The 72,089-nt window shown below is 41.4% G+C and overlaps 1 long non-coding RNA gene across 3 annotated transcripts; it reads left to right on the top strand.

The window, feature by feature from the left end:
• The first annotated feature begins 15,906 nt into the window (after positions 1-15,906).
• On the top strand, positions 15,907-68,032 carry LOC119509610. 3 transcript variants are annotated; one of them, XR_005211729.1, is made up of 5 exons: positions 15,907-16,607; positions 19,404-19,681; positions 28,899-29,050; positions 36,226-36,355; positions 67,691-68,032. It is a non-coding gene; the product is annotated as an uncharacterized LOC119509610 (long non-coding RNA). The 3 variants fall into 3 exon arrangements; XR_005211727.1 differs by lacking the exon at positions 67,691-68,032 and adding an exon at positions 60,874-61,187; XR_005211728.1 differs by lacking the exons at positions 36,226-36,355; positions 67,691-68,032 and adding an exon at positions 29,729-29,850.
• The last annotated feature ends 4,057 nt before the right edge of the window (positions 68,033-72,089 follow it).

The following is a 72,089-nucleotide window of genomic DNA, read 5'->3' as shown; positions in this document are numbered from 1 at the left end:
CAGATGGTCTATTAACATTTCCAAGCTTGCAGGGCACTTCTAGTTCAATACAAGGGAAAGAAGATAATTTTAAATAAAGAAAAATCATGACCCAGTCCTTGCTTCTCCTGCTAATTAGCTTGCAGCTCCAACCAAGGCATCCCTCTCCCTGGGCCTCAGTTTCCTCATCTGTAAAAATTAGTAGGTTGGCTTGCTATGGCTTCTCTGAGTTCTATAAAATAATGGAATACATTGAACCTCCAGGGATTCTGATCCAAATTCAAATTCAGATGAGCCTTGCCTGGCAGCAGTTCTGACTCATGGTCAAAGCTTGCTGCCCACCAAGACCCCTGGATGATTCCTGTGCAGAGCTCTGCAGCAGCCGAATGACCAGTCCTTTGCCTTGAGGGATGGCGGCTGTAAGTTCACCCTGGCCATGCCCACTGGGCAGTCCAACCTGCCTCTCCCTTTACCTGCCAACACGGGGGCTGCCACATGGCACCAGTCCAGTGGCTGACACAGCCGCTGCTGATGACCTTGATGCTGAAGGTTGGGCTTCCAAAGGTTAGACATGGGCTCCCAGCATCTGTAACTCCTTATGGAAAGTTGGGTCATAGCGCGCGAAAGAGTAAAGGCATTGACAGAGAAAGACCAGGGTTTAAGTTGTGGCTCTGCCTCTCTAGTTGTGAGATCTTGGGCCAGGCACCTGGTCTGCCTGAGCCTGGAGAAATGAATAATAATAATACCCTCACATGCACACGTCAAAGCAAAGTGGGAATGCTGTGGAATTCATAGCAGCTCAGATCAATGCAAAAACTACAAACACTAGTCACGTAGGTGGTACCATTAAAGGGAGAGAATGTATGTAAATCATCTGCATCATCAGGAAATGTTAGTTTCCTTTCCCATTTGCCTTAACTACCCATTAGAAAACTAATGTCTTCACATTTATCTGAAATTTGAGGAAAATTTGACATGTCTTTAGCATGTACTGCCTTTTCTGATACCATATACATTTGTTTCCTGCTGGAAAGCTCATAGTTACTTTGCTTTTGATCAGCTACAGTGACTGTTTTAAGACTCTGGGTTTTGGTATATGCACTTCCTTTCTAATTTCTATTACATTGGCCATGTTTTTGTTTTGTTTTGTTTTGTTTTTAATGGGTAGTATTCTGTGATTTTTTTCTTTTTTAATGCAATTTTATTGAGATACATTCACACGCCACACAATCCATCCAAAGTATACAATCCATGGCTCACAGTATCATCACATAATTGTGCATTCAGTACTACAATCAATTTAGAATATTTTCATTATGCAGGATGCTTTGTGATTTTTAAGAAGAATTTTAAAGAAGTTTTAAAGGATTTCAGAAAAATGGTAAGGATATAATAGTTAATACCCATATGTTCTCCACCTGTATTTACCAACTGGTAATACTCTGTCATATTTGTTTGAAATCAGTCATATTCTTGTTGTCATCATTTGCTAAACCATTTGAGAATAAGCTGTAGCCATCATGACCTTTCACCCCTAAATACTTCAGTGTGCATCTCCTAAGACCAAGGACGTACTCTTGTCACCACAATATAATTATAAAATTCAAGAAATGTAACATTGATATGAAACTGTCATCTAATCTATAGCACACACTTGAAATTTGCTAGTTGTTCCCGAAATGTCATTCACAGCATTTTTTTTTCCATTCTAGGCTCCAACCAAGTTTATACATTGCCTCCATGGCTGTGTCTTCTTACTCTCCTTAATTTACAGGGATTCTCAGTCTTTTCTTTTGTCTTTCATGATTGGGTAAGTTTGGGTTCTTCCAGAAGCAGATGCTAAGGCAGGGATTTGAAAGCAAATAGATGTTTGGAAGGTGATTCCAGAAAGTGTGGGTAGAGAGAGGAGAAGGAGAGCAAGGAGGGGAAGGAAGCCAAGGTAGGTGCGTTATCAAGCAACTTACCACTGTCCCCTACTGAGGCTCAAATTCCAAGGAGGACCTCTGGAGGGTAGAAAATGCCCCAGAGTTATCCCACCCACTGGGCAGGAAAGCGGGGGCATTTATCGCAGCTCCTGTTCTGGGGTGTTACCTCCCTCAGCACCTCCAGCTTGTCCCCTGGAGAGTCCCAGGGGCAAGCTCTGGAACAGCAGGTGCTGGGGGCGTGTGGGGTGGGCACAGTAGCATCTGCTGCAGGTACTTTGGCACTTTTGAAGAGTACAGGCCAGTTGTTTGTAGAGAGCCCCTCTCCTCATTTAGGGTCACTCCTGTTGTTTTATCCTGTTTAGATTCAAGTGTCTTCCCAGCACGTCACATCAGGAGGCACAAGATGCAGTGGCTCCTGTGAATAGTCATAATAACTTTGTTTACTTGGTTAAGATGGTGAATTTTAGAATTCTCCACTGTCAAGGTCTCTTTTTCCCTCTTTCTAATAAACAGATAATGTGAGAAATACTCTGATATGTATAATTCTCCTCTTCCCCCATGACCTCCCAGGCAATGGCATTAACATTTGTGTCAGTTTATAAAACATGGCCCAGAACGCCTTTGCAACTCGCCCATTGAAAGGGGCTTCTTGTGTTCCCCCTCCTTGAATCTGGGAGAGGCTGTGAAGACTTTGGCCACACAAGGCTGTGGGACTTTGAACCACCCCACTGAAGGTCGAGCAGCTTACCCCTGGTCCTACTGGGCTGCTGACTTTGGGGAGAGGTAGGCGCTGTGCAAGGAGCCTGGCCCCCCTGGGGCTGTCGGGCTGCAGGGTGACCACCAGTCCCGGGGAGCTGCCAGCAGCCACCGGGCGTCCATCGGCACCGTGCATGTGAGACGTCCTGGCTGCTCCAGCCCGGGAGAGCCTTCAAGGCGGCTGTAGCCCCCTCCACCATCTGACGGTGGCCACACATCACCAGTGGGAACTGCCCCGACAAGCTCTTCTTGAGCTCCTGATCCACAAAATCTTGAGCAAAGTGAAATGGTTGTTTAAGTTCCTGAGATTTGGGGTAATTGTTATGCAGCGAGAGTAACTGGAACAATATCCTCTGATGATTCTTTCCTGAATCAATTATTACAATCCTGGCTGCCAAAAGGCAATCTTATAATTGTATCATTCTAATTTTATTAGAAGGATTCTATTGTTTACTCTTGCTGGGTGTAACCCCCTTATTGCTGGTTTTCACAAACCATTTTAGGAAGGATATATACATTTATCTCCCATTTCTGCCTACACACTCATATTGCCCATTCTGCGTACACCTCTTTCAATATATGTATATATAACGTTTTCTGCTTATATTATTTCTCCAATAAAAGCCCCCTGAGCTGGGATCAAAACAACAACTACAGTAAAACTGAGAGTCTATTTCTTATTAATTTCTAACATATAGTCCAAAGGTTGCAATGTCAAGCTCTTAGAATAAAATGAAATTCTTGTCTTTTGCAAAGAATTAATTGTAGCTCTGCATCAGAAAACAGAAAAGGTCCCAGAAGGGCAAATTTTTTTTTTTTTCTGATCATGCCCTTTGTCATATCAAACTTCAATCATTTTCTCAATTAAATGAAATTTCTTTAAAATAGTATGTTCAAAGCACAACGACCATAAACAGAGAACTAAACAATCATGCCCCCCAACCCCTGGCCTCCCCCACCCCCAGCCCCGGGGCTTGCTGGCCTGAGACGCTATCAGACGCAGCCAGAACGTGCAGCTGGCTGTCTTTAGATAGGGTCGGCCCTTGAAAGTGACCCCAAATTATGCTCCTTCAGGGAATTAGGTGGGAGGATGTGTGAAGACAATAAAAGAGAAGGATAGGACTCTCAAAATCTTTTAGGACCACAAACGAAAATAATAAATCTGGGTCTTAAAATAGCTGATGGGTTAGAATTGCCAAAGGATCTCAAGGGGAAATACTCCTCAGCTACAAGAGGAATACGCATATTATTTGGAACAAACTAATGTTGGTTTCAGCTTTACTGCTGATCACATGCCAGAACCAGGCTTCTGCAGAGGGGAGAGTTTTGTCCCTTAAATTCAGTAAGCAGATATGAGGACCCACTGAGCACAGGGGAGGGCATGATGAATGACAGACACGATCCTTGGCCTCAGGTTTTTCCGTTTATCTGGGAGACACGACTACTCAAATGGCTGGAAGTTTTTTTCCATTTCTTCTCTCCATCTCTCTCCCGCCTACAGGGCTACAGTCTGCCTCCACTCGCCCTCTGCCCCAGGGGTTAATAAGTCAAATTTACAAGGGGTACGACCGTGGGAGTTACCTGTTTAAACCTCAGTTTTGTCAAAGGTAAAATGGGAATAATAGTAGCGCCTCACTCGTCACGGTGATCTGAAGATTAAATGGGATTCTCAGGGTGCTTGGCCGGGAGCCTGGCTGCCTTGTTTATGGAAAGAGCCCTAGAAACGCGAGTTCTTCGCCCACTTTCTCCTCCTCCTTGGGCCCTGTTTCTTCCTCTGGGCAGCCATTGGGCAGAGAGCTCCCGGCTGACCGCCTGGTTCAAATCCTGCCTCTACCACGACCGGCGGTGTGGCCCAGGATGGGGCACTTCACCTCTCCACGCTTGTTACCTTGTCTACACAACAGGGAAGGAGCAAACGAATTAATGCCTGAAAAACACCCAGAGCTGGGCCTGGGCCTCTGCATTTCATCAACGTGTGGGTGTTATTATTTCTCTTTCTCTTTTTTCTTTTTCATTTTCCTTTTTAGCAGGACCTGAGGGGTAGCCTCATCCACTCCTCTCAGACCAGACTGGGGTGCGGGGTAACATGATAAATTGTTTCAGGAGCTGAGGTGGCATGAATGAAGCATTTCAGAGAGGCCATTCTGACACTTCGTGTTAATTTTTGCTTGAGTATCAGCAAATGTCCACTCCTAAGGACTCGCCAGGGAAAGTCAGGTCACTGCAGGAAGTGAGCTGCCCCCAGACCTAAATGCTCTCAGTATTTAGGGCGTCACAGCTCTGGTGACACCCTGGGTCCCCACAGTCCCTCATCCCCACACTCATGCCTCCTCCTCCACCAGGAGATGGGGCAGGATCCCAAGGGAGGCAGCTTGACGTGGGAGAGAGAAGGAAGAGCAAAGGATTTGCAGCCTTTCATACACGAAGTGAGCTGGGATTGTTAGCCACGTGCGCCATCTAAAATTTTCTGGTAGCTGTGTTTAAAGTAGCCACTTTTAAAGTAGCAAAAAGCAACAGGAAACATTAATTTTAATGATATATTTTGTGTATTTATTTCTAACCCGATATAGCAAACATGTTATCAAATCAAGTTGTAATAAAAATTATTATCAAATCATGGCTCTGCCACTTGCTTGCTGAGTGACCCCAGGCAAGTTACTTTATGTCTCTGAGCCACAGTTTCTTCATTGGACATTGGGAATCATCTCTTTCATGCATTGGGAAACCTAAAAAGCAAAGAAACTGGCACGGAGTAAGTGCTTAATAAATCTTAATTCCTTTTCTCCCTTCCTTTTCTATCTGCCTTAAGGAGGAGTTGCTATTACTTGCGGTTTCCCAAGGACATCCTGGGTCAGGGAGAATATGGAGAGGGATGACTTTTTACCTGTCAATTCATCCTCTGTTCCTGTCTCTCTCCTCCACCCCCCAAATTCTGCTGGTTCAAGAGAGCAAGTGAGCAAGCAAAGCCCCCAACCCCGTTTTCCCAAGTCTCTTATGTGCACACTGCAGGCTGCACAGGGCCCTGGCTGCTCCTAGTCGCAGGGGCTATAGTGCCAGTGTTTGTTACATGGCCCAGCACTTGGTGAATGTTTGTTGAATGAATAACTGAATACATAAATGCAAGTTTATCAGATACCAGAAATTATAAATAAATAAAATCATGGTCTTTGTAGTCCACTTTTTAAAATAACAATAATAACTAATAAAGTCATAGTACTTATCTTGTGTAAGGCACTTTGTAAGGGCTTTAAATCCATCAGCTCATTTAATCATCATAACAACCTGACAAGGTAGGTCTCTTATAACCCCACTTTAAAGGTGTGGAAACTGAGGCAAAGATAGGCTAAGTAGGCTCCTTAAGATCACAGAGCTGATAAGTAACAGAGCTGGGATTTGGACCAAGGCAATCTGCTTCTGGAATCACGACTCTTTACTGTTAACCCTGAATATTCTGTCTGGAAGAGTCCCCAAGCCCTTTGAATTTTCATGTACCAACCATCGGGGATGTGGGGGTGACTCGCAGTCCTTTGAACTTGCTCTGCAATTTCTCTCTTCAGTTTTTTGGTTTGTTGATGAAATCTGCAGTTCCGGGTGCCGTGATGCTTTCCCCCCTTTCTCTCCTTTAGCTCCCCATGTTCCAAGCTTAGTTCAACCCTGATCTGCCCCATCAGTCTCCTTGGACATCCTGGGAGAACTTGAGGAGTCAGTTTTATCGCTATGTTTGAGTGTGCTTCTGTGCTTGGTAAATATTTCTTTTCCCAGTAAATTCGGGTATCTGGGTGATGCGGTGTTATATGCCCCTAGATGATGTGCTTTCATCTCTGTCTCCCCAGCGCCCAGAGCAGTGCTGGCTCCCACCAAATTCTCAGGGGAGGCTTCCTGAAGGGAGTTATTGATTATCAGGGTTGCTCTTATGAACAGAGGTAGTTGGCGAATGTTTTATTATTTCCAGAGCACTGGGCAGATTCTTTTGTCCTTAACCTTCTTTTCCTGCTTGGACTCATCACGCCTGAAATGCTGCCATTTCTGAGGCATTCTTGGGAGATAAGTATTCCTTCCTCCAGGTGTCCTTGGTAAAACAAAAGCTATTTGTGGGAAGGGAAATGTCTTAAATCTCTAAAACCTTTGTATGCCTTGGAGGTGGGTGTGGAGTCTGAGCCGAAAGTTCTGGGGAATAAAAGGAATGGACAGAAGGCAGGGAAGGGAGGTGAGTGTTATTAAAGCATGCTTCCCTTCATTCCAATTTTGTCGAGAGCCGGCCTCCATATATATATATCCCTTTTAGCACTTCTAAGTAGCAGCACGAGTCTGCCAGATGGCTGTGGAATTACTTGCAAGGCAGCCTGCAGATTATTCTTGGAAAAAAAAAAAAGAAGTTCTCATTAAAAGTGAAGGAAAGCGTGAATTTTCAACATGTCTGTTTGAAACTCTAAGAATTTTAAAGCAAATTAGACTTATGGGAAATGAGGCACACCCAAAGCCCTTTAGAGCTCTGAAAATCTATCTCGGTCAGCGAACTCCAGGCTGCCGGGGCGTTGTTGCCCCGGGTGGGGGTCCAGCACGCAGAGATGCTTCTGTGCGCCAGGAGCTTGCGGTGCGACCCACAGGCCATTCACGAGACTTTGCAGGGCAGTGCGGGGCAGCCACCAGCCATTTCCAGTATTCCAAAAATCCCAACCAATGTTTTCCCATGTTTAACCCTAATAAGGTTGTATAGGGAAATGGAAACAACATTTCTTTGTTGTTTCCTGGAATCATATTATCCCTCCGTGTTTGCCACTGCATATTTCTCTGCAGGGCACATTCATCATTCCTTAAGACATCGGAATGGTTGAGGAACCCAACTGAGAGAGCTGCATCTTGCCCAACTTGAGGTTCATGAGGAAGGGATGATAGATTTTCTTGAGGGGGGCAATGCTGCCAGCTGCAGATACCAGATGCTGTGTATTTGGTTCTGTAAGAGAGGCTCTAGTAAAAGGTCCTTCAGGAGAGCTGGGGGGCTCCCCTGTAACCCTCAGCTGTGCGGAGGAGACCTGCAGGTATCTCCACATGGTCCTGGGGTGTGGGCGTCTGTTGTGTGGGGCAGGCCGGGACAGTCATGGATTCAAGACCCAGGAGAGGTCCCTAAGCAGTGAGGGAGGGAGTAGCAGTAAGGATCTGCTTCCCCGCCTTCCAGGAGACTACTCCTGAAGTCGTTTGTCCCTCTCTCAGAGGGTCCCCGGGGCTGAGTCCTGGCTGCCCACAGTGGTGACCTCCTCATCAACACAGGCTTACTGGCTTTCCTCTTGTCTGTGTCTAATGTCCTCACACCTGCATCACGCTTCCCGGGACCACCTCCCAAATAAACTACCGGACCAAACTCTTGTCTTAGGGTCTGCTCCTGGGGGGCACTAACCTAAGATGACCTCAGAACACCAAGGAGGTGGAGAAATGCCCATGGCAGGGGAGATCTGGGACAGGCTACTGGGGTAGGGGTCTTTGAAGGTGGTGGTCCACCAGAGCACGGCCCCTGGTGCCACAACCATGGTGGTCCAGGGGTAACAGATCTCACCCCTGCACACAGGGATGCTGGACTCAGGGGCCTCGGGGATCAGCTTGCCTGAAAGAGCTCTGCATCTCTGCCTGCAACTCTTGCCTGGACCACACAGGTCACTCTGCAGGCACAAGGCTGACTCTTGACCCTTGAGCATGTCTGACATTCTCCTCTCCTCACCCAACTTGGCAAGACCATGTGCTTCAAGGCGTCAAGGGTCAGGCCTATTGCTACCTATCAGTGCATCCTCAACACACAGCACAGTACCTGGCACATAGTAAGTGCTCAATAAATAACTGCTGCTCAATTAGGTATTTACCGCTTTTTCTTCCCTGGGGGGCATCAAACTCCCCACAGAAGATGTTTCACACACCCCTCCCCAGCCACCTCTAACATGCCATCTAAGCCATCTAAACACCTCTTCTCCACTGCAGGGGTTCTCAAATTTTAGGGTCTTTAAGAGTCTCCTAGAGAGCTTGTTCCTACATAAAGTCCAAGCTGACAGTCTCTTGTGGACCCCAGAATTTGGATTTTTAATAAGTTCCCCAGGTGATGCGGATGACCACGTTTTGAATACTGCTGCTGTAGTTACCTGTCCTGACCTCTGCCGTCAACAACACGTTGTAAGTTTAGTTGTTATGAGGCTGAAATCGATTGCTCAAACCATTCAGGGGTCAGCGTCAGTCACCTGTTCCCACTGGCTGCCCCTGTGCTTTTCTGCACCCCAATACAGACATATCCTAATAGAAGGATGGGAGAGCTTTTGATGGGCGGAGACGTACTTTTTTAAAATGCAATTTTTTTGAGATATAGTTACACACCATATTATCCATCCCAAGTATACAATCAATGGCTCACAGTGACATCGTATAGTTGTGTATTCATCACCACAATCAGTATTAGAACATTTTCATTACTCCTCCCCCAAAATAATAAAAGAAAAAGGAAAAAAATAAAAAGAAAAAAGAATACCCCAAACATCTCATACCATTTATCTCCCCATATTATTTATACATATTTTTGTTTTTATTTTATTATTCATCTGTCCATACACTACATCCAAGGAGTGTCAGTCACATGATAAAAGTTATACGGTTATACAATCACTATCGAGAATCAAGGCTACTTCCATTACAGTTCAGCAGTTCCAGGTATTTCCTTCCAGCTATTCTAATACACAGAAACTAAAAAGGAACATCTACATGATGCATAAGAATAACCTCCAGGATGAGCTCTCAACTCTATTTGAAATCTCTTATCATTGAAACTTTATTTTCTTACATTTCTTTCCTCCTTTTGGTCAAGATGGCATTCTCAATCCCATGAGGCCAGGGCCAGGCTCGCCACTGGGAGTCATGTACTGTGTGTATGTGTGTGTGTGGGGGGGCAGTGAGCTAATTTGCAGCATTAGCTTAGAGATACAGGCCACATCTGAGCAACAAAAGAGGCTCTCTGGGCCATAGTTATAAGTAGGCTTACTTTTGCCTTTGGAGAGAGAAGTTTCATAAGAGCAAGCCTCTAGATCAAGGGCTTGGCTTATTAAATTGGGAGCCCCTATTGCTTAAGACAATAGCAGGAGTTCCCCAGGTCTGGAAATTTAATAGCTCCACATTTTTCCCCAGTCCCTTAAGGGTATTTTGCAAATACTTTTTTATTTTCTGCCCCAAATATTCTGCCCCAAATACCCAAATATTGGGGTATTACATTCGTCTGTGCAGAATAACAAGAACTCTCTATTCTAGGTTCCATGTAATTATGTTGTTTAAATAAACTGACCAAAGAGGTTAAATTAGATAGTGTGCTACAGAAAATATAAATTTTGTACAAAATAAACCTCTTTTTCTTTGGTCTCACACAGAAGTCATTGTTTTAAAATACAGTCAATATCATCCTTTACCCTGTGTTCTAATTTACCTTAATCCTAACCAAGTCTGTTTCATTCATATCTCTAATTGTATTCTGATCCCGTTTTTCAACTTTAATAGTTGCTGTATGGAGTAATGCTGACTTATAGCATTACTCCATACAATCTAGGAACCTTTACAATAGGCCTTATTGAGCATTCTGTACTCCTTAATCATCGATTGCCCAATAGAAACGTACATTTGATTGTACATTTCAGAGCCTAATTGCTGTGTAATATTCCTTAGGAACTTAAATCTCTCTGAGACTCAGTTTTCTCATCTGTAAAATGTGAATAAGACCTCCTTCAAAGTAATGTTGTGAGAATGAAGTTAGCTAATGCTGTGGCAGTACTTTGTCAGTTAGCTCTTCTAATCTTACATCTCAATTTCTCTGAAGCTCAGCCTTGATACCACGTCAACATCAACTGACATGAAAAAATGCATTTTCCTTTCCAGTGTTCTTACCTCACACTGACAGCCTCCTGTTCCTTCCGGACAGCAGCGAGGGTGGTTGCTTTTATCTGTAAAGCAGCAGCTGTGGTCAGGAGGCAGAACAGCAAATGAGAGGTGAAGACATGAACACTCCCTTCAGCTGTGTGCCCTCCTGGCACTGGAGCAGTTGGTCCCTCCTTGTCTGGAGCCTGCCTTTTACTTGTCTCTGGCTCTCAGAGGGCCTTTTGCTGCAGTGTCCCATGTCTCCTCTCCATGAATTATACTGAAGCCAAAGCCCCTCTCTGGGGTGCACTTTTAAGAAGATGATTCTCTTATGGTTCCAGAGAGTGTCAAATAGAATTCAGTGCCCAAGGAGCCTGAGAAACTCCATGGTCCTCTCTGGATGTTCAACAGGCCCTTTGTTGTTGGCTGTGATGGAGTCTCCGAGGCTCATGTGTTCATTGGACCAGGCTGATGCAGTCCAGTGGCCACTGAGAGCAACAAGGTCTAAAGCTCTGGGTGAGACCAGTGCAGTGAGCTTTGTGGGTTTGAACTTGATTCCTGCTTCCCCTTGCTTGTACATCAAGTAAAACCCAGTGTTCTGCTGAATCTGCCTCCTATAGCTCTCTACCCCTTCCTTTGTTCTTCCTCTATGCCCTCTGTTATACCATAATTTAGATATTAAGTATCACCACCTTCATGTCTCACCTTGAAATAACATCTTTGTTAATTTCTCTTCCTTGTCTCCTCTTTTCCATTTTCTGTACTGTTGGCTAAACTGATTTTTTTTTTTTTTAAATAGAGTGATCTGAGTCATTCCTATGTTTAAACCCTTCAAAAACTCTGAGCTAGTTATCTATTGCTGAGTAAAAAATTACCACAAAGAAAGTGGCTTAAATCCATACACATTCTTATCTCACAGTTTCTGTGGGTCAGGAATCTGGGCACAGTTCAGCTGGGTCCTCTGCTCAGGGTCACTCACAGAGCTGTAATTAAGGTGTTGGCTGGGGCTGAGGTCTCATCTGAAAGCTTGACTGTGGAAGGATCCACTTCCAAGCTCACTCAGATCTTTGGCAATACTTCCTCCAGGGCTGTTTGATGGAGGGTCTTTTTTCTTGCTGACTGTTGGTCAGAAGCTTTCCCCAGTTCACTGCCATGTGGGCCTCTCCAACATGGCCTCTTAGTTCATAAAAGCCAGCAAGGGAGAGAGTCTGCTAGCACAATAGAAGTCACAATCTTAAATACAACCTAATTGCAGAAGTGACATCATGCTACCTTTGCCAAATTCTTTAGAAGCTATAGAATGAGCAGTCCACACTCAATAGGAAGAGATAACACAGGACTGTGAGTACCAGGAGGTGGGGACCACAGGGGGCCACCCATCATCTGTCACCCACAGGCTCTTCATTGACCATGGAATGAAACTCAGACCCTAAGCTGGGGAAGGCCAGCCCAGTGGTTATAAGAAGCAGTGACTGTGCCATCAGACATGATGACTCTGTTTGCTCATCTGTAAATGGGGGATAGTAATACCTATTTTATAGGATTGCAGTAATGATATAAGCAGGGAATGTCAGGATTCAGAGAAGAATACTGCTCTGGTTTACTACTGCTGCCATTATGCAAAATACCAGAAATAGATTGGCTTTTATAATGGGTTTATTTGGTTACAAAGTTACAGTCTTAAGGCCATGAAAATGTCCAAATTAAGGCATCAACATGAGTATCCCTTCATTGAAGGATGGCAGATGGTGTCCAGAAAACCTCTGTTAGCTGGGTAGGCACGTGACTGGTGTCTGTTGATCCCAGGCTGTGTTCCAGCTCCTCTCTTAGCTCCTACATGTTCTTGGTTCTTTCTCCCAGGACATTTCTCTCTAAGCACCTGGGAGTCCTGTCTTAGTATATCCCAGAGCAAACTGGGCTTCATCTCATAGCTAAACGTTCTTTTGTCTGCATCTTCGAGCAAGCGTGTCTAAGTATCAGTGTCAGCAAGCGTCTGGGCCTGTGATGGCTCTTCTTAAAGTACTCCAGTAAACTAATCAAGATCCATGCTGAATGGGTGGGGCCACACCTCCATGGAAATAATCTAATCAAAGGTATTACCCACAATTGGGTGGATCACATCTCCATGGAAACAACCTAATCCAAATATTCCACAAGATTGGATTAAAACATGTCTTTTGGAGGGTCATAATAGATCCAAACCAGCACAAATACCTAGTCAAGAATAGGAGCACACTGATGTTAAGAATTATTATATTAATTTTGCACATAAAACTCTCCATAGTCTGCATTGTCACTTCCGCTCCAGTTGCATTGCTTATTGCCTCTCCCTGCTCCCTGCCTGCTCCCTTGTGCTTCAGCCTTGGAGAGCTACAGCATTTCCCCAAATGGACTTGGCTCTTTGATGTGGCAGTGTCTTTGCCTGTGCTCTTTCCACTGATCTGGCTGACCCCTCTGCTCTCTTCTCTGTTTTCCTAGCACCAATTGAAACACCAAGATAATGACCTTTGCCATGGTCCCATGGCACCTTTTATCCCTACTGGATCTTGAAACCAGGATTTGTGTCTTTCCTTTGGGTCCTAATGATCTAGCACAGAGTCTGGCACCTAGAAGTTGTTCAGTTTGTATTCCAGGAAAGAAGGAAATTATTATTAAAAAACCACTTCATATACATGTTATGGATGAGGTTGGTAGGACAGAGAACATAGTTGAAACTCATAGAAACCCTCACCAAACTCTAAAAATGTTTTGTTCAAGGTCAGATGGTTAACAAATGGTGGAGGTAGACTCAAACCCATTTCCTCTGATTCCTTACACAGTGGCCTTTTGGAAATAAGCAAGTACCAAGGGTCTCAGAGGAATGCCCTGTGATGCTTCTCTAAAGCTCTCTGTGGAAACGAGAACATTGGAAAACAAGAGAACTCTAAGAAAGCTGAAGGCCTGCTTTCTTAATTGGTCAGTGAGTTGCCTGGTTATTTGTAATAAGAAGATGAACTTGAGCCCTGGAACCTTCCATCTGTATGGTTCTGGGAAGTTCTAATGGAGTCTGTCTGATGGGACAGTCATAACTCATGAAAATAATCATCCATTTTTTCCTCTGAATAGCCCGATTATTTCACTGCTCTTCTGATGTATTGAAATCAGTAATAAACATGGGGGAGAAGGAAAAGGAACACTGCTCATCAGCTTGTTGTGTGGCTTACAAGCAGAGAGGCAGAAGTTCATGAGAAATTAAGAAAAATGTAAAAACTTAATCAATAAAATGCTGTAACTGAGTTAGCAGAAGAGTGAGCTCATGAATGCTTAAGCTAATGCAAGTAGCTTTGTGTTTTTTTTAGAGTTTGGTGAGGGCTATTTTTTTCCTGCTAAATATCATTGATTTTTAAATGTCAGCTTATTGAAATTTGTCTTTGTTCTCTTTTTTTTTTATTTCATAAGTAACATTGTGGCTATCTTCATGATACTCCATAAAGACAACCAAAAAGTATAAACATGAGATCTCACAATCCCTAATAAATCAAACTGTCTTTATTTGTCTTTGCTCCCCTCTAGTCTCCATATTTGGTATATATACATTGTTTTTGTGTTCTTGCCATTCCAATATTGGTATAATTTTACACCTAAGACTCTTAGAATGTAGGCCTTTGATGCAGGAGTTGGTAATATACACAAACATGGTCACACCAACACATTCGGTGATAGAGCGGGACTTTGTACCATTAACTGCCATACATGGGTCTTATCTCCAGTATTGGAAATGATGAACGTAGAACTCAGTGAGAATGCAAACTTGTAGATACAGTAAATAATAATGGTCCTTAGAATCATCACAACTGCTTCCATTTGTTGATTTATAATAACATGAGCCATGCACCTTGCATGAATTATTTATTCCTCACAACTTACCAATTTAGCACTAGCGTTAATTGACATTTTTACAGTTGATGAAACTGAGGTTCCTCAATGTTGAGCAACCTTTCCAAGGTCGTTTGCTTAGTAAGTGGCAAGATCAGGACTTGCAGTCAGTCTGACCCAAAGCCCCAGTTCATGTCTAGTAAACTGTCTCAGCCCAAATCAGCACAGCTGGGGTTCTTGTGTCAAGTTCCCCCATTCAATTAACCATTCAGTATTGAACTATTGATCACCTGCTATGAGCCAGACAGGTCTCATGGCCCCTTCTGTCTGGAGCTGTCACTTCTTGTCACTCCAGTGGAAAAAATAAGCCTCTGGCAACTTTGCCCAACAGCTCTGTTTTCTCATGAATTGCTGTCCCCTGCCCTGACCATGGTTGGAAGGGCTTGGAGACACAAAGGGGCACACTTTGAACATTTGGAGTTGAGGGACCCTGAAGGTCTAGGTCTTCTGATACAATCTCACTTTAAAGATAGTCTCAGTTTACTGGAAAAACAACAACAATGACCACCCAGCTTGGGAAAGAAACTAGAGACCTAATCTCTCAGGGCTAGGATACCCATGGCTATTAGCTCTGTAATTTTGGGCTAATTATTTAACTTCTGTGGCCTGGGTTTCCTTGCCTTTGAAATGGAGGTAATACTCATACTTACTTTAAAGTATTGATGTGAAGATTAAACAATATACATGATGTAGAGTGTTGAAAACATCAAGTTATGCTTCACTCTATTGCAACAGTCAGCAAACTACAATTTGTGGGCCAAATCCATTCTGGCACCTGTTTTTGTAAACAAAGTTTTATTGGATCTCAGCTATGTCCATTCAGCTACGTCTGCTTTCTCTCTACAATGGCAGAACTGAGAAGTTGGAACAGAGACCTTAAAGCCTGCAAAGCAAAAAATATTTGCTCTGGCTCCTTGTAAAAAAAGTTTGTGGACCTTGCCCTATTGTGGTTGAGTTTTATCAATCATTTATAGAAGGCCTTATTTCTTTTAGAGGCACTAACATAAATAGAGACACATCTTTGGAGACCTGCTATTCTGAGCCATTTCAACCCTGGTTAATTGGTTAAACAGAGTTGTAACTGAGGACCTAACCATTTACTCAGCACTAATGCTTGGCTCCAGCAGGGACCTTGGAAGTAGCATGACTTAATAGCAAGTAGCAGGGCTTTCAAGACAGATCTGAGTTGAAAAATCCAGGTTTGCTATGTGACTTTGGGCAAACCACTTATTCTCTGAGTCTTTGTTTTTTCACCTATGAAACATGGATAATGATGTCCAAATTTCAGGATTTTTGTGAGTTTAGGGATTTTCATGAGTGATAAGTGGTGGCTGTTAATTATTATGAGCATTCCCCCTACTTTGGGTTGAGTAAGATTTGGAGAAGTTAAATGAAAACATTTAGCCCTTATGGGAAGCTTCAAGGGGAGTGAAAAGCACCCAACCATAGACAATGGAGAAGAGGTGAAGCAGATTCCAAGGGATGAAGTTGAAGAGAACTTTACCTTCAGCAAAAGGCTGAAATGAGCAATACGGGGATCTTTCATGAGCCCACCTGGCTGTTCAAGGCTCTTGATGGACGATGCTCTGGGGAGCTCCTGTTCATATCAGGGTGAGGATAGGAGGAAGGGGAGATGCTTTTGCATTTAAACCTGTCTCTACTTTTGTAGTTCATGTAGCTTCAACACAAGTTGCTTTCGTGACCTGGAGTGTGAGCTGTGAGATCACAGTGACGCTGTTAACAGATGATTCTGGTTTTGCTTATACTTTCATTCAGCATACACTTGTGAATGCCTTCCATGTGCCAGGCACTTTGCTAGGTCCCTGAGAAACAGCAGAGGACAAGGAACCCATGTTCCCTTTCATGGAGTGGACACTCCAGTGGGAGAGAAACAAACGAAAGAGCCAGTACAAATGAGGCGTGCTCAGAAGGAAAAATCCATGGGGGCTGAAAGCCCATGACATGAGATCCTGATCTTACTGGCTGGATGGAGGAGGGCCTCATGCCTTCGGGAAGAGAATGCTAAGGGCAATGAGCGGTCCAGCAGGAGTCAGCCAGGTGAGGGGAGTGGACAGGAGCACCCCCTACAGAAGGACACTGCAACATCAACGAGAATTCACCAAGAAGCTCACCAAGCAGGAAATGTAAGCATGCAAGCAGGTAAGCAGGCATTTTTTAATTTTAGGATTTGGAAAGAGAGTTTTATAAGAGATCATTTTATAAGAGATCAGTCTGAAATGTTACAGTTTGTCCAATTTGCATAACAAGGCATGTTGCACAATAAATCACAAAACATATATTAATTGAAAAGGTTAATGTTGAAAAGGATTAATTTCTTCTTCCCTGGCAACATGGACCTAATTAAATCTTTCCAGAAGCAGATGGACAATTCCACCCTCCAAATCGAGATATTTATGTAAATATCACTGAGCTAATTGATACTAAGCTGAATCAAAGGAAGGTAAACAGCATGTCTTCATGGTGTCAACAGTTGTGAGTGTGATTTACTGCATTAATGACTTCCTGGAATGAGCTATTATCCAGGGTAAAAAAGATTCTGGGATCTAATTTATTTTCATGATTATTAGAGTCACATTGAAAGGGAGCCTGGGCTGAGATTTTCAAGATCTAAGTCCAATGCTTGGTTTCTCCACCATTTGCTACGTTTTGGGTGGGTCTCAGCTGCTCAGGCCTCAGTTGTCACCCCTGAGTAAAATTATTAGCACCTGTTGGCTCATGCACAGGCTTGAGGACTGAGAAGTAAATGAGAAAGAAGATGGTAAGTGCATTGTGAAGTATAAAGGACTGAAGAAACAGAAATTATATGGGGATATTAATATTGGCATTTCACAGCATCTCGCTCTTCTCAAGGTCATGCCAGCCTGCAGGTGAAATGGTGCCACTTCCCCCTCCCTGACTCCCCCCACCCCCACCTCATTGGCTGCCTTTGGATCTTCAAGTCTTTCCCTTCTTCAGGTCTCCTGGATTTTTTTCCCATGATCCTTGCGGGGTTGACTCCTTTTCAATACTCAGGACTCATCTAAAATACCCCTTTTCAGAAAGGCCTTCTCTTACAATCTAAATGGATGCCTCTCCCAAGTGTTTCTCATTACTACATTCTGTTTCTTTTGTTAAAGTATAACTTATCCTTTACTTGTGACTAGTTACTTATTTCTCTGTTTTCTTGGTTAGTGTCTGTTTCTCACTTGTCTATGAAGTCATGGGAGCAGGGGCTGTCTGTTTTATTCTCTGGTATATTCCCAGAATGGTGTCTGGCACTAGTGGATGCCCAACGAGTATCTGTCAAATATGAATGATGAACGTTATTAGTCACAGTTAGAGAATATTAATACATGATAATAATTATGAATATACTGGCTATAGCTCTCACACCAGAAAGATTCGGGAGCTCTGTGTTTCCCACCTCAGGGGTTGTCAGAAACACTCAAAGGCAGGACCAAGTCCTCCAGCAAGCCCCTCTAAATCACTGGGTGGTATTGCAGTTTCTCTCCTCTGGCCGCACCTGCTGCCCAGGCCCCCATCACCCACACAGCCTCAGGGAGCTTTCTCACCACTGTGCCTGCTGTCGTACCCGCTGCTGCCCTGGGGATGTAAGGGTGGTGTTTTTTGTTTTGTTTTATTTTGTTTTTAGCACTGTAATTTCTGGGTGTCTCACTTGGTAAAGTTCTAGATTGTTTTCTGGATCCCCCACTGTTCTCAAGCCGTACTATTTTCTATGTTGGAGCCAGGGAGACTTCTTCTCCCACCTTTGTAGTGATTCTGTTCCATGGGTCATAACAGTGCCCTCCAATGCCTCACTTTTATTTGAGGTGAAAATAGGACTTTGGGTTTATACTCTCAATCCTCTCTCTAAAATTAGGGGGAACCGTCTTGAGTTTAAAGGAATATGTTGAGTTTTCCAGATTAAGAAAGTCACCTGAGGGTGCCAGCTGGATTCAAAACCATACTTCCTACCGGTGTCAGCAGCATTGTTTGTAGGCAAGGTTGGGAGTTCTTCTCCCAGGGTGTGTTTGGTCCCAGGAGGCTTCTAACTCCCTTGTGCATAGAATTCTGGACTGTATGCTACACTGAGCATCTCCTACCTGATGGGGGATTTATCTCACCCCTGCCTCCCCACCCTACCCCAAGTATCCCTCCCCATAACTCCTTGGAAGCTCAGCCAGCTTTAGTTGCTATGACTTTGAACACTGTCCACCCCAAGCACATTTTGTTTTGGAAAAAGAGAACATACACAAATGTTTTCCCAAAACCTGCATGTAAGCCTCTGGCATTCAGCTACCTTTGTGCTCCTGCCCTTTATGATCTAAAGAGCAGTTGCCACAGCTGCAGACCTACTCCAGTGAACTCTCCATCTTGCTGCTGTCCATCATGAGGTAGCTGCAGCTCTCAGTAAGTAAGCTCTCCTAAAAAACGCTTACACACTGAGCACGCTGGTGTTCAGTGCCCCTTTCTTTGAAATTTCACCAAGCCCTGTGGTGGGGTGGTTTGGGGCAGTCCTGGCTGGGTCTTCCCCTATTTCTTCTTTTGGGGTGAGTCCTGCTGCTAGTTCAGTGGGACCAAACATGGAAGGCCCCAGATAGTCGACTCTGGCCTATTTCCTTATCATAGAAGGAGGCAGATTGAGCCCAATTGCAGGTGTCCATCATGTGATCATTTGAGTTGAGCTACAGTGATCAGGAGAGGGAACTAGAGCTCTAAACACAGACAGAAGATGTGGCAACCATTGAGCAGTTTTTCATGTCATTTGGAAGGCAAAGCATGGGATTCTGAAACAACCAGAAAATGGTATGGTGGATTGAATTATGTACCCCAACAAAGACATTCTTAATCTTAATACACGTTCCTGTGTCAGTGAATCCATTTGTAAACAGGGACCTTTGAAGATATATTATCAGTTAAGGTTGTGTGGACTCATTTGTCTAAAATCCTTTGTAGGTGTAGCCAAGCTGAATGAGGTCAGGCCTTCATCTATGTGACTGGAGGCCTTTTTAAAAGAGGAAATTACAACATGGTTATAGAAGCCAGAAGCTGGAAGTCAGTAGAAACTGGAAAAGCAGACACAAGAAGAGAGAGATGGCCATGTGATGTGGGGCAGAGATGCAAGCCAAGTAACTCCAAGGATAGCGGCAAGCCGACACCAGCATGCTACACACTCTGGGGAGAAAATATAACCTTGTCAGTGTCTTGACTTTGGACTTCTAGCCTCTGAAACTGTGAGTCAATGAATTTACATTGTTTAAGCCAATTAACCCATTGTGTGATATTTGTCATAGCGGCTTGGGAAACTAAGACACAATGCAAATCCACCATGGAGGTGTCAGGATCCCACATTTACCAAAAATATCATGCAATTTCAACCCTTTGCTCATGTGGTTGTTTCTATCCGGAAGACTCTACACCTTTTTCTTTTTCTGACAACTTCTACTTTTCCTTGAAAGCCCTGATCAAATGCCCCCTCTTCCACGAAGCTTTTCCTATGGCAATTAGCAAAGAGGTATTGTAATCTAGCTATGCCATTTGCAAAAGATCTGCTTTATATTTTGCTAGACTCTGGATTTCAATAACTTCTATGAAAATGATAACAGCAGAAATTCACTAACAAAATTATTGTTTGCCATTTGTTAAGTTATCTCTAGTGTATCTAGCACTCTCGTGAGTTTTATTAAAGTTCTTAATAGTGCGTTTAATGAGATTTTTGTGGATCTTAAAATTTTTTTTAGAGAAGTTGTGGGTTTACAAACAATCATGCATAAAATACAGGATTCCCATGTAGCACCCTATTATTAACACCTTGCATTGGCATGGTGCATTTGTCATAGTGTGTAACATGCATTGTTTGATTCAATCCCTCCAACAATACTTAACTATTATTAATCCCATGTTTGAGTAGAAGAAACTGAAGCCTAGAAAGATTGTCATTCACCAACATTTATATAGCATAGCCTCATTCTAGCTGTTTTTATCTGGACCATTCTAGGGCTTCCAGAATTGGCCCTTAGCCTCCATATGGATGTTAAAAAAGGGGGTAACATGAGTGGAGGCAGCTGATGGCTGCCACATAGCATCTGATGGACACTTTTTCCACTGTACTGTGTGGCAAGACCTCCACTGCCACCAAGCTCCTCATTTTACAATGCACATAGATGGTTCTGGCTCAAACACATGGTGATTTGGGGGCCCTCGCACCTCAGGATAATGCTCTTTCTATGTATGAGCTGTTTGCTAGAGAGGACGTGGACCATGATCTTGTGGGATCTATTGATGTCATGATAGTTGGTCTTTCTTCTCCTTCCCTTTTTGGTCTTCATGTGACCAATGCACCACTAAACATGAACCGTCTACACTTTATGCAGTCTCCATAAGTAGCACAGTGGCCAATTTCTTAGTGTCTGCACCAGTGGTTCTGTTTCCTTTTTGAACAGTGCTCACATTAAGTCCCCAATCCAGAAGGAATGAACCTCATCTTCCCCAGGCTGCGGGCCGCTCCCCAAATCAACTGTGCACAGCTGGTCACGTGTCAAGACCTCTTGGTGGGAGGGACTGGATTTGCTCCCAAGGTTCTTCCCCTGATGCTGGGAACTCCGAATGCGGTGGCAGCCCCTGGGGGCTTCTGCAGAATCGCTAGACTTCCTGCTCACTCCCTTCTCTCCCGATCCCCGCACCTCTGTGGTTTTATGTTCTAAGGGAGGCGGGGAATTTAGCTCGGCCTGCTCTGACAGCTGCCTAAATCCTGCTCCTCTCTTTGTTCTTTTCTGCAGGCTAGACTTTAAGAAGTTTTATTGAATAGTGATTATGAGTATGTGCTTTTGAGTTTTGATTCTCTGGGTGTAAACATCTCTCTGCCTCAGGATTTTTCATGTATAGAAAAGAAATAATAATGCTACTTTACTGGGTTGTAAGCATGCTTGAATGGTGTTAGGAACATAATAAGCAATCAGTAAATGTTGCCTATCATTATTAATATTATTGTTACTATTTCTCTGTTTAAAGAGAGTAATTGGAATGAGATAGCACCATATCTGACTTGCTCTTTATTTCTGGAGAGCTGTTCTGTATCTCTTCTCCCACCTTCTTTCCATATTGCTCAACCGTCTGCCTTTTGCTTCTTTAAAACTGTCCTAGACCTAGATGGGGTCTGTTACACCCATTTGGGTCTCCGTTTCAAAGTGGGATTGACTATCTCCTTAAGCAGCCAGGTGTATTTGTTAAATAGACTGGAGCTGTCTACCACCAAATTGAGATAAAATCATACGTTCCTGTCCACTCAGTTGCTGCATCTGTTCTTCTTTGCCCAGGAGCACCTGGTCCTCAATTTTTCTGTCATCTTTTATGTGTTTGTGACTATAGACCAAGTCTCAGAATATTTCTCCCTCCTTAATTGGTGTATGCTGCGTCTGAGCCACTTGAAGGGCTGCAAAGGGTAGGCAAGCTATTTGTTCTTCATTGTCTCCATTGTCAACATTCCAGAAGGAGCTGGGAGAATTCTGACATGAGGCTTGGTGTCACCATGACCTCAGCTGGCTTCAGGGAAGCCCACCTCCCCCCTGAGGCCACGAGGCAGGAGTCCCGTGAGGGTTAACGTGCTGCATGCTGACCGTCAACTGATCATAACTCTTCCCATGTTGCAATGGGGAGACCAAGTCTGAGGGAGGGGAAGTGCCTTTCCTGACATCTGGCAGCTGGCAAGAGGCGAGGCCAACATGGGGGACAACAGGGGGAGGTACCAGTGCAGTAAAATGGTTAAACGATGGATCTTGGGACTAAGGGTGACCTAGGATTCTCGTGTGCAAGCACCAGCCATGTGAGTTAGCCTCTCCAGCTTCTGTTTTCTCATCCATCGAGCACTCATAAAATAATACCCTCCTCTAAGGGCTGGGGGGAGGATTGGATGAGACGTGTGAGTAAAGAGTTTTGGAGCGTGCCGGTGAGCTCATGCAAACAGGACCCACCCAGCCTGACTTCAGACACCGCCTTGCCCAGACTACACAGGTACTGGTCCCGTGCAGTGCTCACATTTGCACTTCACTGTGCACACTCACAGCTGTTCATTGGCTCCCATGCCTTGTCAAAATCTCGACCCCTGCCTGAGTCAGAATTGTTCTCTCTCTTTCTACTCCCCTTGTCCTTTCCCAGTTACCTTGGTTGCAGACTTATTTGTGCTTATTTGCTCAGTTTTCTGTCTTCTTTACCCATGGACTGTGGGTGCTTTTGGAGCCTTGACTAGCCAAGTCGTTTGTAAGCCAAGTTCCTATATTGTGCTTGACACTTTATAGGCCGAACAGAGCAAGCATCATGCTCTGATGTGGGGTCAGGGGTACAGGCTTTTTGCACCATGACCTTAGGTGAGCACAGTCATTTCATGTGAACTTCCATGTACTCATTTGTAAACGAAAACTACAATAAACAACTATGATGATGATGCCTGTTACTTATTAGTTGTTTATTATGTGCTGCGATTTGAAACTTACATGCATTAATCTTTTACTGCTCATAAAAGCTATACTCATAATTCCAGCTCACAGATGAGGAATCAAAGACCCAGAGCATGTAAGGAGCCTGCCCATAGTCCTACAGACAGAAAGTCATGGAGCTGGGACACAAATGCAAGCAGAAGACACTGCTTTCCCTCTTAAGTTCCATGTCATTCGGGAAGAAAGATCTCCCTTGTAGTGTGGGTGAAGTGAGATAATGCACATGAGATTTCTTGTCTCACGTCTGACATCTGGCACATGCTCAGCAATCTGAGCTGCATTTCAGTGTGTACCATGGTTCCAGGCTACCCTGCACTTGCTTGTTTCAGCATCTTCACCTGGCTGCCTCCTTCTCTCTCCTCTTAAAGCTTGAATCACACACTTGGTACCTCCCCTTGGATGTCTATTGGGCATCTCAAACATAACTGCGTCTATAACAGACCTATTGATTTTGCACTCCAAATCTGCTCCCCTCTTCCAAGCCTTCTGTTTCCTATGAAAGATGTTGCTATCCACACATTTGCTTAGGCTACAACCTCAGAGCTAGGCTTGTCCCCTTTTTTGCACATAGCTCAGTCTCTTCCATTAGGAAGTCCAGTTTCCTATACTTCTACTGCAAAGAGTATCCTCAATTCAATCAATTCTTACAATGATCACTGTGACCACTCCAGTTCAAGCCAACTCATTTCTTTCCTTGACAAAAGCAATAGTTGTAGCCAGTCTCCCCAATTCCTTCCTCATCAGTCCATCCTCCATGCAGAAGCACACCAGGTGATCTTTTTAAAGGTATTTCGGATACCGTCAGCCCTTCTCTTGTGACCCTTCGATGTCTTTCTATCATACTTTGAATAAAATCCAAAAGAAATACCAGGCCCCAGCTGCCCCATACACCTCACCTCCCAACACACCTATGTACTCCCATCACACCACCTTTCCCCTGCCCCTCAATCACGTCAAGCTCTTTTCTATCTCAGGACCTTTGCAAGAGCTTTTCTTTCTTCTTGGAAAGCTCTTTCTCCTGATCCAGCTGCCATTAAGCTTTCAACTTATGCATCATCCTGATGCTTCAAAGGCATGGCCTTGTTCTTGACCAGTGCTTCACCCCCAGGACGTGGGATAGGGCTCTGCTCGCAGTAGGTGCTCAAGGGGTTTTTGTTGACCCGACAGACTAGAACGAATGTGAATACAGATGTGAGACTATTTTGCATCCCTTGTGTTCATGGTCTGGTACCTACTAGGCCCAGATAACTACTTTTTAAATGAATGAAAATGGTGGGTCTACGCATTGAGAACTCAAGTAAAGAGGCCAAGGTATTGCTTTTGATTTCTCCACTCAGTTTTCATGCCATCACCTCTGTTTTAGGGAAGACAATTGCCCCCTCATTCTCTAACTTTTTCCTAAAAGATGGTTGGTCTAATCAGCAGCTCCCTGTCTGCCAGGTTGCATGTTAGCTCCGAGCAGGGGCCAAATAACTGGAAACGGGCTGCCTTTGTCTCTGGGGAGAAGTTACTGTTCAGTCTGGCTAATGCCTCCACTCCTGGCCACAGCCCAGCAATTCAACCCTCAGCCAAACAGATGGACAATTGTACCAACAAAATGAAGATATGATGTAAATATCACTGAGCAAATTGATGCTCAGCTGAGCTAAAAGAAGGGAAACAAGACGGATACACGATATTAACAGCTGGGAAGATAATTTAGCGCATTAACGACTTCTCCTGGCAAGCTGCTATTGGGAGGACAGAGATCCAGGATCGAATTCATTTTCTTAATCAGTGAAGCTTAATCCTGAGGTGACACCTGGTACTTGAAGCCTGATAAATCACAGAACTCATAAATCACCTAGCCTTGATGGGAGAATCCCACAGTGCTTGCACTGAGTGTTTTCCCCATAGAGACAGACTTTTAACAGGATTTAAATAGTTTTGTTCTCATCCATCACATTTTTTGAGGGCCCACTAGGTGCCACTTGCTGGGTGCTGAGACTAGAAAGATAAATAAGATGCAGTGACATATTCTGTGATTATAGTCTATTCTAGGGGGACAGAGTTGCAATACATATAGTTCAGCATTATGGAAATATGAGTAGAAATGTCTCAAAAGAATAGGAGGTAAGTTCTGGGGAATCATAGGGGGCTTCATAGAGGAGATAACACTTGTATGAACATCAATGAGAGCTCAGTAGAGATACTAGAACTAGGGCAGTAGCTGTGGATCTGAAGAGGAGAAAACTGAGGCAAGAAATGCCAAGGGAGAAGAACCCACAGAAACCAACCACCGGTGGATGCTACCAATAAGCAAATAGTGTTGCCCTGACAGTCCTCTTATGCAAGAGTACATGACACTCAATCAAATAAAATGGTGTTTGTCCAGGCTAAAGTGAAATATCTTAGCTTTCAGATCAAAGAAGAAGGAGAAAAGTCTGTTTCCTGAGTTACAAAGAACATTTCTGTCTCTCCAAAGTCACTAAGCAGGTACATCAGGTTTTAACGCTGCCTGCAAGGGGCTCCCTCTCCTCGATTGATTTGGGACCCTCCAGTCTACCCTTCTTCCTGGCCTACAGAGAAGTGTATGCACCCTCCTGTCAGACTCCATGAGCTGGAAGTCTACATACTCACACTTGCTGTGTGCAGCCTTGAGAAAAGTATTGGGTCTACCTGGAATATACCTGGAGTCATCTACCTGGAGTCTACCTGATGTCCACCTGGAGTCTACCTGGAGTCTACCTGATGTCCACCTGGAGTCTACCTGGAGTCCTTCCCATTTCTTAAACCCCTTTACCAATCTTCTCTGAATCCTGAAGATTCTATTTCCTAACCACAATGTGCCTTTTTCCTCCATTCCACTCTATTACCATTTCCTTGGTCCCGATCTTCACTCTCTCTCGACTGGACAAATGCAGTGTCTTGCCAACTACTTTCATTGTCTGCAGGATCACTTTGCCTTCCAACTCACTTTCCACTCTGCTATCATAAGAAGCTTTCTAACCTGAAAATCTTGTCCTGTCATCCTCTTGTGTGAAACCCTTCAGTCCTTTATCAAGTCCAAATACTCTATCAAAATAAGGCGCTTGATTTTCTGACCTTTACTAACCTTTCCAGATTTCTTTCTCAAATCCTGTGCTCCTGACAAACCAAAATACTTAAAACTCCATTAACGTCAGCCTCTTTATGTCTCTGGACCTTTGTTCTTCCTGTTCTCTCTGTCCAAAATGTTTATCCTGGTTCATCTTCCTTGCAATATCTAACCATCCTGCACATTTTAGCTGAAGCATCAAGTTTGTGATGCACAGAGGATACGGTCAGTTCTTGTTTATCACAGTGGTTATGCTCTATAAAGTTACTGGGAACACTGAATAGTAAACACTGAACCAGAAACCTCCTATGTTAGGTACCTTCAAGTCTCCGGTCACAACATTTTCACTAACTGACCAATGCATTACCTTCTTTTATGTGGATTTCTGTTAAAAGCCATATTTTTGAATATAGATTTTTGATTTATTAGCATTGAACTCAGGGCCAGCAGTGCTATAACTCATGCCTGAACAAATCTTATCTAACACTTATTTTCTCCCTAAGGCATATCATAGCCTTCTTGCACTTGGGAACACTAGGCAGCACTTCAGCATTATACTAGAGGGCCATTTAAAACAGCAAAACCAACAACAAAAAGCATAAAAATGCAAAAAACATGGTGCTAAATATACCCTGAAAAGGACAATTGTTTATAGGAGGAGAGCTGAAACAAGAAGGCAAAGTCTCTTTGTTCAACCTTAGCTGGGGAAGTGCACATTAGGGAACTAAAATTTCCTGCAATTCTGTGCATATCTGCACATGACCATGAAAGCACCGCAAGTACTGATTTTGGGGTTACAAATAAAATTTTTGTGAGTACATGAAATTAGCAAATATTGAATCCACAAATAGTGAGGATCAACTGTGCTTCCTCTACAGTTTGATCTGACCACTCTATTTCCTGTGTTCCTATTATTCCCAATAGAACTCATCACAGCGTTTGAGACACATTGTTGCATTGATTGATTTACATATTAAACTCCTCTGCTAGAGTTTGTCTAAGTTTTTGTATCTCCAGTGTCTATCCAAATATAGTTATTCAGAAAATTTTGGTCAGCTGAATGCATGAATAAGTGAATGAATGAATACAAGAGGTTTCATCTCTCCTTTTTTTCCAATCCAGGCATTAGGAAGACATTGGTTAGAGAATTGTTCTGGGTTATCTCATGATGTATTCCTAATACATGTCCGGGGTCTTGCCCCATACCTCATAATGTATATTTATTATCCAGATAAGAGCAACAACTGAAGGCTCATTATATGCCCGGTTTCCTGTGGCCTGTGTTAAGAGGCTTTGTAGCATTGACTGTTGACTCATTAGAAAACTTGTTGATCAAGCAAAGTCACTACTCTTCCTTCAATAAACAACTACCACCTTGGCAGAGTCTTAGTACTGTCTCCAAAATAAGACGTAAAGAGCGGTTATTAGTAGTATTTTAGGCTGGGTGCTTTTTACAGTGGGACTTGCAAGTTGGGGAACTGGTTGGGATTGGTCAGGGTTCATGACATAAAATCGTCCCATCAGTGAGCACAGCAAGGTGAAGGTCCTGACGTGATTATTGAGGCTGTTGTTATTCTTGATAAGTAAGCTTTTTAGTTAGGGCATAGCCTTGCTTTCCAGGAGCACATATTTCTTAGAACAAATACATATGTTTGTTTATTTTTTTGATGCCAGTATTGTTTAGCACAAAAACAGGAATGTATACTTTGTCCCCAAATTAATGCGGGGACAGGAAATTATTTTGGTTCAGTTCTCAGTAGGTTCTAGTGGGCAGGAGCAGCACCTCACAATACGTTTTTATGAGGTCCATTGTACCCAATATTAATTAACCAATTAATTAATTCTTTATTTTATCCACTCATTCATTATTTCATTTATAAAATAAATGCTTGTTGAGAATGACAGATAGAAATAATTATATTCCAACGTAGATATAATTGACATGGAGCTAAACAGCAGAGAGTAAGAAGGAGAAGAAACAGGGCCCTTCCCTAATGTCATTAAGAAGAGGGAGTGAACTGTAAATAAATGATTGCTCTGCTGCAGAGGATAGCAGTGTGGCCCTTAGACCATCTTCAGGGATACCACTCATGCAGCTTTTTAAGAATTGGATTCCTGAGCCCTTGTCCAGGAATCAGAATTTCTGGGGATGGGACACAGGAATAACATTTTAAGTGTCTTTTCCAAGATTCTCATGCTTACTTACTTTTGAGACTACTAGACAACACCATGAGAAATACTCTACTTATTGAGATCCTTATAAACTCCAACCTCACTACAATGAGGTACATATACTTACTGAAGGAGCAAACAAATATTACCGTGAAATTAGAAAAGTGCTCCTGCCGAAGTAAGTACAAGAAAGGGAATGGCCAGTGCTTCCTTAGGAGAAGAGCTTGAGTGAGGCTTCCGGAGAAGATGGCATTTGGAGAGGCCTTTGAAGAGACTAAATAGGGAGGAGAAGGAGGGAAGGACATTTCGGAGCTCAGAGCCTAAAGCAATAGCACACTCGGGAAATGACTAGAGGCCAGGGTATCTCAGTCTGCCAGAATCAGTGGTTGGTTTTCTTCCTTTGGCTCATATTGAGGTGAGTTTTAGTTTTATAATTATCTCCACAAGCCCTACAATTCTCATTGAAGTCAATCATAGGACAGGCTGTCCTGACTCTCCTGCATTCCTAATATATATACTTGGGAAATTCTACATTTCCCACTGAGGTTAGAATTGACCGGAACAGCCTGTAAGATCTCTCTTTTGCTTTCCAAATTAACTAAGAAAATATCTTTTATTTTTCCCTGAATAATTAAAAAATTTTAAACATTTGTATGTTACAACCCTCCATCAAACATTTCATTTTCTTCCCCAAATTTCACAATTCTGGAGCCCTCTACAAGTTATCTACTGGGCGATTTCTAAAGAATGAGCTTGAAATGTGGCTTAGCTACTGCATGGTGGAGCATAGAAGGCGCTAGATTGGAAGGACGGAGTTCTGGATTCTGGTATCACCATCTCACTAAGCAGCTGAATGATCTTGGGTAAGTTTCTTCATGTGCCAAATTTATTCTCACTTTTCTTAACTAGAGATCATAACTCCTTTGCCAGGACTGTGGTAACTCTTAAATGAGTTAAATGAGACGAGTATGATGTGTCCAGTTTGTGCCTGGCACAAAATAGGTGCTTAATAAATATTGATTCCCTTGCATGGTAGGTGCATTTCTTTATGCATTCCATCTGTATCACTTTTGAGTCAGGGATAATAATCACAGAAAACCTTTATTGAATCAAATCCTTTACACTTCAGATGGATTCATCATGGTGATTAGAGGTCTAAGTGATATGCTGCAATAATTCTCAAAGCAAGAGAGCCTGGGACCTTATTATAATGTAGCATTCTATCCAATAGGCCCAGGCTAGGGTCTGAGCTTCTGTATCTCTAAAAAAGGTCCTGGGTGATACCCAGGTCACTAGCTCATGGACTATAGTGTTAGGAGCAGAGGTCTAAGGAGGAGCCTGGATGTGTTACAGGTGCGGCAGAGACTGGCTGATGCTCAACCACCTCATTCCCTCCTCATGGGCATCCAGGGACATTTGACTCACTTGCAATTAGGTGGGGCCATATGACTGGTATCTGGCCAATGGAATATGGGAGGAAGTGATGGATCCCTGACTATAAAGTACCCCATGATCCTCCTCATTTCCTTTTTGCTTGTCAGTGGACAGTATGAAATGGATCCAGTGGAGGACTCCCGGGAAGGTCTAGATGACAGTGGAGTCACAAGGTAGAAGAAACTGATTCCTGAACCACTGCTTGGAATGCCACTTGCCAAATACCTGGTTGGATGATGACTCAAATAAGAAATAAATCTTGGTTGTATTAAGCCACCGAGATTCTCTTTTTTTTTTTTTTTTTTACCAGAAATTGGCATAAATTCCCTGACTGATACAACAGGTGTGCTGAACTATTGGTTCCCTTAGTCCTTGGGGTGGGCAAAGAGCTCAGGAGAGCTTTCGTGAGAAAGCTGGGCAGCCAGAAACTCTGGGCCTATCTCCCCCAGTTGTAAGTACTCTTGTCTATTAACTCCAGTGTGTCAGATGAATGTTATCATTTTCCCACATACCATAACTTTAAAAAGTTGAAATACTCTAAATGAAAAGAGTCTGAACTCAAGTGTTAGGAAAATCTGGCATTGCAATCTGAGCACTGTTTCTGTTTCATTATGTGCCTCCATCAATTTTCATTATCTTCCTTCACTCCAGTTTTCTCATGTGTCCCACACCACTTCATGTGACTTTTATAAGCAGATTGTGAGAAAACTTCAGTGTGCTTAGTAGTGTTAAAGGAATGTAGATCGAGGTCGACTGATTGGAGCAGAAGAAATTTAGTCATAGATAGAGCATAGTTGATCGCGGAGGCTAAAGAGCAACCAAAGACTCATCCACTTGATTTACAAATGAGGAATGGAACTCATTTTGAGAAATCAATTGGGTGTCATGGAATATTTATGGGTCCCCACTCCTGGCGAGCATTTCATTTAGCTGATGTACCCTCATTTACAGCCCAGCTCCCTGGGACAGTGCACTCTGCTTCTCTCCTTTTCATGATTACAACCAAGGTTGCTGGTTATTTTCCGATGGAATTTTTCAGTTCCCCTTGAATGTTCTGGGATAATGGATTTTATTCTCAACTATCAGACACCTCAGCATTTAACTGAGTTTCAGTGCTGTCCTTGTGGGTGGAATCATTCAGGGACTTTGCTTTGGAGGCATGAAGATATTTCATAGAAATCATATAATCATAGACTCACAGTGCTGGAAGCTTAGTGCTTCTATGTTTGACCTCTTCATTTCACAGATGAGGCTCCAGAAGGGAAAGCCACTTGCCCACGTTAGTCTTAAAATTGAGACTAGACTTTTCTTGGTTAATCACAGAATGAGTTGGCCATCGCAATTCTATCTCTTTCTGTAGAGAACAACGACTACTAATGATGGCCTAGCACTCAGCTGCTACATCTCTAATAACCTGCATTGTGCAGAGCGCAGTTCTGAGCCAGCTCTCAGTAAATGCTGCTGAAATTAAACTCATCACCTTTATTTGGTTATATTGTGGGTCCTCTCAAGTAGTTGTCATCAAGCAGATGTTCTAGGGGAATATAAGAAAAAAATATGTGTGCTGCGTAGCAGAGGACAGGGCACAGGTCTTTACTGTTTGATTTTTACCAGATAACTTGTGGACACGTCAGCTCTATAAAGAAGATGTTGCTTTAAAGATTGGTCAAAGAGGTGAAGTGGCATCACGAAGCTAAATAAATAATGAGATGGAGTCACAACCCAAATTGGGACTGACTGTGAGAGTTCTTTAACAATCTGGGTCTTGAGATTTGAGATTGGGACTTGGAGAGTAAGCTAAAGAGTTTTCTCACCTATCTATAAAAATACACCATATTCAATATTAGGGTTCTCCAATAGTAAACTAAAGGCTTCTTTCCTTTCTTGGAGAAAGCCAAGAATGCTTGTCTTTGAGAAATAAGCAACATGAAATTCTTTTTGTTAATTGAAAACAAATTAGTTCTGTGGGAAAATAATAAACTTTGAAATACAGAATCCAAAGTGCCATAGACATGGGCCAAAACATTAAAACTTTTAAACTAAAAGGCAACTCAGTGCAGGGAAATAGTAGTGGGCTTGAATTCAGTTGACCTGGGGGCCTGAGCAAGTCACTAGCTTCTCTGAGAAGCTCATTTTTAATATATTAGGGGTAAGCAACTGTCTTCGGAGAGCCCTGTCCCTTCTACATGGTGACACTAAGGCTTTGGGTAAGCCTCTCACCTCTCTTTATCCTGGTTTCCTCATCTCTAAACTAAGATGATTATATCAGACAGTATCTGTAGTCCATTCCAGCTGGAGCATTCTGAGATTGAAAGTGAATGATTTAGGTAAGCAGCAACACAATCAGATGTTCTGTCAATAGAAAAAAATTATACTTTGGAGTCAGGCAGACCTGGATTTGATTCCTATTTCTATTGCTTGTTGAGTAATCTTGAGTAAATTGTTCAACTTCTCTGAATTCCAAATAGCTTTTTTCCCTTAAAATGAAGAGTTTTAAAAATACTTATCTTGCAGGATGATTATAAAACTCAAAAACAGAAAATAACAGAATGTTTCTTTCTCTAGGTGGGTATGTATGGAACTTGTCCAAAATCATGAGCATATTAGATGCAGTGTGAGTTCTTGAACCCAGTTTCTCTGGCTTCCAACCCATAACTTCACATTATACTTAGCTGCCTTTCAACAATATTAAGAATTTCAGAGATGACAAAAATAGGGGTGTTAACAAGAACTTGCTGAAGTTTGCTCATGTTCCCAGCTCTGTCTGCCATGATACATGCTCTGGTTCAAGCCTTAAACATTGCTTGTCTGCACCTTTGCTTGATTCTCCTCACTGGTCTCCCTGCCTCCAGTGTCTTCCACTCTATTCCATACTCCACCCTGTAGCCAGAGACGTCTTACTAAAATGTATCTGATCTGCCACTCCAATGTGTGTAAACTTTCACTGTCAGCTAAGAATAAAGTCTAAGGTCTTTATCAGGGTGTCTCAGCGAGATTCTAACCAGAAGATAGACCACTTGAGTATTTCGTATGGAGAGTATTTAATACAGGGGATTAGTTACAGAGGCAACTGCACTCTTGGAAGGCAGGCAAAGAACAATGAGGCAGCCCAGAGGTTAAGGGCAGTGAAGCATGATTACCAGCCCTAGGCAAAAGGGACAGAGCTGGGAGGTGGTGTTACAGCAGATCATTCCACTGATAGCTGGATTCATGGAGCAGACACAGCTGTTTCCAGAGATATTGCAGGATATTCCTCTCCTACCCCACCTCTACCATTGCCCAAATCCAGCTAGGTACCAACTGATACAGGAAGCTGCAAGGGTCAGCCTCCCCGTGACTCAGAGCAGAGCAGGGAGGCTGAGGCCTGCATCTGAGGTCCCACCAGCCTAGGACCCACACTATGGCTTATGAGGCCCATGACGCCTTCTCTGGATACTGACTCCAAATGTGTCTGCTCCTTCATGCTCCACACATTTGCCCATGACATCTTCTCTTCCTCCTCACCACTGGGTTTTCTGGCAAGCTCCCCTTTATCTTTAAGATCCAGTTTAAACACCAGCTTCTTGGCAAAGACCTTCCTGAACATTAGGAAAACATCCAATCAGCTGTACTGAATGAACTTGCCATAATAGCGTTCTGCAACCATTTCTCATGCCCACCTGCAACTCATATTTGAAGTCAAGGATTGCATCTTATTTATCTTGGATCCCTAGTATTAAGCACAGAACATGGTAGGCCTCAATAAGTGTTTGTGGAGTATATGAATGGAAAAATGACTGGCTTCTTTGTTCCAAGTCAAGATAATTGGTTTTATATAGGTTTGGTTAGGTATCTATGTCCAACAACCACCTGTCTAGGAAACCTCAAAGGAAGACCAGGTGAATCCTGTCGAAGAGTTTCTTTATTCTTTAAATGGTGTATCTGTGCTTCAAGGAGGCCCCAGTTCCGAATGTTGGGAGCTTTGCAGGTTTTCTGCTGTCCACCTGCTGCTTGATCAGAGGGCCACGTCTCCCAGGCACTGTGTGCTCTGTGTATCCAAGGAGGAAAAGTGACCCTTTCCAGGCCATTATGGATTTCCCTGTCTGGTTATTCATTATTTCTACAGACTTTAATAATGATCTCAGCTTGAGATGGGATAGAATAATGAACCATTCATTCACATTCAAGGCACTAATTAAAAAGGCGCAGTTTCATTTTCATGAGTTGTGCTGATGACTTAATTACAGCAAGACCCTGTGAAAATAACTTTTCATTTTGAGGCTGAAAAGTGACTGCAACTTAAAAGCACAAGGTATCTGCTGTGGGCATGTGGGGAGGACAGGGAAGGAGCAGGTAGAAGAAGACAGGGCTGGGGGTTAGGGGTTTGGCTTCTAGTTCCACTTTTCCTCATAATTGGCTGAATGGCCTCAGGAAAACCACTTCACCTTTCTGGTCCTGCTTCTTTCTAAAGAAATATGGTTGCAGACTGTCACCACCACTACCCTTATTTGCTATGAGAGTCATATTGACGCTCTACAGTGTCACCACTGAAGGATCATTCACTATGCCAAATTACTGATTGGTGAAGGAACACGGTGAATTTTTTTTTTCCTTTTTTGAAGTAGCACATAAAGGATGATACAATGGTTGTGTTTAATAATCTGAATGGCTGTCACTTGTAAGAGGGAGAGAAAATTCTTTGTGGGATGATATGCTTGAACAAGAGCAAATGGGAACAAATTAAAAGGGGGAAGGAGCTGACATATATTGAGCACATTCTAAACCAGAAACTTCCTAATTATCTTAATCTTTTCTTTAGTTTTTGAGGAAAGCATTATGTCCCCCATTTTATAGATGGGGAATCTAAGGTTCTGAGAGTTGAAATATCTTACCTAAAGGCACACACCTGGGAAATACGGAATTGAAGTTGGAACCCAAGGCAGAGGGACTCTAACAGGGGTGTTCTTTCCACTGCAGCAGATGGTTAGCTATTAATCAGGTGAATGTAATGAAAAGAACTTTCTAATAATTCCAAGCATCCAAAAATTAAATGGGGTATCTCACATATTGTATGTTCAGTGTCCTTCGGTGTGTTCATACAGATGTCGGGTCCCCCAGGGTCAGGTGTGCAGGGAGGATTCATGCCTCATGGGAAGCTGGGCACGGTGAACTGACAGGTGCTGTCAAGATGCTCAACATGACATGCTTCCTTTCCTTCCGGATCGCTCAGCTAGACCACAGTCTTCCCTGACAGTTAGACGAAGCACATGACTTCATGCTGGCAGTGAGTTCTGGTGGGAGTCCAGCACCAGGCTTGGCCCATAATGTCTTCTGCAGAAGACTCCTCCTCACTCTTGCTCTTCTCTGCCACGGTCCTTTGGGAGTCTACAGGAGCATGAAGTATGGCGGAGTCTTAGAGAAAGGAGCCTGGATTCTCTACACACCCTGAGCCTGCCTGAAAGGCTGCCATCGGCAAGAAATAAACCCTTTTGGTAAACCACTGTGATCTGGAATCATTGACAATGGATGTCAGCTCACCTTGCCTGGTACAGATGACCTTTTGTGTCTCTTTACCCTGGAAGATTCTAGGATCCATTGAAAGTAATTATGATATAGATCAAGTCCTAGGAAATTTAAGTAAGTAGATGGAACGTGTTGTTGTGTTTCACTGATTGTGTGTTTAAGATGTTTTTATGGCTTTAGGGGAACACCATGAAGTGATGTAGGTAAGAGGCTCTTTTCTCTTTCCAAGCTAGAGGAAGACTTTTATTTATACATTCTACCAAGCTTCAGGGAGGAATTTCTTTTTAAACATTGATTAACTTATAATTAATGAATTGGTTTAATAAAAATTTGTTGTGTAGAAAGTGCAGGAATTGTGTGCTCTAGAGAGTGGAAATGCTAAGATGAATGACACGGTGCTTGCCCTCGAAGCACAAGTGAGCAAGCAGGCTTCAAAGGGTCGGAAGGGCCATTCTCTCCTCCACAGTCGTCCTGAGCAATCTTATCAGCAACTGCCTCATTTACAAATTGCACCCCAGTGACACCCAGTTTCTGCTCTCACCCTTGAACTCTATGCAAGTACAAAGACAAAGAGATACAGAGATAGGAAGGGACTTATCAACAATCAAATATAGAAATAGCAATTATTTGTTCTTACAATAGAAACCCTTACATTCTCAAAATGCAACCCTGAGGAAAGGAAGAGGGTTTGATAACTGCTGTAATTAGCATGTAAGCCAGGGGAAAATCATGCTCAAGGAAAAGATAAAGATAGGATGATGGAACATCCTATCTAGGAATTGTGATTTTCAGGTCTTCAGCAGCAGGACCTCGGCTTTATGCATGACTCATATCTTAGAACAGGGTGTGACCATCATATATACATAAGAATTTCATGAAAGAATACAAATGCACATATGTAAATATAAACATACACATAATATATATCATATAGACATAATGAATAATAATATTAATTATAATAGTAATAGAAATAAACATGTACTAAATATGTTTGTTATTCCTGGTCCTCCTTTAAGCCATTCTTCTAGATCTGCTATGTGAGCACTCCTTTTCCTCTGCAGACCAGGCCATATTCTGATCCTTTTTAAAAAAATTTCAGTGCAACAGAAATCTCGTGCCAAACGGATGGAGAACAATAAGAAGATTCTAAATGTCCTTTATTTGCGAAAACACACAGTGTCAAGGAGTATCCGGATATTCTCACATTATTTCCAGCCTCCATCCTAAAGGTAAGACACTTCGAATTCCTGAACTTTCATGATCAGGGATTCTGCCATCCATCCCCCCTTTGGTGAGAGGAGACAGAAGACAGAAGGTTCCTTATGGTCAAATCCCTGTAGGCTCAACGAGGCTGCAGTCCAAGGGGAGTGGGATGTACGGGGTACTCCTACCCGGTAATTCTACTTGAGGACAGACATCAGGGGATCTACGTAGCAGCTCCCCCCACCTGCATGACCTCCTTCTTCCTGTTTTGCCCTATTTTTCCTCTTATGTTTAATATATATAAGAGCTAAGAAGTATAATAATAAAATGAACATATATGAATCCAACAATTTATAACTAGCATATTCTTGATACTGTTGATATTACCTGCATGCTCCTCTTCTTTTTGTGTTTATTGCTCTCTTATCTATTGTTAAATAATTTTATAAACCATAAATGCTTCCCTTAAGCAATTTATTTATTTAACATTGTTTAGTCTATATGTTTTATAAAAAATAACATGCATAACTGCACTCTTTGGTGACTTGCTTTTTTTTCCACTCAACATCTGTTAGGATTCACCCATCTTACTGCTTATGCCTGTAGTTTCTTCATTTCACTGTGATAAATATTCCGTTTGGCAGAAAACAAAAAGTTTACTTCTTTCCTTGTTGGTGGATATTTGGACTGTTTCCAGGTTTTTATCAATATTTATTTGGATTGTTATCTGGGTTTTTGCTTTTTTGAAAAATTAACATACTTGTGTGTGACTTCTAGTATATATGTGCAAGAATGCCTTAGTCACTCTAGGGTATCTAGAAGAGGAATTTCTGGTCTACATTGTATATTTATGCTTAAATTTATAAGATATGCCAGAGACTTCATATAGATGCTCACCATTCTCTCTTCCTTCTCCTGGTTACCAAGAAGGCTCCATTTCCCAGACTCATTTGCAGGGAGGCTGGAATCCTGTGACTGAGTTTAGCTATTGTAATGTGGGTGGATGTAATTTAACCCTCTGTGCACCAGGCGATAAAGTGTCCCACACAATCTTCAAACTGGAAGCACAATTTTCTGAGGTGGCAGAGCCATTTGATGCATAGATCCTGAATCTCTGGGTCACCACTTGGAGGAGTCACTTAATCAGAAGCATTCATACAGACTACTAGAGGCTTTATTTCGATGAAAAAAAAAAAAAATAAACCTTTATTGTGATAAGCCACTAAGATACAGGGGCTGGTTGTTACAATAGCTAGCCTAATCCAATAATACATAAGATAATGCCAAATTGTTTTCTAATTTATTCTTCTGCCAGCTGTTGATAAGGATTTTTATTAAATTATATCCTCAATAACACTTGGTATTGTGATGCTTCTTAATTTTTACCCAGCTAATTGTTTCAAAATGTTTTCTCATTCTAATCTTGATTTTCATTTCCTTGATTACTAGTCAAGTTGAAAATCTTTTGTTAGTTTAATGGCCGTTTATGTTTCCTCTTCTGGGACATTCCCATTCTTGACTCTGGTCTTTTTTTTTCCATTTGACTTTTCAAATTGATTTGTAGGAATTCTCTCTAAATTATGGATTACTATGTATAATCATTCTTGATTATATATATGGCAAAAATCTTGTCTCAGTTTTTGGCATGTATTCTCAAATCACCTTTTCATATAGTTGGAGTAACATACTGTTTTCTTTTGTCATGATTAGTGCTTTTTGTGTCTTGCATGAAAACACTTTCCCTATCTTGAAGTAAAATAATCTCCAATGTTAACTTTTAAAAGCTTTACATATTTTTTTCACATTTTAGTCTTTAACATGGCCCTTATTTTCTGTGTCTGATATAAGATATGAATAAAAAATAATTTTTTTACATGGATAACATATAGTGTCAGCACTATTCATTAAATAATCTATTTTTCTCATTCATAAATAAAGTCACCTCTGCCATATATCAATATCCCATATGTATGTGTGGCAAGCATGAAGACTATATCCTCTTCAATTGATCAGTTTGTCTATCATAATATTACCTTGTTTTAATTATTATAACTTTTTAATAAGTCTTGATATATGGTAGCAAAGTTCCTCTACTCTATGTTTCTTCAGTAGTCTTTAGACTATTCATATATTTTTGTTCTTACTTTTTGGAATTTATCAATTTAAAATAATCTTGTCAAATTCTAATCACCACACATACAAAAAACTCTATTGAAATTTTGGTTGAAAATTTTTTTAATTTATTTTTTATTAGAGAGGTTGTAGGTTTACAGAAAAATCATGCTGAAAAGAATTCCCATATAACATCCACCACCCCCCACCACACACACACACACACACACACACACACACACACCTTTCCCTTTTATTAACATTTTGCATTTTTGTGGTAACTTTGTTGCAATTGATTAAAAAATTATTATAACTATACTATTAACTATAGTCCCAGTCTATAGCTTACATTAGGGTTCTCTGTGTTGTACAATCCTATGGTTTATTGAAATTTTTATTCTAGTAACATACACACAACCTAAAATTTCCCCTTTCAATCAGTGGTGTTAATTATATTCAAAATGTGGTTCTACCACCAGCACCATCCATTATCCATTCATCTGTTGACGGACGTGGGTCGCTTCCATCTTTTGGCAGTTGTAATACCATCATGAACATCAATATGCAAATGTCTATTCAAGTCCCTGCTTTCAGTCCTTTGGGGTATATACCTAGAAATGGGATTGCCGGATCATATGGTAATTTTATACTTAACTTCCTGAGGATTCACTAAACTGTTTTCCACAGCTGCTGTACCATTTTATATTTCCACCAACAATAAATGAGTGTACTGTTTCTTCATATCTTCTCCAAAACTTGTTATTTTCTGCTTTTATATTCAATAATAACCATACTAGTGGGTGAAAATGATATCTCATTTGTGGTTTTCATTTGCATCTCCCTAGTGGCTATTAATGTCAAGCAGCTTTTTATGTGCTTATTGGCCATTTGTATATCTTCTTTGGTAAAATGGCTCTTCAAGTCCTTTGCCCATTTTTAAATTGGGTTGTTTGCCTTTTTACTGTTGAGTTGCAGTATTTCTTTATATAGTCTGTATATCAGATACATGGTTACAAATATTTTCTCCCATTCTGTAGCTTGTCTTTTTGCTTTCACGATAAAGTCCTCTGATGCATAAATATTATTAATTTTGATAAAGTCTCATTTATCTATTTTTTTCTTCTATTGCTCATGCTTTTGGTGTAAAGTCTAATAAACCATTGCCTAACACAAGGTACTGAAGATGCTTCCCTATGTTTTCTTCTAGAAGTTTTATAATTTTGCTTCTAATATTTAGGTCTTTGATCCATTTTGAATTCATTTTTCTGTATGGCATGAGGTATGGAGACACCTTCATTCTTTTCATATTGATATCAAGGTTTTCCAGCACCATTTGTTGAAAAGACTATTTTTTCCACATGAATGAACTCAGCACTCTTCACAAAAATCAATTTACCATAGATGTGAGGGCTTATTTCTGAACTCTCACTTTGATTCCCTTGGTCTTCATATCTGTCCTTGGGCCAGTACCTTGCTATTTTGATTACTTGGCTTTGTAATAAGTTATAAAATCAGGTAGTATGAGTCCTCTACCTTTGCTTTTCTTTTTCAAGATGGTTTTAGATACTCAGGGTCCCTTATCCTTCTGTGCAAATTTGAGATTTGCTTTTCTATTTCTGCAAAGGAAGGTGTTGGGGTTTTGCTTGGGATGGTGTTGAATCTGTAAATCACTTTGGATATAACTACTCACATGGATGCCTTTATTGGAAATCTTTATTTCTCTGTGCTGCTTTGATCTACTCACTACTGTCCTTTCCATTCAGTCTGAAGAACTCCCTTAGCTTTGCTTATAGGGTGGTCTATGGTCATGCTCTCCCTCAGCTTTTGTTTATCTGGGAATGTCTTGATCTCTTCTTTATTTTTGAAAGACAGTCTCTCTGAGTGTAAAATTCTTGGTTAGCAATTATTTTCTTTCAGCACTTTGAATATTTCATTCCAATGACTTCTTGCCCCCATGGTTTCTGATGAGAAATTGACACTTAATCATTTGGACCTCCCTTGTAGAAAATATGTTGCTTTATTCTTGCAGATTTCAGAACTCTCCTTGTGCTTGGTCTTTGACAGTTTGACTAATATGTGTCTGAGCATGGTTCTCTGCAAGTTTATCTTGTTTGGGTTTTGTTGGACTTCTTGAATGTGCATATTCATGTCTTTCATTAAATTTGGGGAGTTTTCTGCCACTAATTCTTTGAATATTCCTACTATCCCTTTCTCTCTTTCTTCTCCTCTGGGGCTCCCATAATGCATATTTTGGTATACTCGCTGGTGTCTCATCGATCTCTTAGGCTCTGTTCATTTTTATCCCCATTCCTTTTTCTTTCTGCTCCTCAGCCTTAATCATTTCTGTTTTCTTGTCTTTGAGTTCACTGATTTTTTTTTTTTTTAATCTGCTGTCAAAATCCTTTAGGGAATTTTTCATTTCAGTTATTGTGGTCCTCAGCTCTATTATTTCTGATTGGTTCCATTTTAAAATTTCTGTCTCTTTATTGAGATTTTTGTATTGTTTATTCATTGTTTTCCTAATGTTTTTTAGTTCTTTCTCTTTGTTTTCCTTTATCTCCCTCAGCATATTAAAGATCACTATTTTAAATTATTTTAAATTATTTTTCTGGTATGTCCAAAATATGGTCTTCTTTGTTGATGGTTTCTGGATTTTTTTTTTTTAATGGTCCTTCATTTCCTATTTCTTTGTCTTTTTAATCTTTTGTTGCACAGTATACTTTAAAATATTTCAATGAGTAAGCTATGGAATTTACTCCCTGAGCTGTTTGTTTCTTAAGTTTGTACCCAGTCATGATATGAGAGTGTCAAAAATGAGTGTCAGGAGGTAAATAAACGAACGCAAAAAATCACCTTTCACAGTCTTTGCAAATTAGCTGGGAATTGGCTGATTCCCTTCTTCAGCATTTAGCTCTCTTCTCAAGAAGATCAGCCCGGGGTAAAAGTGAAGTGCAGGGTCATCTCTGTCTTTTCCGAGCCTGCATATTTCCCTGAGCTTATGCTCACTCATGGCCTTAGGAATGCCCCTTGTTTTCAGGAATCCAAATATCCCCTCTGTTCTCTACGAAATAGACTTTCACTCCCTCCTAGGAGATCTTTTTTGCATCTTAATGCTAGTAATCCTTTGTCCCAAGCCACAATTACTTAGGGTTTCTTACACTTGTTTTATCTGTCTGCAAGTTGCTCTGACTGAAGAGCAATTTCTATGAGGATGAGCCTGAGATGAATTTCCTGGTTCAGTCTTTCAGGATGCCACCCAGTAGGTTGGCACCAACATACCAGTACTCCAGAATGTGCATGGGGGTCACTCTGCCCCCTCCAGAACAGAGCCAGGAACCAAAATGGAAGCACAGGCTGGCTCCATACCATGCCAGAGAGGGGTTGGGAGACGGGCTAGCAAGGCCACCAAGAGCTTCTTCCCCTACTATATTTAAAGTAGCTTTTTCTCAATTTGGCATTTCCCTAGTTACTGAAATCCTTTAACTATTTTCCATTTTTTATTAGTTGTTCAAAGATTCTGTGGGTGAATGGCACCTGGAGTGTCTTATGCCACCTTCATGGTTGGCTAGAAGTTTGAATTTTGACTGAAATTTTAGGACTCCGTGAATCGATTTGGGGAGAATTGATTTTTTTTTTTTTTTAACAATCTTGAGTCTTCTTGCTCATGTAAATGGTAAATATATTCTCTTGAAAATTTTTTGGTTCTTAAATATATTTCAGTAGTGTTTCAAAATCTAACATACCTTTTGTTACACTTATTTTAGGTATCCTCTATTTTTGTGTGTGTAAATTATAGGTGTTATTTTTAAAATGTTACAATATCTATAAGTTGCTGGTATAGAAAATTGTGATTGATTTTTATATATTGATATTAGATCCAGCAACCCTGTTAAACTATTATAATTTCTAATAATTTGTCTGAAGATTATTTTTGAATTTCTGTGTATGTATTTATACTTTATGCAGATTAATATAGCTTAAAATGTTCTTATGCATTTCTTTCTTTTTTTTTTAATTTGTTTTACTATACTTACTAGGATTCCAGTAAAATGTCCAAAAAAATAAAGTGGAAATACATCTAGCATTTTCCTCTTAGGAATATGATATTTCCTATAGGTTTTAGTAGATACACAGATCTACTAATAATTTAGACACTATATATACACTAATAATTATCTTTTTAGATAAAAGATATTCCATTACTTTTCATAATTTGCTCAGATATTTTTAAATTTAATTATGAATAGTGTTTTATCAAATGCTCTTTGTATATGATAGAGATAATCATGTATGTTTTTCTCCTATGATCTGCTAGTGTTGGAAATTTCATTTGTAGATTTTTAATATTTATCTATTTTTCTTAGGTTGAACCATACTTGGTTATGATATATTATTCTTTCATATAATACTGGAATTAATGTGCTAATATTTTGTTTATGATTTCTGCATCTATGAACATGAGTGGGATTTACTTATAATTTCTCAAAGTGTTCTTGCTTGGTGTTTGTTTTGGGACTACATAGGCCTCATAGAATGGGTTGACATTGTCCCTTAATTTTGTTTTCTGGAAAAGTTGGAATAATATTGGAATGCTATGTTCCATCATGATAAGGCTCACCTGGGATACATTTCGATATTGATATTTACTTTGTGAAAAGATTTTCAACTACTCATTCAATTTCTTTAATCATTGGAAAAATATTAAGGATTGCTATTTGATGGATCAGTTTTTATAAGTTATAATTTTATGAGAATTTTTCCGTTTCACTCATGCCTCCTATTTTATTGGCATAATGATAGTCTTAGTGTTCTTTAGTCTATTTACATTCTTTACTCATTATATTTTTGGTTTACTTCTTAAATTGATCACTTAAGTAATTAATTTTCAGATTTCTTTTCCCTTTCTAATATGAGTATTTAAGAAAATAAATTTGTCTCTTATTAACACCTTATCTTTATCCCATAAATTTTTATTTGTAATAATTTCATTATCAATAAGTTCTAGGCATTTTAAATTCTCCATTATGCTTTTTCTTTGGTTTGTTTGAACTCATGATTTACATTTCCAAAAATATGTATTTTAATTTATTATTTTGTGATTTATTGCATTGTGATCAAAGAACATTGTCTGTTTAATTCTGAAACATTGAAATTTGTTGAACTTAAGTACCACTAATGGCAATGGATAGAAATAACCCATAGGTGCTTAAGAAGAACATATATTATCTGATTGTTAGATGAAAATATTTATTTATGCCCATTAATTCATGCTTATATTTTGCATTTTTAAAAACTTTTAGGATTTCCCTAAACCCAAAGATAACCTATTTTCTATTAATAAAATACCTCTTTTGAGTGGACAAGAAGTAATGGCACCCCTTCCTTTAGGTTGATGTTAGTTCCACATGAAGTAAATCATTTGCCAAAAGTAGACTCGACTTCTGACTTACTCATACACTTGCCTAGGAGCATTTGGGAAGAATATAACTTTTACAGCAATTCATAATTTTCTTTATCTTTCATAATTTGGTTTATCTTCTCATATCAGTAATTGAGAGGGTTGAAAGGAATACACACTCTATGGTGATAGCTTTGTCAATTACCTCTAGTAACTCTTCTGATGTTTGATTTATAAAATTTGAGGCCTTTTTATTAAGGACATGCAAGTTTAGAAGAATAATAACCCCTGCTGTATTTGAACTCATGTAACATGGCTCCAGCTTGTGCTCTTAATCTCTCTGCTAAACTACCTCTCATATAAATGAAATTAAGGTCATGTTCATTTAATTATTTGCTGTTCCTTTCTGCATTTCAGACTTCCCTGGTAGGTTCATGTTTCTTTTTTCCTGAACTTCATCTTTACTGAAGTTGAATTAGTGGCAAAGTTTTGCTTTTATTTGCTCTTACTTTCCCTTGCTCATTCTTGTCTTTTCTGTCTCTCTCCTTCTCTCTCCCACCCTATATTGACTTTATTTCATCCTTATTACTGAAATGTGGTTTTGCTGGGTTCCAATTTCTACACTGACATTTACTATTTCTTAGAATTTGCAGATTAATTCTGCTTCATTCTACTTTCTTCTAGCTTCTCAAGAATGATTCACACAATAACACTGAGAACTGGTCCAACACAAAAATATTTATGTTTATCATAGTCAGAAAGCTGTGGAACCAGGAAGTTCCTGCCAGAACTGCCACTGCTGACTCCAGGAACATATCATCTTGTTTGTGACCCAGGAGTCATGAAGTTCCACCAGAAATGTTGGCTCCAGAGGCCTTGGGCATCTTGCACATGACTGTTCTTCTTTTCATTTCTCATCAGAGCATGTGAATAGCAGGACCCAAATCACTGCTGGCAACCTCTCCTCAAAGGATTCTGGGAAAATTGGTTTTCAGTCTCTGCAAAGTTAGGATAAGCACATTGGAAGGAAGGAGGATACAAAACTGACCAAATGAGTGCATTTACACCCTCTGCCTGAGAGATCTTATCTTTCAGTGATGGCCACTTAATTTCTGTTTTTAATATGGTTCCTAACACCATCTTTCAATTTGCCCATATCCCCAGGTCTCTGGGATGTAAACCTGTCAGGGCTCTGGGTGACTGACCGCTTCTTACTTGACTTTCAACCGATCTTCCTGCTTTCAATCCCATACTCCACTCTCTGCCTTCAAAGCTATTAAGTGTCTCCAATTTCTGAGCCTCTCCAGGGTCCTACAGCTCAAAAATGCTTAATTTTTGTTGATGTCCCAATCTTCAGGGACTTAGATATCTTTTTTCTGCAGTCTGCTAATTTAGTTGTTGCGCAAAGATTTGATTTACATTTTTTATAATTGTGTTCCCTATTTTTAAAAAGTCTTTGCTATTTCCTTTCCCATTCTCTTTGTCTGTGTGGGTTCATATGTTTGCATTCCTTCACTGAAAAATTTATTAGGGGCTCCAGGAGGAAGTGGAGAAATGCAAATGAGGAGACAGGAAAGATACAAAAGTGTAGCTAGCAGAATGCATACAATAATTTGGTAAGGGGAAATTATTAAGCAAACCTGAGTGCATCCATATATTTTAGCATTGATGTTCATCATGGCACCATTAGCTTTGGGCATAAAGGTTCTAAATGGCTAATGGGGTAAATCTGCTCTGTTCTTTGGCTCCCACACATGGCCTGCTTTGCACAAGTCCCAAATTAACCTACTGAGAGGATCCTTTCCAAAGAGCATTACAAATAAGCTTATAAACAATGACCACATTCTCCTGATGGTTAGGGATGTGGACATTCTTAGAGTGTGCTGCAGGTAAACCTTGGGGAGGGAATTGAAGGAAATGAGGAGGGAATTATCAGTTATTGAGTTGTGCTCTCTACATTGTCTTGATTAATCTTTGCATACTCTTGAGAAGTAGGCATTAAGGGCCATTGTTCTTGAGGATAAACCTGAAACTTAGAAACCTGTGCAATATTGCACAGCTGGTGAGCTAGGTCTCTGCTGTTTGCCTCCAAAGTCTAGCTCATTCCTTTAATCATGTGCTGAAGAAATTCAGGGAAAGCCTCTCCAAATAATCAAGAGGTTCTTAGGAATGTGGGAAGTTGCCTTAGGTGCCAGATCAAACACATGGGACTGCTTCAATCTAGAAAGACAAAGGTTCATGGTTAACAAGACTCATGTCTATAAAGTCATAAAGGGAGTAGAGAAGATTGAGAAACAAAGTGATAAAAGTAATTTAGATCTGGAATCATACCAAGATTCAAGGGGATTCATTCGTTTATTCATGAAGAACTTACTGTCATCAGGATCTTTTGTTACAATTGATGAAAGATTATTAAAGTAGCACTATTACTATTGTCCTTAATTTACATAGGGGTGTTTTTCTCCATATTCCTGACCTATTATCTTTCATGCATGCCTTTATTTTGTTATTCACCTACTCATACACTGGATAAAGAGAGTGTCAGTCACAAGGTTTTTACAATCACATGGTTGCATGTTAAAAGCTATATAGTTATACAATCATTATCAAAGATCAAGTCTACTGGATTACAGTTCAACAACTTCAGGTATTTCCTTCTGGCTATCCTGATACACTAGAAAATAAAAAGAAATGTCTATATAATGATTCAGTAGTCATATCATTTGTCAAATCCTAATTTTTCAGTTATACCTCTTCCCTCTCATTTGATCATTCTCTCAATCTTCAGAGGTATCTGAGCAGTGACAATTTTAGGTTCTTCATGCTGGAAATGGGTGTCTACCTTACAGGAGAGAGGAATGGAACTGGTTGATGTTCTTGGAGAGATTAGTACATTTGGGTTTCTGGGCTTATCTGTCATTGGAACAATCTGAAGGTCTTAAATTTCTGAAAAAAAAATTAACTTTCTAAGTAATACATTTATAGAATGTCATATAGAACCCAGGATATTCTATAGGGTTTTCAGGAATACTGTTGGTTGGGCCTTGGCATACTGTGGCAACTTGCAATATCTGGTTGAAGGTTGCATAAGAGTAACCTCCAGAATGACCTCTTGATTCTATTTGAAGTCTCTTAGCCACTGAAACTTGGTTTCATTTCTTTTTCCCCTTTTGGTCAAAAAAGGCATTCTCAATTCCACAACGCCAGGTCCAGTCATCCCTGGGAGTCATGTCCCACATTGCCAGAGAGATTTACATCCCTGGGAGTCAAGTGCCAAGTAGGGGTTAGGGTAGTGATTTTATTCACGGAGTTAGCTTAGAGAGAGAGAGACTACATCTGAGCAACAAAAAAAGTTCTCTGGGAGTGACTCTTAGGCATAATTATAAGTAGGCTTGGCTTTGCCATTGCAGAAATAAGTTTCATAAGGGCAAGCCTCAAGATCAAGGGCTTAGTGGATAATGACTTTTTGATGCACAAGTTTTTAATTTTGGTAAAGTCTAGTTTATTAATTGTTTCTTTTGTTGTTTTAGTGTCACATCCAAAAATCTATTGAAAAACACAAGATCACAGAGGTTTTTCCTTTATGTTTTCTTCTAAGAGTTCATGGTTTTATCTCTTATATTTATGTTGTTGAACCATTTTGAGTAAATTTTTGTATGTAGTGTGAGATAGGGGTCCAATTTCATTCTTTTCCCTATGGATATCCAGTTTTCTTGGCATCATTTATTGAAGAGACTCATTGAACTTCTGTTTCAGCTGTTTGTGTGTGTGTGTGTGTGTGTGTGTGTGTGTGTGTGTGTGTGTGTATTTGTATATGGGGGGACTATATACATATATATAATTGGACTGGGTCATGATATAAATTTCATTTCTCACTATGGATCTTGGTCACAAGTGTTTGAAAGCCACTGGCCTAAAATATAGGAGCCAGGTGGGGACTGAAATGAGTCATATGAAGTTGGAGATAAAGGCAGAGCCTCCATCACCTCTTGTTGGTCATGGTAAGGAGTTTAGATTTTTTTCTAGGTATTTGAGGTCTTTAAGCAGAGCAGTGAAGTGCTGTGATTTACTCTGCTCCTGTTTGGGAAATGGGTTGTTAAAGAGGTAGCAGAGAAGGCAGGGAGACCTTTTATTACAGTCATCCAGGTGAGAAATGGTGCCTGACCAGGGTGGAGATGAAAAGAGGAGGACAGAGGCAGAGCCTTCTCTGGATGCTGGGAGAAGGAGACCTTGGTGAGAAAAACAAAGCCCCTGTGGCCAAGATTAGGAAATCAGGCAGTTGTTGCTGGTCAATAGCCTGTTACAATCATTGGCATTTCAGTAAGATCCATCCTAAGATGTGATGAAGAATTGTAAGCACTAATTTAGGAGCAGATGGTATGTGGGCATCCAGACTATTAGTGGGTAGCCAGCACTAGGAACATTTCTCAGCAGGTTGTAAAGACATAGGAAAATGGAAATTATGGAGAAATTCTGTTCCTCACAAGACAGCAACATTATGGAAAACATATAGATTTGACCCCTAGAGAATACATTTCCACCATGCCGCCACCAAAAAGAGGAGTCAGAGTCAGGGGCCAAATGCCCCAAGAACCAGGGCTTGGAGTCTGATCAGGTTACGTCACTGACTATGGAACTGATTGGGCTGCATTTTCATGGTAAAGCTTTGAAAGCAAATGTTGACCATGTAGATCAAATGCCAACAGAAAGGTCAGCTTGGTCTCATGTTGCAAGTCTGTTTGTTTCACTCTCTCTAGGGAAGCTCACTCTTCTTCCCAGGTGTGCCCAGCACTCGCCCTACAGCTCCTGCCTGAGAAGGCCAGGGGCCAATGACCCAGACCTGTTCCATTCAAGCTAAAGTTGCACTCTTTTGTTTTGTGTCTTCTCTCCAGTATAGTTGAGAGTGAATTTCTTACTTTACTTTGCAATGCAGTGTGGTAGAGTGAGAAATTTAGGTCATACCTTCCAGCTTTGGAGTCTGGGAACAAAATCACAATTAATGAAAAAAATTTTGCCTTGATTTGCTTTCTCAGGTGGGTTCTATGCATACATCTTCCTTGGGATCCTTGCAAGGTATGGCGATGTGACCTGCCAGGATTAGCAAATTCCTGGGAACTCTGAATTACCACAACTTGTAATAACAGTCTATAGTCAGACAACCACAGGTTCAACTCCAGGATGTCACTTACTAACCGTGTCTCCAGGTCTAGCTTTGCCTTTTCTAGTTCTGTGACCTTTGACCAGTTGCTGTGCTGTTCAGATCGTCAGTTTCCTTATCTACTAAAACGAGCCTCAAAATACCTAATGGGTTGTTGCCATCCTTGTTGATATCCTGCAAGGATTTTGTGAAGAACAAATGTGATAATGTATAAGAAAATGTTTTATAAACCCCAAAGTACTATACTCCTGTAGAAGATTAAGACTTTACATTGTATGTTAGATTTGGAAACAATGAGAAGCACTATTATGTAAATCAAGTTTTTTGTATATGTGTGAACTGCAAACAAACAAAAGAACGGAAAACAAAACACTACAGAAATTTTTAACAGTCACTCAAAAGGCCAGAATTTATACTGAGGTTTTTGTTTTGTTTTGTCTTTTTTTTTTTTTTTTTTTAATGATATATATTAACCACTGGTTTCACTTAAGGTATAATAGCAAAACAAAATAAGTTTAAGTTCAATTACATCTGAATAAACAAAAGAAACAATTTAGGAAAATCATGTCTCCTTTGAGAGTTATGTTTTATCACTTCATACAATTTTTGAAAACATTTTTCACAAACTTTAACATCTGTACAAACATAGAGATTTACATCTCAGATGTGTAAAGGCAGCTCTGTGATAAAACAATTTGATAGTATAGGAGGCTTTATCTCTCTTTACACTGAATGGAGGAGATATAGCACAGAAAATCTAAGAGTGACAGAAGAGCCCTTTCCAAGATCTTTATTTCAACCACCTTAGTTGGAAAATAAGTTATTTAGGTCCTGGGATCAAAATATCCAGATACTTAATTCTAACTTTTTACCAAGAGAACACAATTGTAAACCAGAACATGAATAATCAGTCATTTTAGCTCCAAGTGATTTGCTAATTAAAATGGTCACTTTCTTAGAAGGAGAATCCTGTATCTGATTTCTATATTTTTTCCTCCCTTAAGATGGGAGCTAGCATCACCATCATAGGCATCAACAATAATAATCACTATTATTATTGTTGCTATGTTACAGATTAGCCCCCAAATTAGTGACTTAAACAACAAGAAGCACTAGTTATATATCAGAACTTCTGTGAATCTGCAATTTTTGACTGACTGACTTAGGTGGTTCTGGTTCAGAGTCTCTCATGAGGCTGCAGTTAAGGACTTGACTGGGCCTGGAGGATCTGTTGCCATGAAGGGTCATTAATATGGCTGGCAAGTTGGTGTTAGCTGTTGGCAGGAGGCCTCAGTTCCTCGTCATATTGACCTCTTCATAGAGTTGGTTGAGTGCCCTCACAGATTTTAACAGTGTGAGCAATCCAAGAGAGCAAAAGGGAAGCCGCAATGTCTTTCATAGCCTAATCTTGGAAGTCACAAACTGTATTTTCACAGCACGCTATTGGTTATATGGGTCAGCCCTATTCAGTGTCGGAGGAGTCTCCCAGGAAATGTGCATTATTGGGACCATCTTTGAGGCTATCTACCACATCATTGTAATACATTTTTTAATGAATGAATGACTTAAACAATGGGAAATGTATAAACATTAAGGAAAGTATTCTGTAGATATATTCTCTTAGTGAAGAAGATCGTATTTGTAGATATGCTTTCTTCACTCCTGACATGCCATTCTTTAGTTTTCAGTTGGAAAGAGGCAGCAATAATTTCTATCTAAAGTTAATGTCAATTAACATGGTAATTACAAGATAGTAGCTAGTCTTACATAATTGATGATAATTGCTTCCTGCTTTAATTGGTAGAAAAACACGACTATGCAATAGGAATCCAAACATTCTCTCAAAAGGAAAAAATATCAAACAAGAAAATTGTGAAAGTAATTTGTAAGCTGATAAGGCTCTAACAAATTTAGCCTATGTGTCTGTAAGTCATCAAAGCACCTGTTGGGAATGCTTGGCACTTCCTAGGAGCTGGCAGGGATTATGATGGGAGTGAGAGCACCAGGCTGGCTGGCATCAGCTCTAAGGTGCTGCTGAGATGTGTGCTGAAGCTCAGAAGTTATGCCAATGCACTGAGTGTGTAGATATTGCCAGTCTGCAGGACCCACCACAGGTACATCAATGAATGATGGGTGATGTCTCTCCTTTGCTGCCACCTGTGCCCCCTGGAAAGATGGGTTCAAAGCAAAGTGGTAAAGGAATGAAGACTAGTGTCACTTTTGAGGTGAAATATTCTAGAAGGATGAATTTTATAGCAACTGAAAGCTAGGAGGCTTCATCCTAATAAATGGGCCAGCTTATGTGTGGTAGAGAAGGAAAGGAGCAAAGATATGAAGCAGGCTAAACTGTCAGAAACTCAGCTGAGTATCTCAAGGCCAGTAGAGGAACAGCAGATGGAAATGAATTAGAAACAGTATATTCAAATATACAAGAATAGAGAATATGTAGAAGAAAGAAATGCTATCTGAGACTAGAGATTTGAAAACCTTGGGGAGACAGCAACTTGAGGGCACATGGTGGAGGTATCTGTCTCCCTATGCCCCTGGAAACAGAAGCCACAGGGGTTTCTCTTCAGGAATATGTTTTAAGATGATTCCCCACTGGAGACAAAGGTTGGCACTAGAGGGAAAAATACACTAGAAAGCTGATATTTTAGATTTTAACAATTCCAGATAGGAAGGAGAATCAACAACCATTGGGATGCAGGAACAGAGACTTGCTCTCAGGAGATTGGGGAGGTGAGCTCATTGATTAGAGTGATTATTCAATTCTAAATTAGGGCTGCCAGACACTTGGCTCAGAGGAGATATGGAAATTGAGATTTTGTATCTATAGGATGGAAAGGAAATGCATGATGACCAGGTAAGCCACCATTGTGAATTTTGAAACTTTGCTTAAAAGGCAACAGTTGAGGCAGGGCAAAATGGCAGAATAGGGAGGTGTGGAATTTACTTAGTCCCCTAGAGCAACTAGTAAATAGCCAGGAATAACTAGAAGATAGTCTGGAACAATTGATGGGGGAACATCTGTGACCAAACACACATCATACACCAGTCTGGAATGGGTGGAGCAGCTCAGATTGCAGCATAGAACAGTAAGTAAAGCTCCTCAAACTGTGGAGCTGGTGCCCCTCCCCCACCAGCCTGACAGACTGAGTTGGAAAACTTTACTGTGGGAAAAAGAAGCAGTCCCTGCCAGGAACAAGGGAATGTAGCCCAACCAAGCTCCAATTGTGGCTTTAATTAACAAATTTGGACTACTGAATATATGCTATGAGCACAGATAAACCCAGAGCAAGCAGTAAAGGAACCTGGAGCTTTCTCCTGGCAGAGAGGAGGTGGGACTGATGGAAAAAAATACAAAATAATTAAAAACAGAGGCTTTTGGGGTCCACCGAGCTCAGAATCTGGAAAAGGGCTGTGTCCCAAGAAAAGGGGCACACAGAATGGGATACCAAATCCAGTTATTGCCTGGTGAACTGGAGGTCTGGAAACTGGCTCTAAAAAGTGGTGACTGGCTCTAAAAAGTGGATTTCTTTTTTTTCTTTTTTTTTTTTCTCTCATTCTAAGTAGCTCATTAGAGAAAGTCTCAGGCATTTTCAATTGTCAGCAGTAATCCAGGCAAGGGTGAAGTTAAGATAGTCAGAGAGTCAAAGGAAAAACTCAAGTGTGGAAAACAATTCTCTAAGGGCTTATCTTCTCTAAGAAAAGAGGAGACAAGGGCCAGCTCAAGTGACTTCCCTCCCTCAGAGAACTCAGATACCAGGGCCTGGAGTGGGGGAAACAGAAACAGCTTAAGCTTGGCTTCTGACACCCTCAGTCCCTGACCAGGACAGGGTCCACTGAAAATTAAATGCACCCCACCTCTTTACACTGGTGGAGAGCTGTGGGCTGACAAATGCCACATTCTGGGCAGGATAGGAAAAGCACAGAGTCTAGAAGTCACACAGGAAAGTCTGACAATCTTCTGGGTTTCAACCTGAAGGAAACTTGATACTGAATACAATCTCCTCCTGAGACCTTGGTCCATCTGGTCTGGGAAAATCTGATTGAGGTAATCAAGGAAACCAGATGCCTATACAATAAAAAATTATGAATCACACTATGAAAAATGATGATATGGCCCAGTCAAAGGAACAAACACACTTCAAATGAGATACAGGAGTTGAAACAACTAATTAAAGATCTTAAAACAAATATGCCAAATTAATTCAAAAATTAAATCAGTGAGTTGAGGGAAGATATGGCAAAAGAAATGAAGGATATAAAGAAGACACTGGGCAAATATAAGGAAGAACTCAAACATTTGAAAAAACAGTAGGCAGAACTTATGGGAATAAAAGGCACAATAAAAGAAATGAAAAACACAATGGAGACAAACAACAGCAGATTTGAAGAAGCAGAAGAAAGGACTCAGGAAATAGTGGTCAGGACATCTGAAATGCTATACACAAAAGAACAGATAGGAAAAAGAATGGAAAAATGTGAGCAGAGTCTCAGGGAAGTGAATGACAATATGAAACACATGAATATATGTGTCATGGGTGTCCCAGAAGGAGAAGAGAAGGGAAAAGGGGCAGAAAGAATAATAGCAGAAATGATCAGTGAAAATTTTGCATCTGTTATGAAAGAAATAAAATTACAGATCCAAAAAATGCAACAATCCCCAAACAGAATAGATCTGAGTAGACCTACTCCACAACATTTAATAATCAGATTATCAAATGTCAAAGACAAAGAGAATTCTGAAAGCAGTGAAAGAAAAGTGATCCATCACATACAAAGGAAGCTCAATAATACTATTTGTGGATTTCTTAGTAGAAACCATGGAGGTGAGAAGGCAGTAGTATGGTATATTTAAGATACTGAAAGAGAAAAACTGCCAACAAAGAATTCTATATCCAGCAAAACTGTCCTTCAAAAATGCGGGAGAGTTTAAAATATTTTCAGACAAACATACACTAAGAGTTTGTGAACAAGATACCTGCTCTACAAGGAAAACTAAAGGGAGCACTACAGGTAGATAAGAAAGGCAGGAGAGAGAAGTTTGGAGAAGAGTGTATAAATGAAGACCATCAGTAAGGGTACTGTACAGTTTCACTAGTATAGACTAACATTGATGAGCAAATTACGAGAGTTGAGAACACCTAGGTAATCAGGAGATAGAAAGAGGTTAGAGATCGGGCATTTGATGCTAAAGGAGTACAGAACTTTCAACAGGATTGATTGCATAGATCCGGAAATGGAATGGCAGCATAATAGTGTGCCATGGTAACACAATATTGTAAGTACTCTGGACAAAGATGAGTGTGAGTACAGTTGAAAGAGGAAGGCTAAGGTCATGTATGACACCAGAAGGAAAGATAGAAGATAAAGGCTTGAATTGTATAACTTAACAAAACCTGGAGTGGTCAATGACGGTGATTAAATGTACAAATATAAGAATATTTTTAAATGTGAGTGTGCTGGTTTGAATCTATTATGTCCCCCAGAAAAAGCCATATTCTTTGATGCAATCTTGTGGGGCAGACATAATAGTGGGGATTAAGTTGGAACGTTTGGATTAGGTTGTTTGCATGGAGATGCGCCCCACCCAACTGTGGATGATAACTGATGGGATATTTCCATGGAGGCATGGCCCCACCGATTCGGGGTGGGCCTTGATCAGTGGAGCCATATAAATGAGTTGGCTCAAGGAGAGGAAACTGAGTGCAGCTGTGAGAGACATTTTGAAGAGGAGCAAGCTTGCTAGAGAGGAATGTCCTGGGAGAAAGCCATTTTGAAACCAGAACTTTGGAGCAGACGCCAGCCACGTGCCTTCCCAGCCAAATATACCCCTTTTTTATAAAAGCCAATCCATCTCTGGTGTTTTGCATTCCGCAGCATTAGCAAACTAGAATAGAGGGAGAACAAATGAATGTCAGCAGTGCAAAGTGTTGAAAATTGGATTGTATAAGGGAAAATACAATCAATGGAAACTAGAGTCTATAGTTAACAGTAATATTGTTTAAGATGTTTCTACTAATTGTAACAAAAGCAATATAACAAAGCTAAATGTCTATAAGATGGGGATACAAGGGAGTGATATGGGATTCTTGGTGATGTTGGTGTTTTCTGATCTTTTCATTGTATTTCATTTTAGTTTTTCTTTTATCTGTGTATTTTTATTCTTCATTTTTTTCTCCTTTTCCTCTTTCTTTGGGGAAGAAGTGGAAATATCCTTATATAGATTGTGTTGGTGAATGCATAATTATGTGATTAGACTGGGAATCATCGATTGTTTACTTAGGGTGGATTCTATGGTGTGCCAATAAAACTGTTTAAAAAATAAACAGAGGAATAGAAGTGCTGGAGAAAATGTGGAGGGAGGGATGTAACTATGCTCTGTTGGGAGGGAGGTAGAATGGCACAACCCAGATGAGGGGCAGTGCACAGAAAGCTAACTATGGGTTTGCCATATAGTCTTGCAAAAAACCTTATTATTGGGTATATATTTGCAAGAGCTGAGAGCAGGGACATGAGTGGACATTGCACACTGGTGTTCATTGTGAAAGAATTCATGATTCACAATGGATGGAGGTGGCCTAAGGGTGCATCAGCTGATAAACAGAGTGTTGAATTGTGGTGTATATACAATGGAATACTGAGCAGGGGCAAAAAGAAATGAAGTTGTAAGGTATGCACCTAGGTGAATGGAACTTAAGGGCAGTATGTTGAGAGAAATAAGCCTGAATCAAAAAGACAAACATTATTACACCTCACTAATATGGACTAGCTATAATGTGCAAACTCTAAGAATTGAATCTGAGAGCATAGGTTATCAGGGGGAAGGCTTGTGGTAAAGGTTCCTAGACTGTATTGTAAGCTCTTAAAGCAGCCACATCTGTTCATGCATTGTAACGTTTATCTCTAAACTCTGAGATGCTGAGCTGTTTGTGTATAACCTGGTTGGGCCCTGAAACTTCAGGTATCTGTGTGACACCTGAGACTCAGAGCCAGAGTTTAGCAGCTATAAATGTCAGCATTACCCCCTACAGCAATTGTTGAGCTGATAAAGAGATCATACTTCAATTAGAGGTATGAATGAAATGGACTTGATTAGACCTAAGGTAAACCAGGCTAAAGGGAAAAGGATGATACTGACTTTGTTTTAAAACCTCAGCTTCTGTGTGAGACCGAAGGAAGAGATGTTTATTTGTTGCAAAATCTATATTTTCTGTAGCACACTATTCTAGTTTGCTAATGCTGCTGGGATGCAAAACACCAGAGATGGATCGGCTTTTACAACAGGGAGTTTATTTGGTTACTAAATTGCAGTCTTAAGGCCATAAAGTGTCCAAGGTAACAGGTCAGCAATCAGGTACCTTCACTGGAGGATGGCCAATGGCATCCAGAAAACCTCTGTTAGCTGGGAAGGCACGTGGCTGGCGTCTGCTCCAAGTTCTGGATTCAAAATGGCTTTCTCCCAGGATGTTCCTCTCTAGGCTGCGGTTCCTCAAAAGTGTCATTCTCAGTTGCTCTTGGGGCATTTGTCCTCTCTTAGCTTCTCCAGAGCAAAAGTCTGCTTTCAACAGCCATCTTCTGCAGCTCCTCTCTCAGCTTCTGTGCATTCTTCGAAGTGTCCTTCTTGGCTGTAGCAGCTTGCTCCTTCTGTCTGATCTTTCACAGTCCTCCAGTAATTTAATTCAGACCCACCCTGAATGGGTGGGCCAACACCTCCATGGAAATTATCCAATCAGAGTCATCATACACAGTTGGGTGGGCACATCTCCATGGAAACACTCAAAGAATTACAATCTAATTAACACTGATAAGTCTGCCCACACAATATTATTACATCAAAGACAATGGCATTCAGGGGAACACAATACATTCAAACTGGCACACATGCTATATAAGTTAACCTGAATGGCCAATTTACACAAACACCATAGTTATATGTAACCTTGAATAGGGTGTGTGTGCTGGTTTGTATATATTATGTACCCTAGAAAAAGCCGTATTCTTTGATGCAATCTTGTGGGGGCAGATTTGTTACTCTTTTTGATTAGGGTGTGACCTCTTGATTGGATGTTTCCATGGAGAAATGGACCCCACCCATTCAGGGTGGGTCTTGATTTAATCACTGGAGTCCTGTAAGAGAACTCACAAACAGAAGGATCTCAGAACAGCTGAGAGTGACATTTTGGAGAGCGGCCAAGAAAGAAATTTTGGAGACAGCCATTGAAAGCAGACTTTTGCTAACACTTTGGAGATGTTAGCCCCAGGTTTGCTCCAGAGAAGCTAAGAGAGGACAAAATGCACCAAGAGCAACATTTTGAGGAATGCACAGGAGCTGAGAGAGGAGGTGGAACACAACCAGGATCAGCAGACACCAGCCATGTGCCTTCCCAGCTAACAGTTTTCCAGATGCCATTGACCATCCTTTGGAGAAGGAATACTTGTGTTGATGCCTTAATTTGGACATTTTCCTGGCCTTCAGACTGTAAATTTGTAACCAAGCAAACCCCCTTCATAAAAGCCAATCAATTTCTGGTACTTTGCATAATGGCAGCATTAGCAAACCAGAAAAGGGTGATATCTAGTTGGTTTGTACAGGTTAGCATGAAACCTTGTAACATTCCAGAGTAATTTGGGCAGAGAACAAAATGTATTTGCAAAGCTCTCTTGAGGGCCTGGGAGAAAATGTGGAAATATTAAACTTCCCCACCTGAGGAATTCCTGATATTCTCACAAGCACTGGGGACTACCATGGTGGTAGGCCAAGTCCTTGATCTTGGGGCTTGTCCTTATGAAGCTTTTTACTGCAAAAGAGAGGCTAAGCCTATTTATAATTGTGCCTAAGAGTCAGCCCCAGAGAAACTCTTTGTTGCTCAGATGTGCCCTGTCTCTCTCTAAGCCCACTGTGATGGTGAGGTTCATGTGTCAACTTGACAAGGTGATAATATCCAGGTGTCTGGTCAAACAAGCACTCGCCTAACCATTACTGCAAGGACATTTGTGACTGGTTAATAAACCAGAAGGCTGGTTTATTAAATCATCAGTTAATTGACTGCAGCTGTGACAGATTACATCACTGAAGGACGTGTCTTCCACAATGAGAGAATGCAGTCAGCTGTATTTAATCCAATCAGTTGAAGACTTTTAAGGGAGAAAGACAGAGGACCTTCACTTCTTCTTCAGTTAGCCAGTGAAGTGTTTCCTGAGGAGTTCATTGAACACTTTCATTTGAGTTGCCATTTTGCTGCCTGCCCTATGGATGTTGGACTCGTGCATCCTGTTCTACAGAATTTGGACTTGTGCATCCCCATAGTTGCATGAGACACTTTTATAAAATCTTATATTCATGGATATTTCTTGTTGGTTGTTTACCTAGAGAACCGTAACACAACTTGGTGCCCAGAGTGGTTCTTAAGAAACAGAAACTTAAAATGGGCTTTATAATTGGTTTTCTACTTTGATTAGATTCAAAGGCAATAATGACTCCATTTCCAAAAATCAAGATGGCACTGAGTTGGCAATGGAGATATGAAAAATATCACCATCTGATTCTCCTAATCATACTCTTGTATGAACAAGGCTCTGAGTGATAGTGTTTTTGACACCTTAACAGAGCTTTGCAGGGTTAAGAGATATAATGATTTTGGCTTGTTGCTCTTAGATATGCTGGATAAAGTTATAAGAGAAAGGGATAAGTTAAGGGCTTCAAATTTGAAACTTAAGTGCCATATGACAGACATAAAGCTTTCTATGTGTGCCCTGAAAGAAAATCTTATTTCCTGTAGCCGCAGATTTGAGATTTTTGAAAACCATATCCAGAGCCTCATTGTGCGAGTAGCAGATTTACAATGTAAACTAAAATCAACCTCACAGTGTGTCTGCTGTTAAAGTAAAGGCATTGATTGAAAAAGAGTGGGACCCTGAAACTTGGGATGGGGACATATAGATTGATAATAATGGCAGTGAGGACATTGGAACCCAGGGTTCTGCTGAGTCTTTGCTAGATATACCTGTAAAGATCTGCCCTGAGGAAACAGCACCCCCCCCCCCCCATTTCCAGACTGCCCTGAAGAGACAGATACCCAAACTCCAGCCTGCTTTGAGGAAACAGCTTTCCGACCTCCAGTCTGCCCCCAGGAGCATGCCATCCAACCTCCACCTAAGGAGATTAACCCTTCAGTGCCTGCTAAACCTATAATCACCTCCCCTGAGGAAGCAGCCCTCACTCCTCTGTCTGGAGAGATTAATCCTGTTTCATGAGATGAAACTACAATGGAATGTCCTGAGGTAAATGGCTTGAGGGATACTTCTAATTCTTTTCATGACCCACCCCCACCACAATTCTTTGCTTCAAGACCTATAGCGAAAGTCCCAACAGGCCCCAAAGGGTGAAGTACAAGATATGACCCATGAGGAAGTATGCTATACTCCAAAAGAATTGCATGAGTTTTTGAATTAATATAGACAGAAATCAAGGGAATATGTGTGGAAATGGATATTAAGGGCGTGGGATAATGGTGGATGGAATATAAAGTTGGATCAGGCTGAATTTATTGATATTGACCCATTAAGCAGAGATTCTGCATTCAGTGTTGTAGCTTGAGGGGTTAGAAAGGGTGTTAACAGCTTGTTTGGGTGGTTGGCTGAAACACTGATCAAAAGGTGGCTGACATTACCTGAGGTTGAAATGCCAGAACTGCCCTGGTATAAAGTAGAGGAGGGGATTCAAAGGCTTAGAGAGATTGGAATGTTAGTGTGGATTTATCATGGAAGACCTGCTCACACACCCCCGGAATGTCCAGAGGACACACCTTTTACCAGGACTGTAAGGATTAAATTTGTGAGACTAGCCCCATCATCCCTGAAGAGCTCTGTGGTTGCCCTTCTCTGTAAATCAGATATTACTGTGGGAACTGCTGTCACTGAGCTGTAATCCTCAGACACAATGGGGATAATCAGATCCCAAGTTGGCAGAAGTCACATGGCAGCAGTTAATCACCAAAGACAAGGTGGGCATGGCTACCATAATGGAAAACAGGCTTAAAGCAGCAGTAAAAATAATCTGACTTGTAGAGACTTATGATATTGGCTAGTAGATCATGGAGTACCTAGAGGTAAAATAGATGAGTAGTCTACTAAATTGTATGAATTGTCTACTAATTGTTTGATCTGTGTAAGCAGAAGAATAAAAGTCTAACTTGAGTTACAAAAACAGAGAGTCATGGCCCCTTAATCAATTTCCAGACTTCAGACTGTTTACAGACCCAGAGCCCCCTGAATGAGAAGAATGCTGGGTACTCTTGGGGAAGGACCCTGTTATATTGCCAAAAATTTATACTGTTAATCTTCCTCCCAGCCTTCCCCAGGGGGACCTATGGGCTTTTACCAGGGTAATATGCATTGGGGAAAAGGAAATGATCAGATATTTCAGAGATTATTGGACACTGGTTCAGAAGTGACATTAATTCCAGGAGACCTAAAATGTCACTCTGGTCCACCAGTCAGAGTTGGGGCTTATGGAGGTCAGGTGATCAATGGAACTTTAGCTCAAGTCCATTTAACAGTGAATCCAGTGGGTCCCTGATCCATTTGTGGTTATTTCCCCAGTTCCAGAATGCATAATTTGAATACATGTATGCAGCAACTGGCAGAATAGTCATATTGGTTCCCTGACTCCTGAAATGAGGGCTATTATGGTAGGAAAGGCCAAATGGAAGTAACTAGAATTGCCCCTGCCTAGCAAAATAGTAAACCAGAAGCAATACTGGATTCCTGGAGGGATTGCAGAGATTAATGCCACTCTTAAGGACTTGGAGGATGCAGGGGTGGTGGTACCAACTATATCCCCATTCAGCTCTCCTATTTGGCCTGTGCAGAAAACAGATGGATCTTGGAGGATGGCTGTGGATTATTGCAAGCTTAACCAGGTGGTGACTTCAATTGTGACTGCTGTTCAAGATTTGGCATTATTGCTTGAGCAAATCAACACATCCCCTGGTACCTGGTATGCAGCTGTTGATCTGCAAATGCTTTTATCTCAATAGATGTTAGTAAGGACCACCAGAAGCAGTTTGCCTTCAGTTGGAAAGGTGAGCAATATACCTTCACTGTGCTACCTCAGGGGTATATCAACTCTCCAGCCCTATGTCATAATATTGTCCACAGGGATCTTGACCATTTCTCCCTCCCACAAGGCATCACACTAGTCCATTTTATTGGTGATATCATGTTGATCAGACCTTGTGCTGGTTTGAATGTATTGTGTCCCCCAAACGCCATTATCTTTGATGTATTGTATGGGCAGACCTATCAGTGTTGATTAGACTGTAATTCTTTGAGTGTTTCTGTGGAGATGTGCCCCACCCAGCTGTGGGTGATGACTCTGATTGGATAATTTCCATGGAGGTGTTGCTCCGCCCATTCAGGGTGGGTCTAAGTTGAGTCTCTGGAGCCATATAAATGAGCTGATGGACAGGGGAAACTCAGTGCAGCTGTGAGTGACATTTTGAAGAGGAGCTACAGCCAAGAGCGACACTTTGAAGAAAGCACAGGAGCTGCAGATGAGAGACAGTTTGAAGATGACCAATGAAAGCAGACTCTTGCTCCAGAGAAGCTGAGAGAGGACAAATATCCCAAGTGCAACTAAGGGTGACATCTTTTAGGAACTGCAGCCTAGAGAGGAACGTCCTGAGAGAAAGCCATTTTGAAACCAGAACTTTGGAGCAGACATGAGCCATGTGCCTTCCCAGCTAACAGAGGTTTTCCGGACACCATTGGCCATCCTCCAGTGAAGGTACCCAATTGCTGATGTGTTACCTTGGACACTTTATGGCCTTAAGACTGTAACTGTGTAACCAAATAAACCCCCTTTATAAAAGCCAGTCCATTTCTGGTGTTTTGCATTCTGGCAGCATTAGCAAACTAGAACAGACCTAGTGAGCAAGAAGTAGCAACTACTCTAGATTTGTTGGTAATGTATTTGCATGGCAGAGGATGGGAGATAAATCCAACAAAAATACAGGGGCCTTCCACCTCAGTAAAATTTCTAGGTGTCCAATGGTGTGGGGCATGTTGAGATATCCTTTCTAAGCTGAAGGATAAGCTCTTGCATCTGGCCCCTCCTATGACCAAAAAGGAGGCACAACACCTAGTTGGTCTGTTTGGATTTTGGAGACAACATATTCCTCATTTGGGTGTGCTACTTTGGCCCATTTACCGTGACCAGAAAAGCTTCTAGTTTGAGTAGGGCTAGAACAAGATGAGGCTCTGAGACAAGTCCAGGCTGCTATGAAATCTGCTCTGCCACCTGGACCATATGATCCAGCAGATCCAATGATGCTGGAAATGTCAGTGGCAAATAGAGATGCTGCTTGGAGCCTTTGGCAGGTTCCCATAGGAGAATCACAATGCAGGCCCTTAGGATTTTGGAGTAAAGCTTTACCATCCTCTGCAGATAACTACTCTCCATTTGAGAAACAGCTATTGGCCTGCTATTGAGCTTAGTGGAGACAAAACGCTTAACCATGGACCACCAAGTTACCATGAGACCTGAGTTACCTGTCATGAGCTGGGTGTTCTCAGACCCACCAAGCCATAAAGTTGGGCACGCACAGCAGCACTCCATCATAAAATGCAAATGGTATATAAAAGATAGGGCTCGAGCAGGTCCTGAAGGCACAAGTAAGTTACCTGAGAAAATGGCCCAAATGCCCATGGCCCCCACTCCTTCCACCTTACCTTTGCTTTCCCAGTTCACAGCTATGGCATCTTGGGGAGTTCCTTACAATCAGTTGACTGAGGAAGAGAAAACTCAGGCCTGGTTTACAGATGGTTCTGCACAATATGCAGGCACCACCCAAAAATGGACAGCTGCAGCACTGCAGCCTCTTTCTGGACAGTGGTGAGGGGAAATCCTCCTAGTGGGTGGAACATTGAGCAATGCACCTGGTTGTTTATTTTTCTTGGAAGAAGAACTGGCCAGAGGTGTGTTTGTATACTGATTCATGAGCTGTTGCTAATGATTTGCCTGGATGATCAGGGACTTTGAAGGAAAGTGATTGGATAATTGGTGACAAGGAAGTCAGGGGAAGAGATGTGTGGATAGACCTTTCTGAGTGGGCAAAAAACATGAAGATATTTGTGTCCCATATGAATGCTCACTAGAGGGTGACTTCAGCAAAGGAAGATTTTAATAATCAAGTGGATAAGATGACCTGCTCTGTGGATACTAGTTAGCCTCTTTCCCCAGCCACTCCTGTCATTGCCCAATGGACTCATGAAAAAACTGGTCATGATGGAGGTTATGCAAGGGCTCAGCACCATGGACTTCCACTCACCAAGGCCATCCTGGCCACAGCCACTGCTGAGTGCCCAATCTCCCAGCAGCAGAGACTCACATTCAGTCCCTGATATGGCACATTTACCTGAGGTGATCAGCCTGCTACCCAGTGGCAAGTTGATTACATTGGACCACTTTTGTCATGGAAGGGGCAGTGATTTGTTATCACTGGAATAGACACATCCGCCAGATATTGGCTTGCCTTCCCTGCACGCAATGCTTTTGTGAAAACTACCTTCCGTGGACTTACGGAATGCCTTATCCACCATCATGGTATTTGTGCCGGTTTGAATGTATTATGTCCCCCAGAAAAAGCCATACTCTTTGATGCAATCTTGTGGGGCAGACATATTAGTGGGGATTAAGTTGGAATGTTTGGATTAGGTTGTTTGCATGGAAATGCACCCACCCAACTGTAGGTGATAACTCTGATGAGATATTTCCATGGAGGCATGGTCCCACCCATTCAGGGTGGGCCTTGATCAGTGGAGCCATATAAATGAGCTGAGGGGCAGAGGGAACTCAGTGCAGCTGTGAGTGACATTTTGAAGAGGAACTACAGCCAGGAGAGACACTCTGAAGAAAGCACAGGAGCTGCAGATGAGAGACAGTTTGAAGACAGCCATTGAAAGCAGACTCTTGCTCCAGAGAAGCTGAGAGAGGACAAATATCCCAAGTGCAACTAAGGGTGACATTTTTGAGGAACTGCAGCCTGGAGAGGAACATTCTGGGAGAAAGCCATTTTGAAACCAGAACTTTGGAGCAGATGCCAGCCATGTGCCTTCCCAGCTAACAGAGGTTTTCTGGACACCATTGGCCATCCTCCAGCGAAGGTACCCAATTGCTGATGTGTTACCTTGGACACTTTATGGCCTTAAGACTGTAACTGTGTAACCAAATAAACTCCCTTTATAAAAGCCAATCCTTTTCTGGTGTTTTGCATTCCGGCAGCATTAGCAAACTAGAACAGTATTCCACACAGCATTGCTTCTGACCAAGGAACACACTTCACAGCAAATGAGGTGAGGGAAGAGGTGCATACTCATGGAATTCTCTGGTCTTGCCATGTTCCCCATTAACCAGAGGCAGCTGGGTTGATAGAACAGTGGAATGGCCTTTTGAAGACCCAACTAGATAGCAATACCTTGCAGGGCTTGGGCAGTGTTCTCTAGGAGGCTGTGTATGCTCTGAATCAGCGTCCACTCTATGGTGTTGTTTCTCCCATAGCCAGGATACCCCAGTCCAGAAATCAAGGGGTGGAAACAGGAGTGGCACCACTCACTGTCACTCCTAGTGATCCACCAGGAAAATTTTTGCATCCTGTGCCTGCAACCTTAAGCTCTGCTTGTCTACATGTCTTAGTTCCAAAAGGAGGAGTGCTTCCACCAAGAGCTATTACAATAATTCCATTGAACTGGAAGTTAAGACTGCCATCTGGTTGCTTGGGGCTTCTCATGCCTCTGAATCAACAGGCAAGGAAGGGGATTACTGTGCTGGCTGGGGTGATTGATCCTTACCATCAAGGGAAAATAGCACTGCAACTACACAGTGGAGGTGAAGAAGAGTTTTCCTGGAATACAGGATATTTCCCTAGGGTGTCTCTTAGTGCTACCATGCCCTGTGATTAAAGTCAATGGAAAACTGCAACAACCCAATCCAGGCAGGACTACCAATGGCCAAGAAACTTTAGGAATGAAGGTTTGTGCCACCCCACCAGGCAAAGAAACATGGCCAGTTGAAGTGCTTGTTGAGGGTAAAGGGAACATGGAATGTGTCGTGGAAGAAGGTAGTGATAAATATGAACTATGACTACATTCCCATAAGGACTATAATGGCATGAATATTTCCTCCTTGTTTTGTTATGAGTATATTTGTATTTGTCCATGTGTATAACTGTCAAGTTGACAAGGGGTGAACTGTGATGGTTAGGTTCATGTGTCAACTTGGCAAGGTGATAATGTCCAGTGTCTGGTCAAGCAAGCACTGGCCTAGATGTTACTGCAAGGCATTTGCAGCTGGTTAATATACCAGAAGGCTGGTTTATTAAATCATCAGTCAATTGACTGCAGCTGTGACTGATTACATCAATGAAGGGTGTGAGAGAATGCAATCAGCTGGATTTAATCCAATCAGTTGAAGGCTTTTAAGGATCGAGGAGCTTCACTTCTTCTGCTAGACAGTGAAGGGTTTCCTGAGGAGTTCATTGAACACCTTCACTGGAGTTGCCACTTCGCTGCCTGCCCTACGGATGTTGGACTCGTGCATCCTGCTCTATGGAATTTGGACTTGTGCACCACCACAGTGTCTCACACCATGTAAAAATGTGAGGTACTTTTATAAAATCTTATATTCAAGGATATTTCTTGTTGGTTGTTTACCTAGAGAACCCTAACTAATACACCCACTCAGCAGGTAAACTCATTTCCCTCCCCACTACATGGGACATGACTCCCAGGGGTGTAAATCTCCCTGGCAACATGAGACATGACTCCTGGGGATGAGCCTGGACCTGGCATCATGGGTTTCAGAAAGCCTTCCTGACCAAAAAGGGGAGAAAAATTAAAATATTTCAGTGGCTGAGATATCTCAAATGGAGTTGAGAGATCATTCTGGAGGTTATTCTTTAGCATTATATAGATATCCCTTTTAGTTTTTAGTGTATTAGAATAGCTAGATAAAAGCATCTGAAACTGTTGAACTGCAATCCTGTATCCCTGATTCTTGAAGATGACTGTATAACTATATAGCTTACATAGTGTGACTGTGTGATTGTGAAAACCTTGTGACTCACACTCCCTTTATCCAGTGTATAGACAGATAAGTAGAAAAAAAGGGAAAAAAAGTAAATGAATAATAGGGGGCAGGAAAGGAGTATGAGATGTTTTGGTTGTTCTTTTTTACTTTTATTTTGATTTTTATTCTTATTTTTAGTTTTTTTTTTGAGTAATGAAAATGTTCAAAAAATTGATTGTGGTAATGAATACACAACTATATGATGATTCTGTGAACAACTGGTTGTACACTTTGGATGATTATATGGTATGTGAATATACCTCAATATAATTGCATTAAAAATGCAACAGTCTCTCAAGTTTCTCTTTCTGGAGGATGAGGGAGCTTATGTAGGTGGATCGCCCTCCCCAACATGGGAAAACATGGCACCATAACAGGGTGGTTTAATTACTCTCTCGGGAGATCTCTCCCAATTCTGCTTTGTTTCCCTGGTCATGAACTTTGGGCAATCACCTTTAGACTGAGTGATAAATAGCCAGGCTGAGTTCAGGGAATATCCCTTTTCTCTCCCCACCCTTCTTCCCTCAGTTTTGTCATTTTGCTTATGTTCTCTCATGAGGGCAAGAGCCTCATTCTTGCCCAGGGTTAGATTAGAAATCAAACCTGAGTGGATTGAGAGAGCCCTGTCCCAGAGAAGGTTAGGGTGGGTTAAATGTTCCTCGCTCCTTTTTGCTTTCAGAATGAGGATCCCGAGGCAGTGCTGGCCCCGCTGGCCCCTGCCTCACTCCACACTGGACTTGTGGGGTCCTGGCCTTGGCCCGTCTCTCTTTGGGACATGCCTGTGCAGAGAGAACATCCCTATCTGGGCCTTGGGAAGGGGAGCTGGGCAGATCCCAGGTGGCAGGGACCATCATTTGGAGGCATCATAGGCTCATTTGGTTGCACAACTCACCTATGTTTTCTGTACTAATTTTCACCAGTAAAAATGCTGTGGTTTCCATCTGTCTGACTCCATATGGCCATGTGACAATTGGTTTAAACGCAGGTGGGGGCTATTTTTTTGACCCCTTCAAAGCACAAGCACAGACTGGATTGGAATCCTGAATCTCCCGTATAGTCCTGAGAAATTTATTTGGCTCCTCTGAGACTTTCTCCTGCCTATTAGGTTGGAGGAATCATTACCTCTTTACAGGACTGTTGTGAGAACTAAACGTGATAATGGCTGTAAAAGGCTTTGTCCAACATCTGACATATAGTAAGAACTCAATATATTATATCTTTTATTATGATGACACCTTTTCAGGGTGACCTTATACCGTGTGTGTTTTCTATATGTTTGTGTGGGAAATAAGCGGTTTTTACTTTGTCTTGAAGTTGTTTATCATGACATAATGACCAGTGCCTGCAGTATCTGCAGGTGCCAGAGATTACTCACTCAGTGTCTCAGAAAGAGGGGAGTGTTGGGAAGGGTTTCTAATATTGTAAAGTGAATTTAGGCTGGACAATTTTCCAACCACCTCCCCATTCCAGTCAATAAGAACAAGTAGATCCCTAAGGATGGTCTCCATATACACACTTTTTAATGTTTTGTCTCCTCACCTTTCTGTTCTTTCCATTTACAGGTTCATCTGTCCTAGTCGACTCCGATCTAAATGAGGACTGAATCTATTTTATAGTCTTGGGCCCTGAACACTAGTAAACAGCACTTTGGACATGGTAAGCATTCAGTAAGTGCTAGTTGAAATGAATTGAAGGCGCCCTTCATCTTCTCATAGCACTTGAGTAGCTCAGGTGTCTTCAGCCTCTGCTTCCCTATCCTGAAATACCTGAGGGTCAGGACAAACTTCCATCATCCCAGCAGTTACCGTGGACACTTTTCTAAGGGAAGGCATGCGACAATCTGTGACTGTGGACTGAGAGGAACGGGGGTGATTTGAATCAAAACTTCTTGTATGATTCTAATTTGCTCTTCTGTGCCCATTTAAGAATTGTAAAGTCTGATTTGTTCAACTCTGGGTCCTCTGAGCCTAGCACAGTTCCTCAATATATATTTATTGAATGAATAAATGTTTTCCAAATGCTGAATAAAAATGAAGACATGAATAGAGTCTAGGGTCTGGGTGGTGGAAATAAGACTAATCAAAATTCATATTGATTATTGACACAAGCAAGACTTATATAAGACATCTTCCTGCTCCTCCTTGGCCTTCTCCAACCACTGTATGTAGGTCCCTCACTTGGAACCTTTCCCACTTGTCTTGCTCGACCTCATTCCATTCCTTGCTTCTTCAAAGCTTCACTGCTGCAAGGGGAGATGGAGTAAACTCAGGAATTAATTTAAGCTTAGATGTTAATATCATACAATCATTTTATATCTGTTTGTATTTAGTACTGTGGTGAAAGATACAAAAATGTGTAAGGTGTGGGTCTTTCCTTATAAATATTCATAACGTTGCTGGGGAAGGCATGGATAGAATGCAGACTTTCAACAAACATTCATTGGCACCAACTATGTGTCAGGCAGATGTTGCTCTACGGATTTGGGAAATCATGACAAGAAAAATAAGACATGATCTCTCCTGTGACTGAGCATCTAGAGTAGGGAGAAGATGACCAGGAATAAAATTACAAGTGTGGTAATCACCCTGAAGAGCAGACCCATGGTGTTCTGAGACTGAATCATAGGAATTTCAGCCAGAACTCAAAAAGCTACGGCAAATAGTCCCTGAAGAAATATGATTGAGTTGAGATCAAAAGAATGAGTAGGTAATAAAATATTCAAGACAGAGGTAAAGATATTGGTAATTTCCTTAGGTTGGGTATGAGCCTGACAATCAAAGAGCTGGAAAAAAGAGCCTGTGAGAAAGTATTGGGTGGGTGAGGATGGAAACTTAAATAAAGGATGATTCAGGTAGGACTGTGTTGTAAAGGATTTTGGTCTTTAGCTTAAGATTAATGGAAGTATTTGGAATGGAGGGATGTAGTCTATGTGGCATGTTTACATTTGTGGTTTCTTAAGCTCACTGTAGTTGCAATGTTGAAAGTGTGGGAAGAACTACCAGCAAGGATGCTGGTAACCCTGGGGCTGCTGTTATAAGTGGTCTTTGTAAAATTACTACTATCGACAGGTGGTATGATTACACACCAGGAAAACATAAGAGAATCAGTGGGAAACATAGTATGAACAATGAGAAAATGCAATTAAGAACAAAAGAGAAAACAATATTTTTCACGTTACAAAATGGCCAGTTAGTTGCTTTAATAGAAGAAAAGATACCACTTACAATAGGAACAAAAAAAGTAAAATGCCTAGGAATAAGTAAGTAATTTGAAATATCTAGATGGAGAAAACTAAAAATAGTTCCATACGCACACAAAAGACTACTCAAGAATTGGAAAGACCTATTATATTCTTGAATAGGAAAACTCAACATCATAAATATACCTATTTTCCCTAAGATAAATTATATATTTAACATGCCAATGAAATGATTAACAGACATTTTCCTTTGGATTTAGACATGCTGACTCTAAGTAACATATGGAAAATATAAAAGTAAGTATGTGCAGAAAAATTATGAAAGAGTACTAAGGAGCAATTACCCTTATCAGACAGGTATTAAACACATTATCAGCCCCCTTAATTAAAATGGCATGGCACTGACACATTAATTAACATATAGTTCAAGGGAATGAAATTAAAAGTCCAGCAGTAGACCTAAAAGCCATCTGATATTAGCTAAGCTCCATTTGGGAAGGAATGCTTTCTGTTTTGTTTTATTGCAAAATTTTCATCACCTTGAAGTCTCCAACTTAAATCTCGGCTTTTTATTCCGTAATGTTCTCTCTGGGGAAAGAGTATCAATTCCAAATGCATGAGATCACCATTCTATGAGGTAGCCCAGGCTACCCATATGGAGAGATCCATGGAAAGAGCTAGAAGCCTGGGCAGCCTTCAGCAGATCCAGCCATCCCAACCAGGGCCTTGGATGTATGAGTGGAGAAGAAGCCACCTTGGGCATAGCAGCCTCTGCAGACAAAGTGTAGAGGAGAACCAATGGAGCCATCTGGCTGCCAGAACTGAATCCCCAGACCAGCGCCCCAGCTGCGCCATCTCAGCCAGTCCAGCCATTTGTCACCGCTTCTTAGGCCCCAGGTGTTGTGGAACAGAGACGAACCACCTTCACTGTGTCTACCCAAATTTCTGACCCATAAAATTGCAAACACAATAAAATGGTAATCATTTCACTGAGTTTTGTAATGGGGTGTTAGATAGTTATTAGAACCCTCCATGAGGAGGCTGTGGCTTCATTTTTTCAAAGACATTTTCTGAACACGTAATAGGTGCTAAACCTATTGACTGATATTTTATAAATGCTATATACCTTTTAGTCTTCCAGATAGGTCTAGGCATTCTTATGTCCAATTTATACATACGGAATCTGAGGCTCAGTCAGTTTAGGAGACTTGCCCAAGATTAAGCTGCTAGTTTGGAGCTGTGACTCAAACTCAAGTCTTGCCAAAAGAAAGGAAAATGCATGGCAAAGTGAAGTCACTCTTATGAGAAGGAATGAGTTTATAGTTAAAGAAAAGTGCTGGTTGATGCCAGCTAATGTGGCATGCTCTCTGGTGACTCAGAGCGGAGCAGATGAATCTCAAGTGGGCTGATGATCCTGAAAGGGATTACGCAGCAGACTGAACCACAGATGCCACTGCTAAGGTGTTCTTTTGTGAGATTAGGCAAGGAGGGTAGAGGGAGTGGAAAATGATTTTCCCAGAGCATGTTAGTAGTGATTATCTCTGGGAAAAATCTGTTTAATACAAAACTCACTGGACTTATCTCTGGGCTATGAATAGGGGGTACAAGGTCAGTGCATATCAGCAGATGGAGCTTATATCGTGCTTGGTCTTGTCGCATGGCCGCATCTCAGATGTCAATGGCATTGTATTTCCTCCTAATTGTCAGACCCTCATCAGGGGTCCCTTGGCCAACCTTCTACATTTCTGGACCTGTGAGCCAACAGCTGGTGCTGAATTTCCTGTCCCCAAGCTCTCCCCATGCCACTAGTACCCATCCTCCTGATGCACTTTGCTTTAGGCCATCAGTGCAGTCTGTGCTTCCTCCTTTGCTTTTAAGACTGGAGATTCTAAACTACAGGAAGTCATCTGTGCAAGCTGTGATGTTGAACACTGCCTTGTGGTTTTCTCTGATGACATTATCTGACTCACTTTTATCAATCCTTTACAGAGCTCAGGCATCTTTAGAGCACCCTGAAGTGCCAATCCCTAAACTTGGAAAAAAAAAAGTAAACAGGATTCAGAGTGAGAACAACATGTCGGCTTCACTGCTAATGGAGAGAATTCCCTTCTTGGGAGTCTTGGTGCTTATTAGAGAGGAAGCACCTGGATCTTCTCCATCTATCTTGTCTGCTCTGGAGACCAGAGCCTTCCTTCTGTTCATCCCAGGGTCCAGACTGATTCTAAGTGCAGATCCACACAGAGTTGCTTGTTCAGTTTTAGCAAAACAAAAAACAGTGGCAACAAAACAAAATTACTTTTGATTCTTTGTGTGGCATCCATGTCTATTTCTCATTTTCGCTAAAATTTGAAGATAAAGGGGTGTGACTATTGTCTCGGAGACCACATCATTAAGAACACTTCTCTGAACTTTAAGATGGCCCCAGGTACCTCCTTTCCAAGGCTCCATCTTTCCCCGACGTCTCCTGAACTTGGCACGTGCAGTCATGGTGGAAGCATCTTTCCCCCCCACTGGGCTATGAGAATGCCTGGAAAGCTGACCTCTTTGTCTTCTCCAGTGCCTCTTACAATGCCCATTACACAAGGACAGGGCTGAATAAGCAGTTGCTGAATGGAACTGACAGCCTTGTAGCTTTCTGTGACCTCCCTCTGCGTTGCCGAGCTCCTTCTTCCTGCATGAAACATTTATTACTTCTTTCTCTTCATCCTTCAACTACCAAAACCCATCTGCTCTGTTCCCTCCACCCACTGGCCAATGTTCCC

This window comes from Choloepus didactylus, chromosome 14 (genome assembly GCF_015220235.1).
Source record: "Choloepus didactylus isolate mChoDid1 chromosome 14, mChoDid1.pri, whole genome shotgun sequence".
NCBI lineage: Eukaryota > Metazoa > Chordata > Mammalia > Pilosa > Megalonychidae > Choloepus > Choloepus didactylus.
This window is presented reverse-complemented; position numbering and strand designations above follow the sequence as displayed.